Source organism: Dipteris shenzhenensis, chromosome 26 (genome assembly GCF_047967505.1).
Source record: "Dipteris shenzhenensis isolate YYH24624 ecotype China chromosome 26, Dip_SZ_1.0, whole genome shotgun sequence".
Lineage (NCBI taxonomy): Eukaryota > Viridiplantae > Streptophyta > Polypodiopsida > Gleicheniales > Dipteridaceae > Dipteris > Dipteris shenzhenensis.
The window spans coordinates 13,274,719-13,339,530 of record NC_141621.1 but is presented as its reverse complement, the minus strand read 5'-3'; the positions used below and the strand labels follow the sequence as shown (position 1 = coordinate 13,339,530).

The 64,812-nt window shown below is 43.4% G+C and overlaps 1 protein-coding gene across 1 annotated transcript; it reads left to right on the top strand.

Annotated features, from left to right (window-relative positions):
* The first annotated feature begins 10,344 nt into the window (after window positions 1–10,344).
* LOC147884699 (SH3 domain-containing protein) lies at window positions 10,345–57,761 on the top strand. The gene is made up of 26 exons (XM_087397175.1): window positions 10,345–10,699; window positions 22,819–22,878; window positions 22,973–23,065; window positions 23,163–23,391; window positions 28,510–28,616; window positions 28,858–28,923; window positions 29,719–29,819; window positions 30,389–30,483; window positions 30,675–30,695; window positions 30,827–30,922; window positions 31,151–31,271; window positions 31,373–31,564; window positions 37,786–38,009; window positions 39,243–39,520; window positions 39,718–39,819; window positions 53,033–53,209; window positions 53,434–53,622; window positions 53,707–53,945; window positions 54,134–54,280; window positions 54,438–54,639; window positions 54,881–55,009; window positions 55,124–55,270; window positions 56,094–56,189; window positions 56,651–56,836; window positions 56,943–57,002; window positions 57,141–57,761. The coding sequence occupies exons 1-26, from the start codon at window positions 10,463–10,465 to the stop codon at window positions 57,210–57,212; spliced, it is 3,666 nt and encodes a 1,221-aa protein (XP_087253301.1). The 5' UTR covers window positions 10,345–10,462; the 3' UTR covers window positions 57,213–57,761.
* The last annotated feature ends 7,051 nt before the right edge of the window (window positions 57,762–64,812 follow it).

The window sequence follows — 64,812 nt, the reverse complement described above, 5'->3', positions numbered from 1 at the left end:
AAAAGGCACTACGTGGAATTATAATGTGTTGATTGGCTATTACTACGTTGATATGCCATGACATTAATGTAGAACTATGGCTAGATGTTAATGATGCAAGTCTCTTGCATAGTGCATATGGTGGCCATAGAATTTGCATAGTGCATATGGTGGTCATAGAATTTGAATATCTCAATTGGAATTGTAGCACAACTAGTTCCCAAGAAACTTTGTTAATGCTAGTAATACCAACAAATCCTTCATGGTGCAAAAATATCAACATACCTACAAGCCAGGACTTGCAAAACTGCTATGGCTTTTGGTAGTTGCTGTAGAAAAAAATGTCCTACAATCTTGAATGGCATGCATAAATGATATCGTACCAGATGGTGACCAATAGTGGTCATGGGTGGTACTCGATGCTCACCCATTAGGCAATGAGCAACCCAAATGTTCCATGCCCTAATGTCAGTCGCTATCTCCCAAACACTATCCTTCAACAAATAAAGGGGACAATTGCACCGAAGGGATCAACTCACGTAGCTCAATCTTGTGGATGATCTATCAATGTGTCTTGTTGGGGAGACCTCACCAATGGAGAAGGAATGACCCCCCTCTATCCACCGATCAGCCATGCCCTGGCCCATATTAATCCTATGTATACGAGACACAATTTGTAGGAGGCCCAACAAAATCCTCTCTGCACAGCTCCACAAGTAGTGAGGGATCGTCTCTAAAACTCTGCCAATGTAGTGGTGATATCATTCATCCATTCATATCTACTCCAACTAGGGGCCTATGGTAAACCACCATAGGCAACTGACTAGAAGAAGTAAGAAATCTTCCAAGGCTACAAGCTGAACCACAAGTGCATCCAAAATCTTGATCTAACCTCTTGGGGCACCTATTGCTCCACCCAATGTCTCTCTTGAAGGAGTCCATGCCAAGGCCTCTAGCTAAAGGCATCGTCTTATGCATGTCATGTAAGAGAAAATAGCCACCTACTCCATGTGATCAAGGTGGCCTACTCTAGCCAACCAAACCTCTCCTTCCCAAAGCCAAAAGCACCATTGATGAACCACTTCTTGCCCAAATGGACCACTACTCTAATCATCTTCCAATTAATCAAATCTAGACTCCCATCCATCTTTGAGTCTCTATCCATTGCCCTCTTGGTCCCACTCATAAGAAACTAGCCTGACCCCTACCACATCTAAGGATAATCCTCAAGGGTACACCTGTCCTAGAAAACTCTCACAACCTTAACTAATTGCATGGGTTTGGAGCTTTTCCCACCACAACTCATGAATTCTTGCACCAATCTCCCTCATCCTCTAGCCTACCATCCAACCATGCAGTTACCTATAAGGGGAGTCTATGCTAAGCCTTGAAAGAGCTGGATGGACCACTTCCCATTGTACCCCATTGATATGGGTTTGTTGACCCAGCATAAGACCATCCTGATCCTAAACCTCCAGATGCCAAATGAGATTTTGGCTCTCAAACTCCTCCTTACATCGAGGCTGAGCCTAGATGAGGCCTCTTACTAGCCTCTACCAAATCCTATGGAGACTCTACATCAGTGGGGATTCTCGTGAGAGGGCCTTGTAGAAAATCCTCCTATGACATTGCTACCATTGACAGCTCATCATATGTTCTTGTGGGATTCACTATCTCAATGGATTAGAGGTCGATTAACACCCTGATGAGTAGCTAGGAGCACATTGTTTGGGATTTGGTGGAAAATCTATCTTCTACAAGACAAAACCCATTTTATGTTTGAAGAAAGTCATTATGTAAAAAATACAAATTGATGTGGACCCTTTCTTTCCTTGGAAATACCATTCTTTTTGTTCACAATTCATAGCAAGCAATATGGCAAAATTAAGTGAGCATGAGTTGAGTATATAAGCCTTTACCATAATTTTTGTTTTGACACTGCTATGTGCTTTCTCTTTTCATCTCTTTTATTGTTATCTCTAGGTATTGTAATGGTAGTAAAGTAGGCCAAAATCTATTAGTGTATACAAAGACTATCTCCTTCTATTGTTGCCTAGCCTTTGCCTTGAATTGTGCTATCAAGAATCATTCTTTATTATCTTTGGAAAGAATTCCTTGTGTTTGGTTGTCTTTGATTGTGCTTTGTGATATTTCACCAAAGTGTGGCACTCTCTACTAAATGGTTAGAGGAACATTTGATTTTATCCTTTTCAGAGGAGTGCTCCTGTGAAAAATAATCGTCTAGCTAACTAAGCCATGATAGGATAGTATGTGCATTTTTCTTCCCATAAAAATTTTGGAATGTGAAGATTTCCTACCGATTTTATCCCTTTTCTAGAATTTTGTGATTTAAATGTGGCTCTCACCATCATATAGATACACTCATCTTCAAAATCGGAATTAGATTACTCTTTATCAAACAAATGCCGCTTTCTTTTCTTGCTCATAACTTTCCTCTCCAAATCATCCATATGCTCATGCTCATGTGTTAATTGTACTTGAAGTGTGTCTAATTACTCTTGGAGTGTGGGTGTATGTGGATCTTCCATGATGATGCAATAAATAGAGATAGAGCAGAATCAAGGCAACAAAGATATTCAACTATATGAAAGTACTCACAAGTGAGAAATTTTTTTGCACTTTAAGTGTATTATAAGAGATCAATAATGAAAGATACTAAGTCAAAGAAATAGGACAGAATGAAATCACTTCTCTTGCTCTCGGTAGGATGATGCCCGAGCTAAGTAAGAAACCACGATACTAGTATTCCAAAACTTTTGACAACTGTATCTGAGGGATTCTTTTTGTAGCTATTGTAGGGCTCGCGGTCTGTTGTGGACTATTGTTCATAAGTTTTTGTTGCTTGAAAAACTCTCTTCATGACATGGCTATAGATTTTGGATCCCTTCAATCTCTAGAGTCTAAAGGCATGGAATACTCCTGGCTAAACTTCTTCTTTAGTTATAATTTCAGCTTGTTTTTTTTTCCTTACCCAAAACTATACCACGCATCCTATTTAATCTTCAGAATTCTTAAAGCTCTCTCTCGAAACCTTCATAGGAGGTACTTGATTGAACCTTTCCACCAATTAGCCTTCTTGTCACACTCCATGATATGCTTTTTCCTTCTCTTTCCCAATAGGCCTAGAGTATAGCCTTGCTTTGATACACTTAGTCAATACACAAAGCACCACTTGAAGAGTTCCCAAAAAACCAAAGTCACAAGGAGACAATGATAACACAACTGGGTGCAAACTCCCCCCTTAGATAAGTTGTTCAAGCTTTCTCATCTAGTGTATTTGAAAGCTTCAATTAAATAATAAGGAGCCAAAATTAGCCCTTTCTCCACACAAAATAAGGGATGGTTTTTACAAAGCGTTTTTGGATTGATTTGATCAAAATGATTTATGTCCTCATACAAAAGTATTGCTTAAGGCATACAATATCAAAGTGATACAAAATTTGGCCTATGGGCATATAACAAGTCCCAGGTGACACCTCAATCAATACCCTTGCACTAACTCTGATTCTCCTCATTAGTTCCACCTTTCGTACTCGAGACACAATCACATTATTAACAATCAATTAAAAAAATCACCAAATCAATCCATCGCCCATATAATTGTGCTCGATGTACAATGAGAAAACACAAAACCAGTAACACTAGCAACATCATTATTAAAATGGAATCATCCACAATATCAATCATCTAGCATGGCAAAACACAAGTTCAATTAGGCATCCCCAACTAAACCATGCAATGCCGCCATGTTGGGTGTGGTCTTATGCAATACCTTGCCATAGTTAGCATAACTATAAGATAAAATAATATCTCGAGAAAGTGATCTAGGAAATATAATTTTCATAATAATGGTCTTGACAACGAGGGAGTGTTGTAGAATCCAACCATGATGAATGCAAGATTGAAGGATGACAACAAAAACATTCACATGGTTGTAGTTCTAGGCCATTATTGCTGGCAATGATAGTAAATTACAAGTTTATATGAGCAATGCCTTATTCATGTATTTTATTAGCTTTAGTTCCCATCACCAACTCACTAATATAAACACTATCATGACATTTGCAAGGAGATTCAGGTCCCAAAGGATCCTATCTCATGTTTCACCTCCATAGTTTTGTTCATTCTTAGGAAGACAAATGAAAAAAGATATGTTAAAATGGTCGATTAGTTATGTGCTCCATTAAAAAAAGTAAACATCTAACATTGGATTTGATTATGTATAAATGAATGCAACTAGATGCAATCTATCCATGATGCAACTATGAGTCATTGGAATAGAGCTACATGCATGTAACCTAAATAGAATAGCCCCATTAAGATTCCAATGAAAACCATGGCTTGCCTATCCTGACAAAATATGCAGAGGGGAGAGGAGATGAGTGGAGATGAAGAGAGAGGGCACAGCTAGAGAGCACACCACAAATGACTAACTATACACTAGATTTAGTTGAAAAAATAGAATATATACAAACCCATTTAGGGTGTGGGGATCTAACCCTTTCCTTTATAGCACTCTATAAGGTTAGTGCTATGCACATATGATCACATGATGGTGCTATGCACACGTGATCACATGATGTTAAGCGTGAACTCTCAACACCTTCCCTCAAGATCAACATCATGAAGTAGGCCTTCCCTCAAGATGATGATTCTGGGGAATTGAAGAAGGACTAAGCATTACATTCCATCACACCCCTTTAATGGGAATGTCTTTCTCAAAAAGCTCTTTACCAAGTGGTTTGGTAAAGATGTCTGCAACATTTTCTTTGCTATCACAATGCTGCAGTGTGATGTCACCACAAGTAACACTCTTTCTCTGATGAAGTGCTCTTTGACATCAATGTGCTTTGTCCTAGAGTGATATACTGGATTCTTGGCCAATCCTTGAGCCGATTGATTATCACAGTATGTTGTTGTTGGCTTTGGCTCATCAAAGTAATCTATTTCTGATGATAGTCTTCTGAGCCATATAGCCTCACATGCACCTGTAGTGAGTGCTCTATATTCTGCTTCAGTCGAAGACAAAGAAACAATTGGCTATTTGTTTGACAACCATGATATAGCACCTTGACTAAGGAAAAATGCATATCCCTGTGTCAATCTCCTAGTCTCATGATCTCCGGCATAGTCACTTTTAAAGTATCCATGCAACTGTGGATAACTTTCTCTATATTCTATCCCAAACTATCTTGTACCTCTGATGTATCTCAAGACTCTTTTGGCTGCATTTCAGTGAGACTGTTTTGGATTCGCCATAAACTGTGCTAGTGAGCTTATTTATGGCTGTGCTAGTGAGCTTATTTGGTCGTGTGATTGTCAGATATATAAGAGATCCGATGAGCTGCCTATAGTATCTATCATTGACTGTAGGCTTTTCTGAATCTTTAGTAAGTTTCAAACTCTGTTCCATGGGAGTGGTTGCAATCTTGCAATCTGCCATATGAAACCTCTTCAGGAGACTGTCAACATACTTGAGCTGACTCATGAATGTGCTATTTGAATTTCTCTAGAACTCAATTCCAAGACAATAGTGCATAGGTCTAAAATCTTTCATGTCGAACTCTGCAGATAAGTCTTGTTTCAATTTTTTGATGAAGCTATCCTTGCTTCTTGTCACAATCAGATCATCTATGTACAAAAGTGCAATAGTAATGTCTTCCCCTTGAACTTTGTGATAGAGAGTATGATCTGCATTGGATTTCATGTATCCCAGATCAGCAAAATACTTATTAGTTCTACTGTACCAACTTCTTGGTGCTTGCTTTAAGCCGTAGAGACTTTTCTTGAGATGGCAAAACTTATTCTCCTTTCCTGGTTCAACATAACCTGTTGGTTGTTGCATGTAGACTTCCTTGTTTAGATAACCATTGAGAAATGCATTTTTGACATTGAGCTGATACACATTCCATTTGTTGAGTGTCACTAGTGATATCAAGAACCCTATGGAATTCATCTTTGCTACTGGAGCATAAGTCTCATCATAGTTCTGACCATATTGCTATGCAAATCCTTTTGTAACTTTGTATCTTTGAATACTTCCATCTGGATTGTACTTCACTTTGTATACTCATTTGTTTGCTATGGCCTTCTTTCGTGATGGAAGGTCACATAATTCCCAAGTATTATTCTTATACAAAGCATCCATTTCTTTATTCATAACAGTTTGCCATTTTGGCTTGTCTAATGCGTCTTCGAAGTACACTAGCTCTTCCACCTAAATTGCTTTGCCTTTCTAAGCATATGTCAATCAAGCTGGAGGTCTACTTTCCGTAGTAGACTATCCGAGCTGCTGTGGCTTTGCTTGGGGTGTTTCTGACAATTCTTGCTCTTCCTCATCAACTTGTTTTGTAGATGACTATGAAGTCAATGGTTCTATGTCCTGTGTAGGTGAGGTTTTCCATTCTAATTCCTCATCAAAGATTACATCTCTGGAGATAACGACCTTGTGGTTGATGGGATCATACAACTTGTATGCTTTGCTTTCTTCACTGTAGCCAACCATGATGCATTTGCATGACTTCACATCTAATTTCTTGCGATGATCATCATGTATGTGGGCATATGCTATGCAACCAAATATGTGGAGATGCCCAATGTGTGGCTTGTGTCCAGTGAATGCTTCATAAGTAGTCATACCTTGAATCGGTTTAGTAGGAAGCCGATTAAGAAAAATACTTTACAATGGCTATTGCTTCTACCTAATATTGATTTGGAAGATGCTTTTCACTAAGCATTTCTCTAGCATTGTCTGCTAAAGTCCCATTCTTCCTTTCAGCTCTTACATTCTGCTGAGGAGTATCTGCATATGTAAATTATCTTCGAATACCATGATTTTTGCAAAAGTTCATGAATGCTGAAGACACGTATTCACCTCCTCTATCTGATCTCATGACTTTGATCTTTATGCCTGTCTGGTTTCCTACCAAGGCTTTGAATTCTTGAAATCTAGAAAACACTTTAGATTTCTTCTTCAGAAAGTAGACCCAACAATATCTGCTGTAGTCGTCGATGAAAGTCAAGTAATAAAGTGAACCATTGATGCTGAGGTTCTTGGCATAACCCCATACATCTGTATGTATCAAATCGAGAATACCTCGTGCACGAGAGGTACTTTTACCAAAGTTGGTTCTCTTTTGTTTGCTGAAGCAGCATGCTTCGCAAACTTTTTCAAGAAACTGTAGCTTCGGAATCCCAATTGCCATATTCTAATTCCTGAGATCTAACAAGTACTTGAAGTTGAAATGACCATATCTCTTATGCCATTTTGCTGATAGTGGCATCTGTTGCAGTTGACCTAACATGGCATGCTTATTTGGTACTGTAGCTAGCATTCTGTATAAGCATCCTTCCTTGACACCTTTTGCTACTAGCTGACATCTTTTGGATTCATCTCTAATAGTGCATTTATCTCCGTCGAAGATGACTAGATAATTGTGTTCCATCATTTGACCTACTGACAAGAGGTTCTTGCTGAGCTTCGCAACATAGAGCACATCTTTCACCAATCCTTTCGTACCAATGAAATTGTTCATAGGGATAACGCATGTCCCTTGTGGATTCGGTGTATTGTTTGCTGTGTAGATGACATTTTTCTGACCTTCTAATGGCTTCATTTGTGTGAACCATTCCTGATGATTTGTCATGTGAGATGATGCACCGCTGTCGATATACCAAGGATCCTATTCCACTTGGTCGATTTGATATAGCTATAATCCTCTTTAGGATTGAAATTAGAGTCTAGATACACTGTATCAATCTGCTGCATTTCCTCGTTTGCAAGAAACATATTCCTATGTTCATTTGCAAAATGATTGTGACTAGAATGTCCACCACGATGATTTCCTCTGCCTCGAAAGTTCCCTTGATTGCTGCTAGATTGACTGCCTTGGTAGTACTGCTTCTTGCGGCAATCTCTTTCATAGTGTCCAAACTTGTGATAGTAGTTGCATTGGATGTTTGACATGTTGGTGGGTGCATTCCCTCATCCTTGGAATCTTCCTTGATTGGAATGATTTCCTCTGTGTTGATGGTGTTGAGGATGATGCTGATGTTGATGTTGATTTTGCTGATGATGACCATGTTGTTGCTAATGATTACCACTTTTTTGGTATGATCTACCTCTTCCTCTACTTTTGTTTGAAGCAATGAATGCCTAATCATTAGAATGACCTTTACGTGCTTGAATTGCTTGAGTCCCAAGTTCTCCACCAAGTAGGACTGCTGACCGAAGTTCTTCCAGTGTCGGAATTTGTCATTGGATGGCAATACTCTAGACTAGATTCTCGTATCCCTCTCCTAGTCCATTCAGGATTACTTGAACCATTTCTGTTGGGTTCATGGTCTCTCCTGCTGCTGCGAGTTGAATGTTGTAGTCTTTTATGAGGAGTACATAAGCATGATTGGTTTCACTGTTGCTGTTGCAAAAACTCTGGTTCATTTGGTTTCTCGGGGTGAGAATCCTGGATGTGTTCTTAGACTCGTAGAGAGTTGCAAACGTATACCATGCTTGTTTCGATATCTTGATTATGTTGAGCTGTCCTAGCATGACATCTTGCACATTTTGCTTGATCAGATGATAGGAGTACTTGTCTTTCTTATCCCATTCTACATGAGCTCGGGCAATGACAGGATATGCTATAGGTGCGAAAATCGTTTGTGTAACTGTAGATCCCGTTGCTGGTGTTGTGACAACAGGTGGAGTAGAGTTACTGGTGGTTGGATCAGGTCTCTCTTTCTCTCATAAATACCTATCTCTCTCTCTAAGAAGAAGAATAAGAACAACTCCTCATAGATCTGTCTCACAAACTAGATCTCTAAAAGAAATGAACTTTCACAAGAGAAGGAAATTCTCTCAAATCTCAGACTCTCTCACAATGGAAATCTCTCAAGAACAATGACAGAAATTTCTTTCAATGGATGGAAATCTTTTATCAATGGAATGAAAGATAGAACCCTCTCAATCTCTCAATCTCTCTCACTCTCACAAGGATCACAATGCCTCAGCAGAAGGCAAGCCATGACAAAATATGAAGAGGGGAGAGGAGAACAGTGGAGATGAGGAGAGAGGGCACAGCTAGAGAGCACACCACAAATGACTAACTGTACACTAGATTTAGTTGAAAAAATAGAATATATACAAACCCATTTAGGGTCGGGGATCTAACCCTTTCTGCACTCTATAAGGTTAGTGCTATGCACATATGATCACATGATGGTGCTATGCACACGTGATCACATGATGTCAAGCGTGAACTCTCAACATATCCACCCTAGTTTTGGAGCATGGATGTTGTAGGAGGTTGAAGCATAAGAGTTTTCAAGGAAATTTAGAGCAACTATTTTAGGGAATGTAGAGCATGGAGAAAGAATCCTGCCTTAAATATTCAATTTGAAAAGCTTAAAATTCAAAAAACAAGAGTGCACAACTGCGCTTGGGCATTGTCTCCTAGTTTAAAAGGCACTTTTGGGTGCAAAGGAGAAAGCTTAAAATTCAAAAAATAAGGGTGCACAAGTGCACTTGGGCATTGCCTCCTAGTTCAAAAGGCACTTTTGGGTGTTTCAATATGTTGGGCTAAACTTAGTTTTATTTAAGTTTCATAAAAGGAATTTTGAAAAGTCCAACTAAATTAACTTTTTTCAAATAATTACAAGTGGAAATTCACAAAGGATAATCCCTATAACACCTCTTAGGGCGTACACACCGCCCAAGCTAGAAAAGGAATGGATAATGTGTCATTACACATTGGGGGGACAATAGAAAAATAAAAAGGAGCGCATTTAACCTAGAGGATGCCTACGTGGTTCATGGTGAAGTGGATGGCATGGGTTCAAATCTAACCTGTTATTTGTGGGCAAGCGATGGTGGCTTCCTAACCCATGGCTGACCCTTTTTTGGCACTACATATGGTTTGTTGATGTGTGGCACCCATGTAGGTTCATCCCCCTAGGTGCCCACACTTGGGCGGTTGGGCCTTACGAGGCAAAAACCAAAGTAGTATCACTATTTGGATCTCCGGAAGGCCTTATGAATGATTTATTATCATTCTCCTTGTTTAATCTGCTCATAAAATTTAATTAGGTTGTGATTGTACCATTACTTGTGAATGTTATTGAATGGAGCAGTGATAGTCAAATGGTGGGGTGTCTGTTGATTGAAGCAGGCTGCGCGCGTTCGAGGCGAGCCATGCCGCGTGGACGGGTGGTGATGGGCAGGATAGGTGGTGAGGAAAAAATAAAAATAAAAAATAAAAATAAAACGAGAATGTGCTATTTTCTCAAACTAATGTTGACATGTAAGTGTTTCTCTATAAATGCCCATGAATTTGTTTCTTTCTACACTGGTGAAGGAATTGCGAGCTCCGATCTGTGATTTGGATTCATGGTTGGTTTCAGCAGTGGTTCATCGGAGCTCCTCGTGTTCTGATTTCTGCTGCTTCTTCGAGTCCGATCCATCGCTTCAATGGCGTCTAATCAGGACTCCGGAAGCACCACTTTGATGGATCTCATCACTTCAGATCCTGGTCCTATCGCTGCCACTTCTTCTTCCCTTCCTGCTCTCGGCAAAGGCCTGCCTGGAGAATCCAAACCTTCGAAGAAACCCGGGATGCTTCAGGTCCCAACAGCAGAGTCCTTGTCGCCTGCTCGGCTTCTATCTCCAGTTAGGACAAGCCTTGGACCTCTTACGAAAAAGAAGAAGGTATATGCTCCGCTGTGGCAGTTCTTGATCGTCGTGTCTCAGGGAGAGCTTAATTAGAGCATGGCCATCGCAGCTGAGCACCAAAACGTTTTAGAAGTGCTGTCTTATATAGGTGCCGCTAGGAAAGCAAATTTATTGGTTTTGAAGATTGGTGCAACTGCTTTATATAGAAGAAGATTTGCTGTCTCGCACCACCTGCTTTATGTAGAAGGTTTGGTATCTCTCATTCATACTGTCTTAAAGACCTCTCAAAAATGCTAACTGGCACACCTCAGCTGTTTCTCAGCACAAATGCAGATCCGTAATGCAACGCAAACAGCCTGCCTGATCTGAATTGGAGTCTCGCTTTACCCCTCATCCCCGGTCCTCCCACCTTGTCTCAACAAATTTTGAGCCTTCTTTTGTTTTTCTGACTTGTTGCATTCAAACTAGGAGATTGGGTAAATTCAAAGGTTCTTTCTTTGCGATTTGGTCTGCCTTCATTTTCACTAGAGTTTGATGTCTCAACGGAGGTAGAATGAATGCATGAATCGCTGTAATGGAACGCCAATCATTGGCTACAAATGCTTCAAACGGAAAATGCAGCAAGTAACCTCTCACACTATGAATTCACACTACATAGCAAATCCTAACTAAGGATGTGAGATGTGAGTAAGAAGCTACCCTTAGCTTCACGTAGAAGATACTACCTCAGACCCACTGCATTGACACTGTGCCTAACTAGAGAGAGAGTGTGGTAGGTGCTTGCCTTTGTGACGTGTGGTAAGCCACCGCTAACAAACTCGAATGGTTTCATCCATGGTGATGTACGTGGGATTATGCCTCCTTACGTGGCTCCTTAAAATATCTGACCACCTCCAAGGACATGATACAATGGCTGATTTAGCCTAGGATTCTATTAATAATCATAACCACTGAGTCACCCTAAGCATGAACCTAGGAACCTTATTCAGAATTCATCACTCACATTTCCAATATTCCGCTTTATGAACAATGGATGTGATTTAACGCATCATGTTGAAAAACTTCTCTTGCTTAGCATTTGCAATAGGTTTTGGTTAGTATTCTGTCACCAAATCCTCTGTCAGACAATAAACTAAATCTATCTCATGTACAAAGTGATATTAAGCTTCTATACTGTACAAGCATAAAATAAATGGTTTCTTGGCTGGCAATCAATAAAGGAGTTGGCTTTTTTCGTTCAAGCCTAATGTCTTTCAAGATTTTTATTAACAAGACAGCTTTGTAAGCTCTATTTGTTGCTCCTCTGTATTCAGCTTTTGTAGGTGATAGAGCAACTGTGTTTCCTTCTTGCTATTATCCAGATTTTGCCATTGGATAAGATAATGGACTGTCATTTGGACATCCAGTCCAATCACTCTCAGTACACCTTCATAGTTTTCAAATAATTGCTACTTTTGTGTCCAACTGTTAGACAACCAACCATGCACCAGGCGGAGCTTTGAGAATATGTTAGAATAATCAAGTCTAGCTTGCTATAGCCTAACGCCCGCAGGGGACTATTGCTAGAATCACCTGAACGCTCAAAATCTTACGAGAAGATGTGCACACACATATCTGCTTTGAGTATAAACAGAGATATGGAGAAGTATACTCAAATAGACGGCCATAATCACTCAAAACATGACCTTAATACGTGTACACGCAAATATGCTTAAGAACTAACACAGATCTGGAGAAGTACACTCAAGTAGATGGCCAGAATATCATACGAGGATGATGCTCCTAGTAGGACAGATCTCAATACATGTGGTAATCTTCTGCCAAACCCCTAAGGTAGATTTGCCATGGGGCAAATGGGCCACAATGCTGCTCTTGCTGCTACTCCCTCCCGTTTCTTCCTTAGCAAGGTGGTGACAAATCGTCCCCCTTCTTCTTGTTTCTTTTTCGTACAATTTTGTTTGACAAAGGGTAGTGGTCCAGAACGTGACCTTTTTGTGTGGTCAAAACACCCTTGACACCATGTTGTTCTCTCCTTTCAGGATTGAGCAATGCTCTCTGCCCCATGTGATGATAGGCTCAAGATTTTGGGTCCGGGCGAGTTTAGCCCTGGAAGGTGACCACATTCAGGACGTCACCATCTATGGGAGCTACTCAAACTTAGCTCCTTGGACACCAGTGAGGACTTGGTAGAACAGAGCCCAGTTATATCTTGGATCTCATCTTAGCTCCTTGGACACCAGTGAGGACTTGGTAGAACAGAGCCTAGTTATATCTTGGATCTCATCTAGTTTTCTTCGTCCCTTGGTACCATGTTTTACAATGGATGATATGGAGACAACACATCACGTGTACATTGCGCTTCCCAGGCTTCCTCAAGGAGTATAGATCCACCTTGACCCACTGTAGTAGGTGCTTCTAGAGAAGCCTGCCAAAGATATCTTGAGGCAGCGGGTTGAGGTTTGCCTTGGGTAAATTGGCCAAACTCAGTACGAAGACTTTGTATAAATGGATGCTCAAGTATGTGTGGGTGTGTGGATTTGTATGTGTGAGAGCATACTTTTATACTATGGTCTACACCCACTGTTGGGCGCTGATGACATCAGTGGGGATGTCATAGTAGCTAGTCCCTGCTATGCGTGATGGAGTTTATGGTTTTCAATCTTATGAGTGACTCTCGTGAGATTGAAACTGCACTATGTTGTGTTTTTAGAGGATGAGTTTGGGAATGTTCCTGGATTCATCTAGGTATATAACTGAAATAATAAGTAATGTATGGAAGGAATAACCCTCACCGCAAAAAGGAAAGAGAGAAACTGTATAGAGGGAATAACCCTCACTGAAGAGCTGTGATCTGTTGGGAGTAAGGGGCTGCACTGATACAGACCCCTGCTGCTGCTATCTGGAGCTGAACCAAGACCTGTAGATGCCAAGGAAGGGGCAGATCTACTGCTCCCTGAAGCTGGCCTGTTCTGCTGCTGATCCCTACTGCTGCTGGTGAGAAGTTAAACCAGCCGTTGAAGTGGATGAAGAATGAGGCCCATGTGGGCCGCCTTATATAGGCTTTAAGGGCAGATTGGCCGACCCTTGGTCGATCAACTGCTCACAGGCCTACAGGTCTGTAGAGCTTACAATGATCATAAACACACATGATAGAGCTTATGTTAGAGAATAACAATGCAAGTGGAAGCTAACCCTAGAGTAAAGTTATGTAGGCCAGGAACTCACATGGTATATTTGGAATCCAAAACTTCTTTCCTTAGTGTAGACATGCAGCAAGTAAGCGGACAGTGCACAAGAAAGATCTAGAACCGGCAAACTTATAATATTCCATCCAAGATTGACACAATACAAAATGAATGTCCAGGGTATCACCCTCTAGGAGCAGAATGCTGTCTAGATGTGCACACTTGTACATAGAAAAAATTTGCTCTTGTACCTCTGTTGCACTCCCTAATCACTTGGCCTGTGTGCTCCTGCTCCCTATGGGTTTATGTGGGCCTCGTTGTCATGTGTACAAACACACCTTCAGGCTGCTCCTCCTGGACAGCCACACATAAGGCAGTTCTTGCACTGGAAACTTGACCTCCTTGCTGCCCCGAAACACCGCAATGGTGAGGCACAAGCTCCCCCTTTGATCTGTCTTCCTGCTGCTCTGTAGACCGCCAAGGATGAAGACTCCTTTGAACTCTTTGTCTGCAGCACTCACCCTCTTCCCTTGCTGCTCCAAGTCTTCCAGGATGAGGGCCCAGATCTGGCTGAGGTGGTGCTGATGATTAATGAGCAAGGGAGGCTCACCTTTTACAGGGCCAAAGGCCCCCAAAACTAACTGACTGATGTGCTGACCGAACCAGTCTGTGAACCGACTGGTTTGGCAGCCTTTTGACTGTCCTCATTTGTACAGTCCCATACAGAGGCTCCTTCAATCCCGCACAGCTCCTGCTTGATCCGGGCTGCAAACGCCTCGTTCCAGGCCATTTAAGGCCCTCAATACCTGCGCTTTTCTGCCCTGTACTGTCCCTGACTGACACGTGACAGTTCCATCCAGTTCGGCTGTAATCTGCCAGGTAAGCTTCTTGTTGTGCTGCCCATGTGGCAGCGCCTTTTTAAGCATTTGCTTTGTATGTTTGATCGCCTATGTGCTGTCCATGTGGCAGCCCTATCCTACCCTGGCCCATCTCCCCCATGCTCTCCTCATATGGGGGCTTACAAGTGTGGAGGTGACCATCTAATTTCCAACAGCTTACACCAAAGATGATCGTCACACAACACAGGTCGCAATATATGTTTGAATCTAGAGAAAGACACTATCAAGGATTCTACTGATTGTTGGCACACGCATTAGGCTCAAACGCCACTCTCCCACTGTAGGCAATGCTATGCTGCTTCTGTAACAGACCTACATATTTATGGATTATTCACAGATATTTCACTTCCATTTATGTGTATTTTCTGTGCATATATGATTACAGGCGACACATGTGAGATCCTTTACGTGAGTTTTTTCACACCCCGGCCAGTTATTTTCTAGTGCAAAGTCTGTGCGCAGGTCATAATTGACTCAGTGGTTACCACCTACCATGGCTGATGACTATGAAATCTATCTTTAGTATAGCTGTTCCATCTCCAGTATGGTCTTGTCGCCTTTTGTGTGACCGTATCACCTTCAGTATGATTTTGTCATCTCAGTATTGCTAGGAAACATAGAGACAAAGGTTGCTTGCTGTAGCCAGCACTCCGCATTGTGTAAATGTAGCCCAAAAATCACAGAGTGGTAACTCAAATCACTCTTTTCTTTATAGTGAATATAGATAGATGCAGAAAGTGAATGAACCATGCACATGAGAGTAGAAACAGTAAATATATATTGCTCCAAGGATGGGCAAAACGTTGTACAAATGTGTGCACATTTGTCCACCATCTAGCAGATATGGTGCTGCCTAGACGTGGGCCCTTGGCACCACAAAACTGTTTTCTACCTCCCTGGGACTTTCAAAGTCATTGCTCTCCAAGAGCTTCAGTGGGTGGAGTAGATGCCCTCCTCACAGACCTCCTTGCTGCTCCTGTCTGCAACCAATGGTAGGGTACTATTTGTGCTGTGATCCTTGACCTCACTTCTCCTCCTATCTGTATCCAATGGTGACGCACAAGGCTCATTGTTTGCAGGCCTCCTTGCTGCTAGAACTGCAGCCAAGCTGTGAGGTGCTGCATGTATCTCTGGACCTCCCTCCATGTGGCTTCTCTCAGGCCCAATCTATGCTGCTGGTTCACCTCCAACATGTCCTCCTCATTTGGGGGCTCGCAGGTGGGGAGGTGACCACAATAATTCCTGCAAGGATGACTTTAGCATCTCTAGTGGTCTTTTCTTACCATCTCTAGTATGGTTGTATGTTTACAATCTTCAGCATGGTTATACCATTCACAATATGGTGATGGATCTTTAGTATCCATGATAGTCACATCGCGTGATAGATGCCAGAAGCTTATGCATAGGGTCTTGAGAAACACTGAGGCTTTTTTTTCCTCACTAGCTTAATGAGACGAGAGAATGATGTATTTTCTTTTGAAGTATAACGAGTACCTCTTCCATAAGGAATCACAGCCCTATTGGAAAATCAATGCTCCCCTTTGAACGTCCTCCTACATCTAGGTGCTCATCTGTAAGGCCTCTATCTGAGGAGAACATTGCTGCAATAGGGTAGGTGATGATTGAAAGCATCTACATCTTTGTATTCAGCCGTCAAACATATTGATAGGTAGGCGGATGATGAGCTAGCAAGGCATAAATACCCACATGGCTGTTTTGTAGTTTGCCGTTGACATGGATTGTAGTTGGTGATGTGGTAGTCTTATAGATGATGTGGCATAGCTGTGCTGTTGATGTGGTAGTTGGTATAGTGGCTGCAAGGCACATGGTAGTCTGTCGATGTGGGAGTGCAGCACAATGTGGACAGCAATGGAGAGCACACACGCAACAAACTGAAGATGCGAAAGGAAATTGAGAGATGCTGCACCAAGACTCAGGGAAAATACCCTCTACTGCTGGGCAAAAACCTCCAAGACAAGATGATTAAAGAGGGTAGAGAGGGGGCCTATATATAGCCCCTCACCCCTTACAGTCGGCTTGCTTATGCCTGCCGACTTGGACTGACCTGCAAGGTCGGTATCTGACCTTACCTTCGGGTCGGGTCTGACCAACGTTACCCGACAAACCTTGATGGTCAAATTGTTGCCTATGTAAATGTCACCCTTAGTGATCACAAAGTTTCTGAATCTTGCTAGGGATGGGCACAGGCTCCACCATCTATAATCCAGATCCTGGAATCTTCTGCATGAAGGGCGACCCCCTTGCCAATGAAAGATGTCAGAAGTCTAGAATCTCAAGGTGAAGAAGATGAGGATTGCCGGTTGACCTCTGAGGGCACTTCCTCCAATAGTGACCTTTCTGGCTATAGTGATTGTAGGTACGCTCCGCCTTGAGTGCTTCCTTCTCTGCATCAGTCTTCTTGTCAAAAGAGGTCCTTTTGCCTGGGTTCTGTCCTTTATTGTGCGGGGTTGCCAAAGCCTTCGAGCTCCCGCCTTGTGAAGGGCTCTGAAAGCGCTCCTCCTGGTCTAGCGCCATAGGCACCAGCTCCTCCCAGGTGAGAGTATTGATCCTCCTGCTGGTGATCAAGAATGAATAAGACGCTGAATACTGGGAAGAGAGATGGGACAGCAAAGAAATGCCATGTCCTCTGATGAAATCTCCTTTCTTGCCTCAAGGGTCTCTTGCTGAAGCTCTTGGAGCGTGTTGATGTGTTTCTGCATGGTAGATGACTTTGCAGGATCCAACACTCGGATTTGGACCTCAAGAGAAACTCTCTTCATTGGAGAAGTTCTGTTATACAGGGACGCCAAGTGCTCCCAAATCCCTTTGGCCAATGTCATGTGCATGACATGATTGATGATCTGAGGAGTGTAATTCAAGAAAATAAAGGAATGTACCCATGCATTAACCCGGTCCCAAAGCTGAGCCAGATTCTCAGCATCCTTTTGCTCCAGGATGCCAAAGTTTCCATCAAGTGGATCTGACCTGTGAATGCCCATGCCCACGATGCTGAAGTCTGCAAGGTCATAGGACTGCAATACTGACTTTATCACAACTCTCCACACGCGGTAATTGTTGCCATCCAATTGCCAGTCCACTGGGAAGGTAAGTAACTTTGGGATCTTGAACTTGTTCTCAACCATCTCAGTCAAGGTTGCCATTTTGGAAAGAAGGAGAGATAGATCTGAAAAGGGAGGGTGGGTGGGAAAGAAAGAAGAGAGAAGAGGGCTGGAAAAAACTGTGAAGAGGCTGTTCTGCTTTGCTATAGCACCTGCACGCCCTTGCTGTCCAAAACCCTGGAAACATCTATGCACCTATAGCACCTGCACCTGCACGCCCTTGCTGTCCAGACCCTGAAAACATCTTCTCCACGAACTGATATCTCCCTCGAAGTGGTTGAACCTTGCTCCTGCACACCCTGACAGTCCACACCTCTAAAATCCTCACTTCAAACAGCTCCGAACAGCAGCGATACACTTTGCACAGTTTGCTGGCTCCAATTGTCCTCCAGTTCTCAGATCTTTGAGCCTTGCAACTCTGATATCATATGACAGTGCAGTGAAATGGGGACAGCAATGCCCTCTACTGCTGGGCAAAAACCTCCAAGACAAGATGATAACCTGCAGGGTAGAGGGGGGCCTCCGATGTGGACCAACCTGCAGGCTTGGTATCTGAACCGACCTTTGCGTCGGTTCTGACCAGTATTACCCAACAAGATGGGTGGCCTGTTTGACCACCATCCTGGTCCTGATCTCGGTGCCCACAGGATAGCCAGAAGTGGCTACCAGGGTGGGCCATAAGGGCCTCAAATTGCCCCCAGACTGAGCCGTACCAGCCCATGAATCTGCCCGTATCTCCTGCTTTACCATGGCACAGTCCCTGGCATGCGGAATCTGCCCTGGAACACCTGGCCCTGGCACATGTCCACCCCCTTGCTAAACTAACCCTACAAAGGGCGGGCACACCCACAAAGAAGCGCTCACTCATATCATACATATGGTACATCCAAAGATGCCAACTCTAACAGATGTGGCCTTGGGGTAGTATGCTAGGCCGGCCATGTGCAGGTTGGCTTGCTACTACAGGCTAGCCCTAGGGTGGTCAGTCTAGTTTTGGCATAGAGTGCACTTGGGCATAGAGCACTCTCCTCGCCTTAGGAAGATGCTATGGAGGTTATTGACGGTCCAATAGTGTCACTTGCACACTTGCACTTAGGTGCAATGTGACACACTGGCTACATCGACAAGTACGTAATAGTTCCCTAATAGGAGATTTTGTCGTATGCTGTGACCTCTTTGTGAGCCCTTGTCCAGGGACAATCAGGCACAAGCTACGTAAGTCAGTCTCCAAGCCTTAGGTCAAGTTAGACTGTCAGTCTTGTTCTTTGGTACCCACTGGAGAACAGTAGGTAGTTAGTGTTTTCATCTTAGGTTAGGTTAGGTCTAGGTCATAGCCTAGGATAGGAGCCCCAGAGGACCCCCCAAAGGCTGACCAATGGACCAGAGGAGAGCCAGCAAGCATAGTTACCAGAAACGGCCGTTTTTGGCCTGGAAACGAAAACGCCGAAACAAAAATGGCGTTTCTTTTAGAAACGTCGTTTCATAATCATTGTTTTTTTTTTTGGTTTTGGGGAGGGGGGGTTGGTTTTGTGGGTGGCCCTCTTTTGATTAAATTGTTTTTGCCTTCTTTTGATTAAAACATTTTTCACCCATTCGTCGCCTCTTGTCGTCGTTTGTGCCGCGTCCCGTGTTGCCGCTCTCCATCCTGCTGCTTTCCACCCTCTCCATCTTTGATTCCTGGGCCCTGGCACCCGCAGCTTGCTCTCCTCTCCATCCCTCCATCCTGCAGGCTGATAGCTGCTCTCCATCCTCAGCCTGCTCTCAGCTCTCCATCCCTCCACTACCTCTCCTCTCTTACCTCTCCATCCTCCTACCTCTCATCCTCCTCCGACTCCTTCTACCTCTCCATCCTCTTTCACTTCCCCATCCTCCTTCTACCTCTCCATCCTTTTTCACCTCTCCATCCTCTGTCTTACCTCTCCATCCTCCCTCTCAAACTTCAGATTGTTGTAAGTGCAATCTTGTTAGAAGTTAGAAGTTAGAACTTAGTTCATAACACATGTTGATTGTTGAACCATCATTCATGGATAATAGATGATACTAGATAGATCAATAATCATAGGAATTTACAATCATAGAAGCATGCATGATGCTTCAAGTATAGATAATTGTATTATGTAAAATTTGCAATCTATTTATTGATAATTGTATCATGTATAAAAAATAAATTTTTATACATAAATTGTACCACATTGCCGTCTCTTCTGTTTCTGTTTCGGCGAGGGTCGGAAACTCCATTTCCCCGGTTTTTCCCGTTTTCGTTTCTTCCGTTTCCGTTTCGGGTGGCAACTATGCCAACAAGGCAATTTGCAAAGACCACAAAACTCCCTGGCAAATGAGCCAAGGAGGGGCTTTTATAGGTCAAGGAGATCAGCAGCCAGTCGGCTACGGCCAGGCTGGTTGGCTGGCTCCTCAGCCCCTATAAAAGGCCCTTGCTGCCCTCTCTTTTCCTCATTCAGTCCTCCCTCCTTCAGCACTCCTAAAGCTCCACTCCAGCCCCTTTTGAACAGCCTGACACCTCCAGTTGTTGGCCTCTGACCAGCCTCAGCTCTTGGCCTCAATTCAGTCCTTTTGGAAGGTGTTCATGTAGCGCATCAGACGGGGAGTCGGATCAGCAAATGGAGTAAGGTTTGGGGTTCTATTTCAGCAGCTCTTTTCAGTTATCTTTTACAGTTTGCATCTCTAGCTCTCTTTTAGGATCTATCACTCCCAACCTTCACTCTCTCACTCACGCAGTAACCCTGCATTCCATTGGACAACACAAGCCTCTTCCTTGCCTTGCAGAAGTGCCCTACATTGTCAGTGTGGACAATATCAAGGTCTCGGTATTGGTTGACGTTGCCTCTCAGGTCTTTGGGTGTGCTATACGTGGGCTCAGTGTACTCTTCAAAAGCGCGTTTCCATGCTCTCTCGAAGAGTGTTATTTGTATTTCTCAGTTCTCCAAGTATAAAGTAAATTCTCCAGGCCCTTGGGCCTCGATGGGTACAGGGACCCAATCGGTTGTCAGCATTACGCTAATTCCTCGCTAAAGGTTTAAAGAAGGTCTTGTGTGATTACATGATCAGATTACCGTTGCATGTTACAAATAGAAGGAGAGCGTGGCTCCTTGTATTTGTAGAGCATCTACTTCAGCTAGCTTGGTTGGGCAGCATCTATTCAGGTTTACTCTTCCTCTTCAGGTATAACTTATAAGTACTATTGAGTTTATATTGCTTCTGGTGGAGGGAAAGAGTTCTCCATGAAAGGTTTGGTGGGTGTTCTTGCCTACACAGAAAGCCAGCCCTCAAAACAAATTATTGCTTCTGTTATATGACTGTCATTGCCACAATTATGAAACCCCAAATGAGGAGGAGGTGGGGGTAGGACACCTGCAATATGCATGGGATAGAAAGAGCTTTCATACGGGCTAATGGATGGGATGCCACAGTAGCATACTTGGGAAAGGAGAGGGCAGCTGTGTGGGCTGCATATATGCAGCACCTTACTATGGGTTGGCAAGGACTGGAAAGGCCCTGCAAATGGGCAGGGTAGAGGGTCTTATATAGATCTCAGAATGGCCTTTGAGTAGATCATTTGAAGGGGGGCAGACAGATGAGGGCCTGGTCAAGCAGGGGATAGTTATGGTCAGGGTTGGGCCCCTCTAAAGGGGTCGGCTCTCCAGGACTGGTTGTGGGCAAAAAAGGAGGCCAGTCACCCCTTCTACAGACTAGTGGTCCAAGCATAGCAGGCTATATAGTGGGGCCTTGGGTCCCAATCAGAGCAAGCCACAAAAGCCCTTTTTGTAGAGGCATGCAGCAGCAAGGGAGACCAGCACTAGGAGCTGCCTTATGCCCAGTTTTGGTACTGATCTAGGAGCAGCATGTGGCTGCTCTTGTGGAAGGTGATGGAGCACGTGTTTGATCAAGTGGGTGTAGGCCCACAATGGCTCGTTGAGAGTGGATGTTCGGATATGAGGGTTAGTGCTCCTATTGTGAGCCCCTAGATGATGAGGACATGGAGGCAGGACATCTGCGATATGTATGGCATAGAAAGGGCTGCCACATGGGCATATGAAGAAGCTGTTATGTGGGCAGGCCTGAGAAAGGGAGGGCAGCCATGTGGGCTGCATATGCACACCACCTTGCCATGCATGAAGAGCAGCCATGTGGGCAGCGCATAGGCTGTCACATGGGCTGCATAGATAATCCATGTGGGCTGGGTGGGCATGGCCAAGGACTGGAAAAGACTGGCAGAGTAGAGGGCGTGGAAGTAGACCTGGCTTGGCGAGGGAGCAGTTATGATCTGCAGATCATGCATGTGTGGGCTGTGTAATAACTAGGCTTGTGTTAGCTAATGTTACATTTGGTAATTTTGGGGATTTTGCCTTAGCTAATAGTTAATCAGGGTTAAAACATGGTTATTGAATAAAACCATGATTAGTGAATACCGACTGTTCGACTCAAGGGTGTAGGGTAGGTTAAACTTGTATTGACAAGATGTATCAACTTGTTTTTATTACTATTTTAGAGTTCAATAATTAGGGATCCCGTAAGACGTATTGGCCCTTTCATTGAGATAGACTGAGACTTTGAGAATGAATGTGTTTTTTACATCTATAGTCTAGTAATGGCTTAGACTAAAGCTTCGTGTAAAGATTATAAATTTTACAATATTTCTTCTATGGTGCTTTATTCCCTAATCGTGTGCTAGATTGGTTTTGCTAGTTTCTCTTGGATGCACAAATCCTTGCATTGTTTTGAGAGTTTTTGAATACTTGTAATTTCTTTACATTGTAGGTATATCTAATAGGAAGCATTAATGTATCATCTCTCTGAAAGATCTCCATGGGTTCAGTGGCAAATTATACTTTTTCAGACTATATGCGATTTGCATTTTATATTTCCTGAACTAGGGCCCAGGGGTTATGGTGAAGAGATCTGATATGTTTGGTCATGAATATGTGGATGTGCAGCCTGTGTCTTATTCCCAACTTGCCAGAAGCCTGCATGAATTGGCAGCGGCAGCTGATCAGGTCACTTCCTGCTATTATGCCAGAGTTGTTGTTACTTTACCATTCCTGGTGTGTTGCTACATTGATTTAGTTGCTACTCTAATGATGGCTGCAGAAGAGTTCTTCAAGCCAGCTTGTACATCAAGTATTTCCAAAGCTGGCTGTTTATAATTCTGTTGACCCATCCCTAGCCCCGTCTTTATTGATGGTGAGTGGCTACAAATATCAAGTGCTCTCTTTCAGAACAGTTTACATCTTTGATGCTGTAAATCGTACCTGAAGGTTTGGTTCTCTTTTGTATGCAGCTTCATCAGCAGTGTGAAGACAGGCACGTTCTGCGATATGTGTATTATTATCTTGCCCGTATTCTTTCGGATAGTGGTGGTCAAGGTCTGGCTCCAGGTGGTGGGATTTCTACCCCAAATTGGGATGCTCTTGCTGACCTAAATGCAACTGGCGGAGTGACGAGAGCTGATGTTGTACCTCGAATAATAGATCAGTTGACAAAAGAGGCTGCAAATGCTGATGTGGAAGGTGCTTCTTAATCTTTCACTAAAAGAATTAGGTTGGTTTTGACTCTTGAGCATACTTTATGTTTAGCCATTGGAAGATGACTGGAACTTGATTCGTTTGGAAGTCTTTGGCATTTCTCATGTGATCTTCTCTTTGCTACAAATTGAACAATGTGCAGAGAAACTTGGTGGTGCAATCCTTGACCATGCCACCTTTAAATAAAGTCACAATTTTTTGGAATATCTTTGTAATAGGAAAACAGATTCTATTGATTTTCAACTCTCTTCCCCCCCCGCCCCCCTCCGCCCCCTCATCCCCCCTCTGCCCTCCCAAAAAAGAAAGAAAGAAAAAGAACCGTCTAATTCAGCAATTCATAAGGTGCTAAAATGAAGAAGGTGCTGGCTGTCCTGCAACCCGCCTCTCAGGGTCTAAGCTCCTGCCCTGATACTACCAAAGTGGGCACCAAAAGCCAAGGGGGAGGGGTATACAACCAACGGATACCTTGATCTGCAAAAATGTAAAAGCTTTGCAAAAGCGCTTATGCCGTGTGGCGGTCCTCCTAGAATTCTTTATACATAGATGGCATAGTTGGTTTTGCTGCCCCCCCATAATAAGGCTACATCGAGTCACTGATATGTGCCAAGCTTTGTTGTTGGAAATTGTCGCCCAAGTGCTGTCCTCCGGTGAGGGCTCTAAGCACCCCTGACTAGTGATCTGCTCACCACAATGAGATAGGCTGGCGAGGTCAATTGATGGAGAAAGCGTGCCTCCTCTCCTTTAGCGAAGCCACCATCCCCTAGGTGACTACTTGACAGATCCTCCACACCTTGGCCAGGTCCGTAAGAGAATCCAGCTAGACCTTTTGGGCCAAGGGGCAGCTCCACAAGCAATGTGATATCGTCTCAAGGTCACCTGCTGCGCAACAATGACAGGTCCCATCTTTGTGCATCTGCACTGGCTATGGGCCAATGGGTAGGCCCCCACGGACCAACGGTTAGAACAAATAGGAGTTCATTTGTTTATCTTATGGAATCTCTTGTTAAGATGAAGCATCTTTAGATCCATTATGAAGCATCTTTAAAGAATTGATCAGTTAAGATGAAGCATCTTTAGATCCATTATGGCAAGAAGCAATGCAAAAATGGTGCAATCATGAAATATCAAACATGGAATCTTATTTCTCTTCCAAAAGGAGAGAGTACTATAGGATGTATAAATGGATGCTTAAGTATGTGTGGGTGTGTAGGTGGGAGTTGAGGAGTGGAAAGGAAGGAAGGGATCGGGAATGAGAAAGGCATAGGAATAGAAGTGAAGAATGGAGGATAGAGAGAATGGGAGAAGGGGAAGGGGAGAGTCGAGGAAAGGAATTCGGGGGCGGAAGTGGGCCCAAGGTGTTAGAAAATACCCAACAGAGGGTACACGCAGCGGAAATAATGCCCAGGAGCTCACACAGTGTGCGGTGTGGGTGTGGAATCACAAACTTCTTTACTTATGTGCATTTAATAGGTGTGCAGACTCATCAATAGACAATGAACCAATCAGATAGAGAAACCACCAAATAATATATTTCCGTCCACAACTATGGACACAATACAAAAGAGACAGATCCAGAGTCCCACCAATGGTGTGGTCCTCTGATCTTACCACAAAAGTCCTTCTCCTATCTGCTGGCTATCTCTAGACTAGAGTCCGCGTGCTTCACCTCGAGCGTGAGTAGACTTTCCGTCTAGAATGATCTTCTCCACCTTGCTGTTTGGAAACCAGTCTAGGTGGGCAGCTTCCTGCAAGCTAAGTCTGCAGCACAAGGTACTACTTTCTCCTCCTGACTGTAGGCCCAAAGATAGCCCTGCTGCTGCTCCTTCTGCTGGTGGAATTGCTGCTCCAGATGATGCTGAAATGAGGCCTGAATGGCTCCCTTATATAGCCCTCAAGGGCCTGGCCAAAAAAACCGACTCAGTCTGTACAAAAACCGACCCAGTCTGTATGAAAACCGACCCCACAGTTCCCCATTTATGGGACTGTGGGCTGCCCTTTTGGGGCACTCATTACAAGGGCCCTTGGCCCATCTTTCAAGGGCAGATGCCCTATAAATACAGGGTCCAGCCCCCCCCAAAATCTACTGCAGACAATGCGCCTCCTGTCTAGATCCATCGCAATCTGTCCCAGCCTGTCTTGCTTCTGCTCCGGGCTTGTTCCAGCTCTAAGGCTCCTGCCTGAGCTCCGTACGCCAGCCGTACAGCAGGCTTCTGTATTCTGCCATCCTTCCCCCTAGATGTGCTGCCCACATGACAGCCATGATGCTGTCTATGTGACAACCCCTTTCTGTCTTTTCTTGTTGGGTACTCCTAGGTCTCCCTCCCCCATGCTCTCCTCATATGGGGGCTTACAGATGGGGAGGTGACCTTTCCAACACAAGGGCTGTTGAGAAGCCCAAGGGGGGAAGTTTGAGCTGAGGGGCTGTAGATGGCAGGCCAAAAACGAGGGAGGAGAGGCACAGGAAGGTGAGGACAGCCCACAAAAAGGGCTGTGGATTGAGTGGTATCCAGCAGGCCGAAGATGAGCTGTTGAGGCGGGGGTGGAAGAGGCGGAAGAGAAAGGGGTTGCTTTCCTTGTCCTGCCAATGCAGTGTAATATTTGTTACTTTGTCATTTTCAAGTTGGTACTGTCTGAATGCCTTAAGGTCCAACAAAAGTAATCCTCATGGGGTGGAACAAAGTTAGGTCTGATGAAGCATTTAGGCGCTTGATCATGGAACAAATAAAGCAAGAAGAAAAACTTTTGTAAGAAGAATTCTTACCAGCAAGATGTGCCCTTGAGGACAGTCAAATAATGGAAGATAGTAACTCTGATACTCAATTTCTGGCTTTATTTTCTGGGCTTGCCTATGGGTGAAGATTTCAGAGGAAAAACCTTGTTTTGAATAATTGACTTCCTCCTCACCTCTTGGAGACTGAACTTAGCTAATGAACTGCATAGTTTTTTGGAGATAAGTATCCATCTTAGTTATCGTGGTGAGCACTCTTTGAGCAAAACAAAGACGACTGGTCTTTATGGGCTGTATTGTCACATTAGTTTTTAATGTATTTTCATTTATCCACGAACAGTGAGGTATTGCAGTGCTCCTAGCTATGTCACTAATGTATTCAAAGCTGAGTGGAGAACATATATAAGTGTTTTGTGCCATCTCACCTGCCATCTGATTTATAAAGTTGGGCAAGTGCTGAGATATGTTGTCTACAAGTGCCGATAAAGGACGTGGGAGATCAGTATGTACTTGCGGAACCATGTAGATGTTCCCAACGATTGAATCAAGCAAGTGACTGTGAACATCTCAACACAAATTATGTCTCAATACAAGATATGTGTCTCAATACAAGATATGTGTGCTGGAACATTTCAAGGTCCTTTGCTGTCTAAAACACAGCACAAGTGGTGAGTTACTTGCGGCTAGGGGATGCAGAAAACTGCAGCAGTATGGTGATGAGGATCCTTTGCACACCATCTGAACTTCAGTGATTGAGGTAACATGGCACAGATGTCCTATTGATAGCTTCCCCAACGGAGCTAGGGTTGGCAAACCAGCTTGCTGGCGCAATCAGCCACTTTGGCTGGTTTGGCTGGCCTATGTGGGGACAACATGTGGCCGATGACTTGGGCCCTTGTGATCCTCCTGTTGGGACCCTTATTAGGGATCCCTAGTGTGCATACTTGGAAGTAGAGGGTGAGCCCCTCAAGTCTAATGCCACTTATAGATAGTCTTTTACTGAGACTACTTGTGACTGCTCCTCATTTGGGGTGCAACACATGGCATTCATGAAAGGGGAAGGGGATGAACTAATACAGCAGGCAGTAAAACCTAACATTGAGCGATAATAATCACTAACATCAAAATTTGCCTTATTATGACAATCAGTTAATGGGAATCAGTTTTCTTTATGGAAATTTGAAAATGATCTATTTGTACCCCCACTCAATTTATATACCTTCTATTTTTTGGGATTATATCAAGAAGTCTAGTGCCTTGTCTTTGAATGTTGTTTTGGTCTGGATCAGAGTTTTTCAGTAAAGAGTTGATTGGAAGACTTGGCTGATCTCACCCCTTGGAAGCCAACCTCGCTAATGAAGTGCACTCGACTTTTGGGATGAGGTTATACCTTAGTTTAGTTTGGTGAACGAGTAGGCTTTGAATGAATGAAGTTTGCTGGTCTTGTTGGATTTAGGTAAAATATTCCGTATTCATGCTGCTGATGGGACCTAAGGGAAGTGGATACTAGGCAGAGCAATGCTGCTAGCTATGGAGCTAATGCATTCGATTTGAGTGCAGATCGTACTCGTATGTTTTGGTGCCATGTTATTGAGATTGTATAACTTGGCAAGAGCTGATCTATGTCAGATAGGATGTCTACTAGGGCTGATATATCATGTGGGATATATATATATTATTTAGTTTGACTGTGTGATATGCAGTTTATCCTTGGCACCCATATGACAGTAAGCCAGGAGCTTGTATGCCTATGAAAGGCTCAAATCTCTAGGAAGGAAGAGGCATCTGTACTGAGGATGCAATTTTTGTTGACGAGCACTTTGTAAGTTGTAAGTTGGTCAGAGAGGTTGTAAAAGGTTTACGTGTTAATGTCTCTGAGAGATCCAGATCAGGAGAAGGATATGGTTAACAAACCTAACAGAACTGATACGTTAGTGACCAGGCAACCAACTACTCGTTGGTCAGCAATTGGGCTCTGGCTTATTCGCCAGTTACTGGACTGCACCTGTCCAACGAGCCAAGGAAATGAGCTGGCACGTCAGCTTTGATTCATGCAGGGAGCTTTTTGGTGCAGTAGCACAGATAAATGATCAGACATGGCAGGCTGTAACTACATTTGCATATTTTATATCAATCCTCGTGATTTTTAGTGCAAAAAATGACGTTTTTAGACGAGGTTGCATCACCCTCTATTGCTAATGTCTAAAGCTGCAAAGGGTGCGATTTAAATTGACCCCTTACTCTTGTCAGTGTGCTAAAGTAATGGTTTTGGGGGTGTTGCAGTTGCGTTGTATGTAATGGAAATGGTTTTAATGTTTAAAATGTTGCAGATGAGAGTACACAATAGAGTCTTACCTCTCTCAACCTGCATGCAGTTCATGGGAGACGGCTTGCAGCACTCAAGGCGCTTACGTATGCACCGACAAGCAATGATGATCTTTTGAACAAACTATACGAAATCGTTTTCACTATACTAGACAAGGTTTGAACTATTATATCATGTTGTCATCAGAAAGTTGTCCATTCAAATTTTAAAATTTTGTTTTAGTCAGTTGGGGTTCAGCATGTCCATGTGGCCCTCTAAACAAACCCCCCCCACCCCAACAACAACAACACACACACACACACACACACACACACACACACACAAAAGAAAGAAAGGGAAAAAACTGAGCAATCGTCTCTAACCCTTTGGTCACTGGATCTATCTGGTTGCAAGCCAGGTCGCAGATGCTGGAAAAGTTAAGAGGAAGAAGGGGATGTTTGGAAGGCCAACAATTGACAAAGAGGTAAGTATTTGATTTCCCATGTTTCGAAATGCTACTTCAATGATTTGATGGAGATGACGCCCTTATATCTGGACTCTAAAAAATCCAGTGTTGCATTCAATGCAAGATTCTATGTTGGTCAGTTATCTCTGTTGATTGTGTCCTCCTCTTTGGGTGTTAAGCCCTACTTCAATCACAAGAGTTGAAATATGGGACAATGTGCCCTCTGCTTCTCTTATCCATGCCAAGATATGTGATTGGTTTTATTAGAAGTACAGCCTTCTGAAGATGGGATCACAATAGAAAACGCACGAGAGCGACTCGGAACATTTTGTGAAATCGTGATCTTATTGTCTTGAGTGAAGAATACGTCTACTACATTTCAGCAGTTGTAACAATTGTGGAGTTCCTGAAAAATAGGTGCTGGTAGAGAGAAATGTGCGTCAGCAATTGTCATGTAGATGCAGAATCATACATACATCTTTGTGTTAAGTGGAACTGTCTAAGGGAGAGGACCTAGAAGCTTCTATGAATGATAAAATTTAGCTGTTACAAACAAAGATTGAATTTGTTCAAAGAAACCTTCCTTACGAACTTCAGAAGGTGATGAATGTGTTAAGATTTGAAAAGTTGGAAGAGATGTGTACTGCAAGAAAAAAATTGAACTTGAATTTGCTGCTCTCAAATCAACATGTTCTCTCACATCTAACTGTTAAAAAGAGAGCGTCACCTTAAATCTGTGTCTTTGGAAGCTTTTGACTTCATATAACAAATAAAATTGAGGCAAGGCTGCCATTGTTTGTGATTTGGTGGCAGTCGGCAGTACGCAGCAGTCTTCAGTATGCTGCACTGAGCACATTGCGAAGGCTCCCTTTGGATCCAGGGAACCCGGCATTTTTACATCGGGCAGTTCAAGGGTATGTTGATCTCCCTCTGCCTGTCATGTGCCAAAAGTTAGTGATATCTTTTACTATTGTGAGTGGCTATAAATTGTATCTTCTGATATAGCGATTGCAATATAGGATAATTTTTATGGGCTTTTGCTGGTTCCTCTGACAGTTTTATAGTGTGCTTGCCGCTATAAATCAAGAGTTGTATCTATGGATGATGTAACAGGTTCAGTTATCAGGGAGTATATAGATGAGTTAGGAGGAGTATTTTTGGTAGGTCTTAAAAGTGGTACAGGGTACAACTCTATTAACTGAGAAATGAGAGTTGTTTTGCTACTCATTTATTCATGCTTTCCCCGTGCCTTTCTTTTATTGCTTGTAGAGAATGCCAAGCAACAAAGTGATTTGTATTGGCTCTCTCCCGATTGAGGACTGATGTCTTACCAAATTTATCAACTCTCCTCTTATTTATTTCCTGATCTTTTAGATCATCAAGTGTAGCATTGTGATACTATAATTGATGCTTATTTAGAAGCACTATTGGTCTGAGCTGGGGTGGAAACTGCAAATGACATTTACCTATTTTCTTGTTGCAGTATATCTTGTGCAGACCCGATTGGAGTAAGGCATGCTTTAGCTATTGTCTCGGAATTGGCTACTCGTGATCCATACGCTGTTGCAATGGCTGTAGGTACGGACTAAATAATCCTTAGCATAGTTGTGCAATGAGATATGCAATTTCTTATTAGACTAAAGAAAAGTGAGGATATGTTATTCAAATTTAAAATGAACACTTTAACAACTAAAAAAACTTGCTGTTTGATACGAGAGATTAGTTTACATGACATATTTTCTGATCTTTTTACTCTGTCTTTCTCCCAGCCAAAATCGCTCTCAGTGGAGGTGCGCCTTTTCTCTTTCACTATTTCAACTTAAGCTTAAGCATATTTTTTCAGGTGAATTTAAATGAAGGAATTTTTTATATTTGGTTTCCCCTGCAATACCAATATGCTCCACGTGACTTTCTGTTGCAGGTGCATTACAAGAGGTGTTGCAACTGCATGATGTTTTGGCTCGTGTATACCTTGCTCGACTTTGCTTTATTCTATCACGTGCACGTGTTCTAGATGGTAAGAGGCACTTCTTTTTTATTCAAATCTTCCTTTTGGATGTGTTTTGTTGGTATTTTCTGTTTCATCAAAGAGAAATTATGAGTTGATTTGAATGGTAGGTTCCTGTTGTGCTAGCTTCATTGTAGACATGTGTGGAAGAGAGGCCTGGATTGAGGCTTTGTGAGTTATATTTTGTCTTGTCTGTAGCGTCATTTTGATATTAGTGCAAATATTGTATGACTGCAGAAAGACCCGATTTAAAGTCTCAATATCAAACCATTTTATATCAACTCCTTCTTGACCCCAGTGAAAGGGTCTGCTTTGAAGCTATCATGTGTATCTTAGGGAAATTTGATAACAATGAAAGGTAATATCCACATGCAGCACCTCGAATCTGATGGGCTTTTCCTCAAGGTTAAAAGGTTGCAGCATTCAATCTCAGTCCGTGTAAGTGGTTGTGCATTGCAGGCTTGAAGAGCGTGCAGGTGGCTGGGCTATGCTGACTACTGCAATCTTGAAATTTCCTGATGCTCCTTTACCACTGACAAATGGCTCCCAACAGGTAAAGGATGGCAATGAACTTCCACCGAAAGCCCGAAAAGAAAGACCAGCTTCAAGGCCACGGCGCCCTCAAGCTTTGATCAAACTTGTGATGCGAAGGTGATTTTATTTACTTTTTTTGACTGCGAGATTGCTTTTTTTGTTGAAAGAGAGCTTTTTTATTTAGCACAAATACTTTAATTAGACAAATGTCGACTTGAAGAAGCCAAAGCAACTTAAGGTATGAAAGCACAAGAAAATCATCTTAATAGATCCATGTTTACACAAGAGGCACCGATAAGATCAAAATAACTTAAAGATGAGAGATCAAATCAGAGGATATGCCCGCAAATTCAAGCAATGTCCACAGTAAAAAGGAAGCCTTGTCTTTAGTCCACAGAAAAGCCCCACCACAATCTTGGGCAGCTGAAGAACTGCCTTGACCAATCATGATGGAGAGTATGAATCAAATCCAACCAAATGTGAACCCAAACATTGAAAAAAATGTTAGAATTAGGATCATGCAGCTATGTTTACACACAGCACATAAAATGTCGACAGCTTCACATAAAATGACAATTTCTGAGAAGGCTCTCAACACTCAGTGCACGATTGAAACGTCACAATATCAAAATGTAATGAAGACAACCCGCACTCTGTTATTCAGAAGAAAGAGCTCATCTCGACCGGGCTTTTTGCTCATACAAGGATTGATGCAAGTGACTCTACTAGGACCCTAGAGCAAGACAAACTTGCTTCACAACATACCAAGACCAGCTTGAGAGTCGACTCTCATGAGCTATTCAATAAAAAACGACCGGGCCTGCAGTTTTCTAGGAGCCAAGAAGAGAGTGGAACTACCTTCGCCAAGTTGACAAGAATCTGCTTCAAACTGCCAAGTTTGTGCAAATGCGATGCATAGGCCAAGCAGCCAAACACGTGCATGATCAATCACGAACCAGAGCTTCAAGTGTCCTCTTCATGCGACCTATCTCCACATCGACCAAGTAATCATCACGCCCATGCATACGTCGAATGAATCAATGGTTCAGTGGGGCATGGGGTTCTGGAAGTGTAGCTGCCCTATTCAGGTCACTCCTGAGGCCTTTTATATCTGCGGTACAGAGAGAGGAGCATGCACGACACATGTGGATATGAGTCCGGTTATTGGAGGCATGATCTATCTTCATAGCGGTGTGCTACTTTCCCCCAGATACATCATCCTATGTGCATGGGGTCACTACAGATGGGCATAGTCCACATGAGACGATATATGATGACATCATGGAGTTCTCCAGGCAAGGAGATATCCTCCTTCTAGGTGACTTCAATGCATGGCTTTGTTCCTTTTGTTACAAAAGGGCAACCAGCTGGCCAAAAGAGTAGTGGTTGGCATTGCCTATGGTAACCAACCGCAAAGTAGTGGCAAAACTGTGGTAGGAATCAAGCAATCCATCAAGTGTCATGGATACAAGCTGAGAATTTGGGACAACCTCATCAATATTTGCCAACTGCTCTTTCAAATCCTTAACACTGGGTAAGATAGGCATCCATATTACCGCCCTCTTATAGCTTTAAGTCCTTCAACTGCTTGCGGAGATGGGCCACTCTAGCCTCATTCTGCACTTGATATAAGGAGGCAAGCTGATCCCATGCTTGTTTAGCTGTCTTGCATGAACGGATATGAGGGATAATAACCCTTTTCACTGAAAGAGCAATCAAGGCATGTGCTTTGGCATTGTGTCCATCCCACTGAAGCTTCTCCCGAGTAGGAGGCAAAGTACTTGTAGTGGAAGAAGGCAATTGCACCAGAAGTAGCATTAGGCCCATCACCAGATGAGCCAGAGGTAGTACTAGATGTACTAGAAGGAGGAGGTTTGGTGTGTCTGATCTTAGTACCTATAACAATATTCCGAAGATTCTTGGAAACCAAGACATGCCCCATCATATAAGCCCACATGGGGTAATTTGTGCCATCAAGTTTGTCCTCAGACCCAAGCATCCCAAACAAGTCATCCTTATTGCCAATCATAGTGCAAAAACGCAAGGCAAAGGCACCAAGCTGACAATGCAAATGAGAGGAGTGCAATCTCCCAAATCCAAAGGCAAATTACTGCACAAGCTTCAAGCTTTTTCAGTGCAAATGTGTGGCTTTCACAAAGTGTACCTGCTGGAAAAAGACTCCCAAAAGGCAACACGAGGTCTTCCAAGGCAACACGAGGCCTTTCCACAATTCCAAGGAACCAAAGAAAGGACTGTTTTGCTGGACATAAAAGAAGTCAATGCAGTAGGAGCTTACCAAGTGATGTAGACCAAAATTATAGTAGGAAAAAGGCTCCAAACTTGAGCACAGGTAGTCACCCTTGTAGGAGAGGTGAAATGGACAGAAAATGGCAACTGAGGATGCCAAAAGAAGCTGGAATGTGGAATTACAGCAAGAGTATATGCCCCACAAATGTCGAGCTTATGTGGAGGCTCCCACAAGTGAAGGCCAGCAGGAGGCCTCAAAATGAGTGCAGCAGCAACCTGAGGGGATAAGCTCGCAGCCCGAGGTGTAGAAGTAGCAAATGAGAGCAAGAGGGCTTCAAGAGAGGTCTCCAAAATGCAGCAGGAGGCTCCAAATGACAAAGTTGGCTGAGGTGAGTGCTCCGAAATGCTGCAGCAGGCTCCACAAGTCCAAAACGGCTGATGTAGGGCCCCAAAATGCAACAGAAACCCACACGTGTGCAAGGGGGCTAGTGTAGAAACTCCTGTAGGCATTACAGCAGCAGGTCAGTATCTTCAAGTGCTCCAAAATGCAAACACAGGTCATGAAATGTGCAAGGCAACTAGGTAGAGTGCTCCGAAAAGTTGTAGCAGTCCACGTGTGTGAAATGCGTCTGTTTTGGAGCACTTGTAGGCGATAGAACAGGTTGGCTGAAGCTTAAAATGCATTGAAATGCTGAACCAGCTCAAGGAGAAGCACTTGTGATAGTCGGCTATGCATCAGCAGCACCAAAAAGACATTTTTTGGCGACGAAATTGTTTGGAGAGACCTTGAGTGGTCACATGTGTGAAGGCGCCTTTGGAAATGAGCCGACCAGTTTCCTTAGACTTTCGTACAAGCCGCCAGACAGCCTCGAATGAGAGCGCTAGAGCTTGGGGTGGCTGTCAATGGCTGAGGGGAAGGTCCCTAACCTGCTTTGATACCCTTGTAGACTAGGGCAAGCAATGGAAGCCAAGGAGGTGGAAGCAATGGAAGAAAACCGTACTGCTGTAATTAATTGCTGCAATAGAGAAATGAGTACAAAGTACATTCAATATAACAAAACCGTAGTACTAACTGACTAACTGGCACATGTGCTAACTATACCATGTGTCCTAATTGCCTATAACTAGGCCTACAAGGCACATACTAAGGAATGGATGGCACTTGTGGATAGCCCATAGAATGGACTACATTGTAGGAGCCAAGAAGAGACTGGAACCACCGTCGCCAAGTTCGAAGCTCAACATGTACATAGACCAATCATGAACTAGAGCTTCAAGTATCCTCTTCGTGCGACCTATCTCGACATTGACCAGCCAATCATCACACCCATGCATACGCCGAATGGACAAATGGGCTCCCAGCTATTCACCCCTTCTCAAACCATTTCATAAGCGCCCCCTTCCCACCACCTACAAATGAGGGTGTATCAAAACACACAATTCCAACAAAAAATGCGTGATAATTATTGAGAACACGAGAACAATGTGTTATCCAAATGCTCCACGGGTGTTAGAAGATGGAAGGGGATATGCAAGCAAGAAATGGAGCAAATCCCGAGACAACTTTGTCAATGTACCACCATGAATTTGCCATGCATAGTTCTAAGGGAGTGGAGTGCAGCATCATTCTTGGGCTAACCAAGAGACAATGTCCCAAATTCAAAGAAAGAGCTGATAGAATACTAAGGAAGAAGACAAGTGACATCCTACCAAATCGAACACAAACAAAAGAACAGTCCCCAACGCAATGCCAAACACTCTTTAGTCCAAAATGACAGCATGAACAGTTGGGCGAACCTAACCAAGGATCAACAAGTAGTTCTTTATGGGTAAATGTTAAAAAAATTATAGCAATACTTTTTGATTGAGGACTGTCATTGGAATATTGAATGAAAAAAAGTCGAAATCCTATGCGTAGAGACAAGCGAGAAAGATGCACAAAACTGAATATGTCGGTCAATATGTGTTGCTATTTCCAGACTTGTAGGTGAGGGAAGGAAAAAGTCGAGGGAGATCACAAATACTATTTAGGATCCATTTGACTTGAGCCAAAGGACAACCCCTTGGATTTGACAATCACAAACTCAACGTGTGATTCTCTCATATGAGGGGAAGCCAATGAGCAATACGCTAGAGGACTTAATGGAGGCGAGGGGTACAACCCCATGCCCCAGTGGGTTTATTAACGAGTACTTGAGATGAATTAGATTGGTCAGAAGTTCTTCAAGTGCCATTAGCCCCTTGGCTCACCTATGTCGTTGAGACATGTAAGGCTTTGATGTTTTAGCAAAATAGATGCATCTGGCTGGTGAGCAGCGCCAGCTGGTCCAGTAAGGAGATCATGGAGAAACCTCATCAAGGGGCCAAAAACTTCATTGACTAGGAGGAAGCTCCTTTGGAGCTCCTCCAGATTTTCAATTTCTCGGGGAAAAGAGTGAAGAAAGAAATTGTATTAAAAGCCTTCGAAAGACCGAAGGATATATGGGACTAAAAGAACTTGATACAATGAGCTGAAAGGGTAGAGCCTCCATGTGGGCATCAACACCCAAACGAATACAACATAGCCAAAATCATAGAAATACCAATACATAAATAAATCTCAGATCCCATGGAGAAGCTGTGATGTGGCATCACTGTGATGATTATCCACAAGTTGGCAGAGGGGTGAAGCCTAATGGGGAGCCTGGCGATCTACGAGGCTGTGGTGGCATATATATAGCTTGTGATAGAGTGCTGTGATGGTCGACCTGTGAAGTTTAGTATGAAGGCAGCTCCTTGTGATGAAATACAAATGCCTTGATAGGTGATAGATTGCAACAAGGTCCAAGTAGAGAATCCAAGCTTTGCAATCATATGGAACTTTGTTAAGAACTAGGAATGCATTCATTTCGCTAACCCTTAATGGGTTAAAGTGTTGGTGTGTAGGACTTGGTAGGGCTCACAAATGATGGAGTAAGTGTGGAAAGGCAGGTCCCACAAGGCAAAAAGCACTAGGATAAAGGGCGCCATTAATGAGTGCCCCATAGGGTTCTAGAAAGGCTAAAAAGTTTTGCCCGAAGGTGGGCAAAAACAGGAAATCTCAGCTTTTGTAAAAAGTAGCTTTTAGAATGTGGGTCTAGTTTTGTGCTAGGACAAGTCTATAAAAGAAGGGCCTCAGGGCTCCCAGATTCATTCGAGAGTTGCACTCAGCTTTATGCTCTTCTCAGAGCGAGTTATACAAAATTATTTTCTATTACAATAAAGACCTTCGGGGGGAGGGGAGGGGGACAGCCCTTATTTCTGGCCCCTAGGGTGGTGTATTGTCTTTCTCTCTCCCTCCAAGTTCTCTCCCTTGTGCTGCAAATTCCTTCTACTGCTCCCCGGCATCTCCCAGGCTGAATTGTGATTTGTTCCAGCATCCAAATCCTCGTCCCTTTGCACGAATGAGGTCCACAGGGAGAGAGAGTCTGCTGCGATGTGATTTTGAGCCACCAGGAGACTACATCTTGCTGCAATTTGGGTTCCCAGGCTTCCCAAGTGTTTTAGACCAGCTGCGAATTGATCCAAGAGGACAAGAGTCTCCTGCGAATTGATTGCAGGGAGGTTCCTGGAGTCTTTGGAGCTGATTTCAAGGTCAACCACTAACTGTGCGCAAGTGGAAAAACCTTATACTTGGGGAAAAGTGTCGGTAACCTTCTGACCTTATTAATACACTGAAACTACTTTAATATTTCCAGGAGGAAATAATGAAAACAATGAAGTGACCTGCTTATGAGCAAGAGGGATTTAGAAGCTTCTTAGTGGGTAGACATGCACTATGTTGGATGTGGCTTTTGGAAGCGTTTCTTTGGGCTTAAGCCCTAATGATGCAGTTCTGCACAGGTTTCGGTAGATTGTGCAAGTCTTCCTTTTTGCATTAAGTAGTCTAGCAGTACTGGAGAGGATGTAGGTGCAATTTTTAGTGATACGCATTATTTTCTTGCACGTAATGTTGTAACCTTTGACTTCTCAGCGCAGTCGGTATCTAGTCTTTTTATTTGTCTCTGGATTTAATATGATATTAGACGTCTTTTTAAAATTGAAAAGCAACACCACAACTGTTGCTTTTGCAGATTGGAATCTGCATTTCGGAGTCCAATAAGGCCAGTGCTACATGCAGCTGCAAGGGTTGTACAAGAAATGGGAAAGAGCAGGGCTGCAGCATATGCATTACGTGGATATACAGTTGATGAGGATAGTCACCCTGAAGCCCTTGTTGAGAGTGGAAGCATGTCTGCAGGTGCTTCTGATTTAGTAGGTTCTGAGGCGGAACAGAATGATGGCTCCAACACTGAAGGTTGGATTTCTGTTGTCCTTGCTGTTATGGTTGCCATGTGGATTTATTTCTGCAGTTCAACATTTCCCAATCTTTGGGTTGTCTAAAATGCAATCTATGACAAATGTACATGTTTGGGCAGAAGGACTAAAGCAGGGTCAGGGGATCCTAGGTGTTACTATTTTGTTTTGTATTTTGTATGTCATGTCCGTGTTCCTGAGTAGCCGATCCATCCGTGCTTTCCCTTTTCTTTAAGCCCTGTGAATGTTCTATATTGCAGCCACCAAATTCTTGTTAATGGCGTTTTGTAGTGAATTATTCTCCTTTTTAACACAATCAGGTTGTTCATTGGACCTGCCTACTAACTTTCCTCATATTTTTGTGACTGCTGCATGGGAATATTGTGTCTCATTGGTGATAAGACTTGTCTTTTGATGACTATTGATAGTGAGAAAGGGGCTTGTACTTTGCTGCATGTCAAGGAATTTGGAAATGCGCCTATCAATTACATGCAGGAAAAGGTCTAGGGAGTTGTGCAAAGGGTGCTTCCTTTCATTTTGAATAATAAAGAACACGTTTAATCATTGAGAAGTCCTCTTCTAGCTCATACCTTTGCTCCTCTTGCTGCCTTCCATGTCAATATGATGAGGCACAACAGGCTGGCTTCCAGGTGATGTGATTTTGAGAACACGGTCTAGAAGTCGAGAGTTGACTATGATTTATGCTCAGAGACACGTAGATGATGTTCTTAGGGATCTGGCTGAGGTAGCAGATTAAAAAAGAACAAATTAGAAACTCCACTTGTCGTTGGTACAGAGGTTTGAGGACTGGATGATGCATGACAACAGAAAAAATCTCATAAATTTCTGCTCCACATGATGCCCTTATTTGACCCCAGTCTGTAAATTTGTATTCCCTCTTAAAACTGGGGGCAATAAAAATTTAAATGTGGTACCTTACCTGCCTTAAACTGGACAACCCTAACTATCAGGGCAATCGTGTTTAATGTGTGGTTTCATGAGCATCTTTGTAGAGAATAAGTGATGCATGTCGGTGCTCTTGTGTCATGAAGTAGATTGGGCACTAAGTATCTATATTTGAGAAAAATTTAATTGAAGATTTGGCTGCTTTTTAGCTGCTTAGCAGGGAAGACTAGATGAAAATAAAGATCCTCAAGACAATGCAGGAGCTACTATGAGTATTGATTTTTGTTTGGCTAGAGCTCAAAGCTAACTGATTGGTGCTTGTGGGCAGGTCTCCGTACAAAGACTGCTCCCTTTCCTTCGTCAGCAACATCTGGAAAGGAGTCTATTGGCAGCATGTTGTCATCATTGAAAGAGGCAGTTCGTACCACTGTAGCATGTGAATGTGTTTACGTTCGCGGTGCAGTTATCAAGGCCCTCATTTGGTTACAGAGTCCTTATGAGTCATTTGAAGAGCTCAAGTCAATTATTGCTGGAGAGCTCTCCGATCCTTCATGGCCTGCTTCTTTACTGAATGAGATATTACTCACTCTGCATGCACGATTCAAGGTTAGTAAAGGACTGAGTATAAGGATGAATGATTTGGAATACAGTCAAGAGTGTTGTAGGACTTCACAACTAAGGTTCTTCAGTTTGTAAGTTTATTCAGGATGTTCAAATGCCAACTTTCTTGCACATGAATCAATTCTGTTTCTTGTTGTCTTGATTGACAAGCTGTACCATGGCATACTTTGGGAGCTTTGCAGGCCACTCCAGATATGGCTGTGATTCTATTGGAAATTGCAACACTTTTTGCGACTAAAGTGCCAGGAAAAATTGATTCGGATGTTTTGCAACTGCTTTGGAAGGTGTGTTCCTTCATTTCCTTTATTCTGCTTCTATTTTTGCACAGACAGAGCTCCAGACTTTTACATTGTTTTGTATTTCTTATGTGTGTAAAATCATATTCTTCAAGTATTTATATTGGCTGCAATGCTGCCATTGAAGGTTGATGCCTTCAAAATCTTTTTAAGGTGGCTAGAGTTTTGCTTAAAATTACTTCAGGGTTCGCTCAGTTATTTTATTTCCAGGTTGATAATTGTATTTGAACTGGAACAGTGTTGAAATTCGCAAGTACAGGTCGAGCAAGCATACAGTTGTCTCTATATGGCCTTAAGGTTTTTTGGTGATTGACAACCTCCTCCTCCTCTTCACTTGCATTCACTTAATGAAGCGGACATGTTAGACATGGTTTGTTGCGGCTGGACTTCTCTATGCGAAGCCTTTCCCCGAAAAAACAGTGCTGATTATATTACTTCGAAAACAAGATACATGAGGTCAGCTTTGCAACTGACGGGACTGCGTTCACAAATCGGACGCAGCCCAAAAAGGAAACTAAAAAGTACAGCTCTCTCTCACGGAGGGATCAGGCGAGTGTGAATGAACAGCCAGAGAGGTGGTGAATAGCGCCACTGAAGGCCCTGCGAAGTATGCTCGAAGAAGAGGCCCTGTGTGTCCCAATCACGGAGGAAACGTCTCCGCTTCTCCCGGCCAGCCCGGGAGTCACCTTGTATCTGGTCCCACTGGCCTCTGAGGGTGTGTATAATCTCACTCCAGATGTCAGTCATGACCTGGGCAGTTGAAAGGGAGGTGCCACCGAGGATTTGCGCGCAGCGCGAGGTCCAGATGTGCCATCCTGTGATGCTGCTAATAATCTCCCAGGCTGGCTGCCTCTCCTGAGAACCTGTGTCAGCCTCTGCCAGGTGCGGCGGAATGCTCTCGAGCGGCCCCCACGTCCCCTGTGTGATAAGGAACGTGGAGTCTCGCGGACATGCCTCGAACAAGTGATGGAAGCTAGGTGCGGTGCTGCACCAGCAGAACGCGCCCCAAGTGATCATACCTAACTCCGGTGGCGGGTGGGGAGCGAAGCGAGGGGCGGGGGAGGGCGTAGCGAGGGGGAGAGGTGAGGCGGAGGGGCGAGGCAGGGGGCGGAGGGCGCAGCGAGGGGGTGAGACGGGAGGTGAGGGGGGTGAGGTGAGGGGCGGCGAGGGTCGAGGGCGGAGAGGCGAGGGGGTGAGGGCGGCCGAGGCGGGGGTGAGCAGGGGGGAGGTAGAGGCTGCGGGAGGGAGGGAGAGGGCTCGCAGGAGCTGAGATCCAGATTGGGGACTCAAAGCAGAGGCTTTAATCTCGTTCTAGAAATGAATACATTGTAAGCTAGTGGAGTGCAATAGGTAGGAGAATTGGCCATATGTAGGACAACTAGTAGGGGTGAATGCTAGTTTTGTAAGAAATAACTAATGACTGTGTAAGCTGTGAAGTCCAATAGGTAAAAGAATGGGCAAGGAGAATTATAAATACTGAAGTGCAATAAGTAGGAGAATTAGCAAGGCAAGTGCTAGTTTTGTAAGAAATAAATTATGACTGTGTAAGGTATGTGCAGGATTTGAAACCAAGTCTTTGACAAGTTTCCCTATCCTCTATCCAAGCACCTGGAATCACATGTCTGCATGGTGTAGAAAATCTGAGCGAGATACTGGAAACAGTCTCCACATACTGGTCCAATTGTAAGGACAACCAAATGAGGATCAGTACATGGAGGATGTCGCTGAATCTCTTCGGTTAAAATTATATCAAAGATAGGAGTGTAGTATTACAGAAAGGCGTGATACGAAGTCTAGTCCCACTAAGGCTCGCCAAATAACAACGTTTGGTCTCTTACAAGGAGCTGCTACAAGTAAAAGAAATTTGATGAACAAAAGCTGAATAAGTGGTTCTTGTCTCGAGAATAGACTCTGGGAACGTCCTAGTCCCACTTTTGAATTTGATGTCGTGGAGTTAAACCTGTACGTATGAGCTTGGCTCGCAAAGACCCAGTTGTAGTTTTGGGTGTAGACTATACAAACAATCTTTATTAGGCTCTTCCTAGGAGCCAAGGGGCCTATGATCATGAGATTCATGCTTTCCATGTCAAAAAAACGTATGTGGCAATATGTAGACTTGTAGGATGCTGGAATAATCAAAGGTTATGTAGGAGGGCACATACCACTTAGTGGCAAGTGAAACTTGGGGTAATACATGTGCTTTCTGTGCGGATAAGAGTTCCAGGATGCAAGTTTCTATATTATGCTCTTCAGCATAGAAAAGACCTGAGAAAAGTCATGGCTAATGTGAAAAGCAAGAAAATTTTTAAGTAGAGCCTTTGAAACCATAAGAAAATAGTATTTTGTGCTCAATTGAGGTCTCCTCATCTTGGTGAAGATTGAAGCCTTTGGTACTTCTTTTCCACCATTCCAATTTTTTTCTTGAGGCTAGACAATAAAGATTCATGCATGTCCTCTAGTAGTCTATATGATTGTTCTGGCTGGAAAATCTGAGTAGATTAGCTTAGTATCTAAAGCCGGCCTTGACTCCTAGCAAGCAAAAACATCTCAAAGGCCTAATCATGAAGAGGAAAAGATAGGGCAATTACGAGAATCCCTAAATACATTATTTGGAGATCTTAAAAGGCTCACTTAAGCAGCGAAATGTTCTAATAAGGGTATGAAATCAATAATTGTGAGAAGTGTATAAAGGCGTGTAGAGTGTTTTTGGATGATTTTTGCATTTATTCTCAGCACATGGAGAAGTATGGCTAAGGGATATAACCAATCACTTTCGGCTGATCAAAACAAGCAACACATACTTAAATACCAATGAAGAGAAATCTAACATCTACAAATATATAGAAACACACACACACACACGATCTGATCGCAGGGCTGGTGCGGGCTTGGGATCTTTGCATTAGCCAATGCTCATGGAAGGGTAACTTACCATCCTCTTGGGCCCATCTAGCTCCAATACACAATCTTGGCTCTACAGACTTGCCAATGTCCATCAAATCACATCACTAACTACTGGTGTCATATTGTTAATCAATCAGTTAGCTGTGTGTGTGTATGTGCTTATGTGTGTGCACAGAGGGCTGCCTATGGTGATGGCTGAGTCTCCTCTCAAATATCTTGACCAAAGTGTGTGAGGTCTTGGGGGGGAAGTAGTGTACTGCTACGAACAAATCCTGGCTGTCTGTGTCTCAAACCCAGATCTAGAGGAATCGAGAGTGTGAGTCTCATCTCTGTAAGTAGCCTCCCAAGTATATCCACTGACTCCTGGTAGAGGCGCTCTGGACTTTGATGTGTCTTTGTATAGAAGACTATGTCACGACCTTATAAGATTCGGAGAAATTTCCCGGTTCTGACCATAAGGATTATTATAGTTCCAAAGGTACAGGACAGGGTCTCGGATGTCAGAGTCCCATAGACCCCGCCACCCCTAGGTAGGAGGGAGGCCATGTGCAACGAGGCCTATAAGGAGGCACCCATCTCGTACTACCGCCCACTTCCTGTCCTTCTGGGCTTGATCCGGCTGCTGTATCAGAGTGCGTCTCTCCTCTACCTGTAGGGGGATGAGATCCTCATCCATGGAGATTGATGGCTGATCTCGTAAGGCTGATTTGCTTCGTAAAGTTGCAAGTCATGCTGTGTGCATCATGGATTTATATGATGAGGGGCTGCTCTCGGTTGGGTCTCTCCCCACTCGCCAGGCCCTCTCGATCCCGTGTTTTGCTATCCCTAAAGTAGTGGCCGCAAATGTAGTCGCATCACTCATTGGTGTGCTCTTGGTGCATGGGATGCCATGAACTCTGATGTTGAGATGAGAGGGAAGGTAAGAGGGAGAAGTACAAGGGGGGAGAGAGTGAGAGAGTGTGGTGACACAAAAGATGCGGGTGTGAAGTGATGAGCCACACCACAAACTCATAGGTTTTATTAGGATTAGGTTTTTCACCCTATGACTGTCTTAGGTGTCATATCTTTAATAAAGGGGTGGCAATGTGCCTTTATCCCAACAACCTCCCTCCTAAAGGCCAATGTGCCTAAGGGGAGAAAAGAATAAAAATTACAGCAATATACAGTTACTGTATAAAAGACCATAGAATAAGAATGGTCTCATCCTAATCCCATGATGTGGCGGCAATGTGCAAACCGCTCTGTAGGCAAGCTCTTAGTGAGCAAATCTGCAAGATTATCATCAGTATGCACTTTCACAAGCTCAAGTCGCTTGTCTTCCAGTACCTCCCTGATGAAATGATATTTCACATCTATGTGCTTGGTCTTCTGATGAAAGACCGGATTCTTTGCCAACATGATAGCACTCTGACTATCACAATGAAAAACTGGCATATCTCCTGTAATGCCCAAATCTCCCACCAGCCGAGTAAGCCATATTGCTTCCTTGCAAGCCTCAGTGGCTGCAACATATTCAGCTTCAGTAGTTGATAGTGCAACGCATTTCTGTAACCGAGACACCCATGATATAGCACCTCCTGCAAATGTGAAAATGTAACCGGTAGTAGACTTCCGGTTATCTGCATTCCCTGCATAGTCTGAATCTGTAAAACCATGCACCAATGCATCCTGCCTACCATAGCATATGCACATGTCTTTGGTACCCTTGAGATACCTCAAGACACCTTTCACTGCTTCCCAGTGCCGCTTGCCTGGATTTGCCATATACTTGCTGATGACTCCCACCGCAAAAGCAATATCCGGACGAGTGGCAACCATGGCATACATCAAAGAACCAACTGCAGATGCATACGGAACTTTGGCCATTTCAGCCTTATCATCATCTGATCTGGGGCTGTCCTTACTGCTGAGTTTTAAATGTGGAGGCAACGGGGTACTAATAGACTTCCCCCCCTCCATTTTAAACCTCTGCAGTACCTTGCCAATGTACTCCTTCTGTGACATAAACAAAAGTCCCTTGGACCTGTCACGAATAATACGCATACCAAGAATATGGTTTGCATCACCCAAGTCTTTCATATCAAAAGACTTATGCAGTTGTTTCTTCAAAGCACTAATCTCCTGCTGAGATTTGCTGGCAATCAGCATGTCATCCACATATAGAATGAGTAGCATCAAACTGCCATCCTTTGCCCGTTTGGTGTACAAGCAATGATCGGTCTCACACCTATGATACCCTTGGGACTGCATGAAGGCATCAAACTTCTTGTACCATTCTCTTGGCGCCTGCTTGAGTCCATACAAGCTCCTCTTGAGCTTACACACAAGCTGCTCTTTCCCTTTAACAGCATATCCCTCTGGCTGACTCATATAGATCTCATCATGGAGATCTCCGTGAAGAAAAGCAGTCTTCACATCCATCTGACATAAATCCATGTCCTCATGAGCAACAAGAGCTAACACTGCTCTCAAAGTAGTCATCTTGACTACAGGGGAAAATATCTCATCAAAATCAATGCCCTTCTCCTGCTTAAATCCCTTGGCAACCAATCTGGCCTTATACCTCGGTAAAGCATTTGAATCCACTTTGACTTTGTAAAACCCACTTGCATGGCAAAACCTTTCTGCCTGCAGGTAGCTGCACCAAGTCCCATGTATCATTTTGAAGTAGGGAGTCCATTTCTGACTGCATGGCTTTCTCCCACTTCCTTTTCTCTGTTCTTCCCATAGCTTCCTTGAAGCTGGAAGGCTCACCACAATCTGTCAGCATGATAAAATCAGCCACATTATTGGCTCCTGGAACAAACCTGGCAGGAGGCCGTTGTACACGGGTGCTCCTCCTAACAAAATGTTCCGGATTAGGCTCCTGTCCAGCCTGTTCATCATGCATGACGGGTGGCTGTACCACCATATCTGGCTGTTCTACAGCCCCATCTGCTGGCATATCCAGTGGTGCATCATTGGCAAAATTATCTGGCTGATTTTCAGCATGTATACCCTCTTGAACAGGGTTATCTGCAGCAGCCTGCTGCTACATATAAATGGGCATTCTTTGCTGTCCAACATCATCATAAATAACCCTCCTGTATTCCACAGGTTGCACGGGTTCCTTGTGTACACTATCCTCTTTAAAGATGACATCATTGTTGCGTATAATCTTCCGTTTAACGGGATCCCATAACCTGTACCCCATTTCACCTTCGTCACCATAACCCATGAAGATGCATCTGAAAGACTTTGGCTCCAGTTTGGTGCGCAGTTGTTTGCGTATATAAGCAAAGCACTCGCAGCCAAACACACGTAAGTGCTTATATGAAGGTGGCTTGCCAGACCACACCTCCTCTGGCACTTTCAACTCCAAAGCCTTGTTTGGCGACCTGTTAATAATGTGAACTGCTGTTTGCACGGCTTCTGCCCAAAAGCCATGGGGTAATGCAGCATAAGACAACATACATCGAACCTTCTCCTGAATAGTTCGATTCATCCGCTCACTTACACCATTTTGAGATGCATTATGAGGGGCTGTGAGTTCCTGTTTAATGCGCTTAGCTTCACAAAACTGTACAAAAGCATGTGACACATACTCACCCCCATTATCGGATCTGATGCATTTCAGCCTATGACCTGTCCGATTCTCAACCTGAGCGACAAACTTCTTGAAAGCATCTAAGGCATCGCTCTTATGCTTCAAGAAATTGACCCACACTTTGTGTGTGGCATCATCAATAAAAGTAATAAAATACTTTGCACCCCCTAGTGATAACTGTGGCATCTCACACAAATCAGTGTGCACTAGATCAAGCGGTGCTCTATTCTGGGGAGTTCTCCTCTTATGAGGAGTCACAGAATGCTTGCCAAATATGCAATGATCACAAGTAGGCAAATCTGAAAAAGAAAGAGACGGCAGATAACCCAAACGTGACAGTTCTTGCATTCCTTTAACAGACATGTGTCCCAACCGGCTATGCCACAATGAAACCTTTGGCAGCTCGGTTATGGCAACAACATGATTACCCACACTGGAAACATAAAGAGGGTACAAGGTATCACTCTTATAACCCTCAGCCACTACAACGTGGCCATCAGTAATCACCCATTTGGAATCCCCAAATGTGGTGTGGTAACCACTGTCATCCAACAAGCCAGTGCTAATCAGATTTTTCTTGATTTGCGGCACATGGCGGACACCATCAAGCATAAATATGCGTCCATCAGGGAATACTATCTGTATACTGCCAATCCCTGCAATCTGACATGCATAGTTGTTCCCAAGATGAACAACTCCATGAGTACCTGTGTAGGAAGTAAACCACTCCCTATGAGGAGTAACATGAAAAGAAGCACCTGAATCCAAGAGCCAGGTGTGCATGTCATGGCCATCAATAACCAAAGTATGTGCAATTACAGCAGAAGAGCATAAAACATCATGTCTGTCACTGTCACTATCCTCTGCTGCAACATTCACTGCATCCAAGTCATCTGCCTTGGCCTTGCCTTTGCCTTTGCTTCCACTGCCTGCATCCTTTGTTTCAGCCTTCTTGGCTTTCTGATCCCGTATGAACTTGAAGCACTTAGACTTCACATGTCCCTTCTTGCCACAATAAAAGCATTCAATATCCTTTTTGCCACGGGACTGACTGCGGGATTTGGACTTACTAGCAGATCTCCCCTTCTGCTGAGTCCTGCCTCTATCCTGTACCTGCAAAGCATTTGAAGACTTGCTGCCCATATTATTTTTCCTGCTCATCTCCTCCATAAGGAGAGAGCTCTCCACATCAGCATACATAAGAATGACATTTGAATTTGACAGGGTGGTCTTGAAAGTGTCCCAACTCTCAGGGAGGGTACACAACAAGAAGGTAGCCTTGAACTCCTCATCAAGATTCAAACCTTGTGCAATCAGCTGTGTAAAGATGGCATTGAACTCACTCAAGTGTGAGGTCATAGTTGTACCTTCCTTCATGCGAAGATCAACCAGCTTCTTCAACCAATAAACCTTACTGGCTGAACTCTTTTGGGCATACAACTCTGCTAGCCTCTGCCATAGGCCATAAGAGGTCTTTTCAGCCTGAACATTGAACACAAGAGTATCAGAAATAGTAAGCATGATAGCTGCCCTTGCGGACAAATCAAGCTCTTCCCATTCATCATCTGCCATGTCAGATGGCTTGACACCCTTCACCCTTATGGGCTTAGAAATCTTCTTTAGCAGAAGTACATTCAAACACTGTTCTGCCCATAATGCATAATTGTGTGCTCCTTCCAATTTCTTTATGTTCAGAATTGAAGATTCACTTCCCCCTGATGCCATATCAGATAAGGAAAGTTCCTGACTCCCTGTAAGTCAAAAAATGACTGAATAAAGTTCTGATTTCTCAGAAAAAACCTGCTCTATCAAGAGCCAGAAGCACTCACAATAGTGCTGTTTTTTACTGTCAAAAGAATCTGCAGAAAAACAGTAAATTTCCCTCCAGTTACTGTACCTTCTGACACACTGTACCGTGCTCAAATAGGCATAAAACAGTAATTTCAGAATGCTGCAGCTGTTCCACAGGTGCTTTAACAGTGCATCATCATCTGATGAAGCATAAAACACTGCTGTACTGATCACTTATCCCACCTCAGATGAGGTATTGCACTGATTTTATATGCATAAACCACTTGTCATACACTGTTTTGTTCATTGTAAAAGAGGCTCCAGACACTTCAGCCTGTCACAAACCTGCAACAGAAAATGGGACAAATCCCAAGCAATCACCCTTCTGCCAAAGGGATAAAAGGCATCTGAAGGTCTCAAACAGTAACCCAAGTGCTCTCAAGCAAAATCTGGGCAAAAGCCCCTTGATTTGACACCTGTACCAAGTGAAAAACACCTCAAAACTGAGGTAGCATACAAAAAAGTAGCGCTCTCCTGGCACTTTCACCTGACAATGCAATGCATAAACGGCCCTGTGTACACAATAACAACACAGATCCCCACGTACAGACACTGAAGAGAAAATCTTTTGAGCACTGTCAACGATGGACAGTTAGGGACCGAGTAAACTCGATGCGCCCTGGCCAAGCGTGGCTCAACTGAGATTTTCCAAGGTGTAGTACACAAAATGTGACCTGCAAGAAATGTCACTGAATACACTGCGAAAACAAGACCAATGTGGGCTCCCTGGCTTCACACTGCCTCAAGGCATACACTGCATAGACTTCCAGGCAAAAGCCCTTTGAAAATGTCACCCAAAAGCTGAGATTTGCACTCAGCAAAAGCATAAAAGTCCTTTGCAAAATCAAGGCATTACCTTCCCGAAACAAGATAACTGTGCAATCAACCACACACTGTGGTACTAGTCACCTCAAGCACGAGGGACACGAAGGTACTTGCTGTGCTTTCAAAACACAGTTTTGAGAACTGAAAATGATCCTGAATGAAGAGCAGAGTGCTCTCTCTCCTTTTCTTTCTCCCCCAAAGAAAAACTGATGTACCTGCTGTACTTTTGTACCTTTGTACCTGTGTAGGGTACAAATGTACCTGTTGTACCTGTGCAGGGTACAGATCCAAGGAGAAATTTCGAAATGCACTTCTCTGACGCAGATCCAAAACAAAAAATGCACCTCCCTGTCGAAAATCCTTGACGTAGCTCCCTGTCACAGTCCGTACGGCGGCGTCCGTACGGTACGGTCGCCTGTACGGTGTCCGTATGGCTGTACGGACGGCTGTACGTCCGTACTGTACTGTACGGCGTGCGCAATGGCGCGATGCCTGCGCGCGCTGCCTGCGTCCACGCGTGCGCTTGCGCGATGCGCTGCCCCGCGCTGCCTGACTGCGCTGCCCGCTGCAGCCCGCGCTACTGCCCTTGCTATTGCCCGCACTGCCCCGCTGCAGCCCGCGCTGCTGCCTTGCTGGCCACTAGGGCAAAGAGGTAGGGGGAGTGGGTAGACGGAGTGGAGAGGGAGGGGTAGGCTCTGATACCGGTTGAGAGGGAAGGTAAGAGGGAGTACAAGGGGGGAGAGAGTGAGAGAGTGTGGTGACACAAAAGATGCGGGTGTGAAGTGATGAGCCACACCACAAACTCATAGGTTTTATTAGGATTAGGTTTTTCACCCTATGATTGTCTTAAGACAGTCATAGGTGTCATATCTTTAATAAAGGGGTGGCAATGTGCCTTTACCCCAATATGAGACTGCTGCTTGTCATGTGCATGGTGTACCTAGGGTTGGATAGCAGGTGAACGTGGGTTACGGGATAGCATAGGGCTGGATGGCTATTTTTAGCCGAGATTGCTATATATAGATATTGATTCATATATAGTGCTTGCTTTATATGGAGGGAGCTATTCATAGCATTGTGCTATCTAAAGCAGGTTTCCTTCTATATAGAGGGAGGGCCAGTGCTATTGTGTAGATCAGTTGAGCGCTCCTCAACTGATGGATGGGGCTTGGACCCAGGCCGGGACTCTGGCCTTCTACATGGCGGATCATAGGTGGTGTATCGAAGGTCCTCTAGACGGGCTCAGGTGGTATGGGACGCCTGGGTTAGATACAGGCCTATGGATGAGTCGAGCTGTAGCCCACTTGCTCGGGGGTGGTCAGGAGGATCGAGGCGCCTGCGCTATGATTCTGGTTGGATTGAGGACGGGATTCTAGGTCAGTGATAGGGTCAGATCCTGCGGGGTCGTGCCATTTGGTATCAGAGCCGTCCTATCACGATTGAATTCAATGCGAGGTATGCAGAAAAGATGTCTTCAGATACGCTTTTTGAGATTGCTCTTGCAAATCTGAATTTCCGCTCATGTATGGGCTGAATTGTTGGCTGATGATGTGCGCTCATGATTTTGAGACTTGTGGAAGAAATAGAAGTTCATAGGCTGTGTGCTCTCTCTCGGTTGCTACGTGTTTGGAAATCGAGATTCCCTGAGAAGGGTGGGCGATGAGAAGACTTGATGTTTCAGCAAGAGATATGAGGATGGATCATTTCTCACCTATAACTTCCCACGCTTTGTGATTGGCTGTGTGGGGACGCGTGAGAGTGGGCTGGTTAGGGATTGAATTCGCTCTAGGTTCTCAAGGATGAGATTCCTACCCTAGAGACCTAGATTTGCTACAGTTGAGAAGTAGGAGGAAAGAGAGGGCATTCATAAGCGAGAGAACGGCTTGTGTAGGAGATTTGGGCATCCGAGACAAGGGCGATATGGTTGGGGCAGGCGCTTCTTTGGGAAGGAGTGTATGGCCTGATTTTAGCGCGTTTTGGCTATTTTTGGCTGGCTGGAGAAAAGCGGGACAGGATCTATTAAAAGCGAGACTGTTTTTTGGTTAAAAAGCAGGTTGCTTTTTTGTTTTTCTCTAGCAAGGAAAGCACTTGCTCTAAATCAAGCACCCACCCTAAATTCGCCTAGCTTTTGATGGCCCTTCTTGGCTATTTATATACCCGGGATTCCTCTCTCTCTCTCTCTCTCTCTCTCTCACTTCAGCACTTCAGTGCATGAAGGCGAATTTCCCACCCTCTTTCTGTCTGAGATGAGCCTATCAGATTCCGCCATCTTTCTTGCTGTCCTCTACCCGCCTTCTTCCTTGATAACACGCAGCACCAGATTCTCTTTTGCTAGTGTGAAGAGCACATATTTGGACGCAGCTGTTTTTCTTCTAGTCCCTCTCCCGTGCGAGATATTTTCCAGCCATGGAAGGACATCAAAGTAATGAGACTCCTACGTTGGATTACTGTTTTATTGAGATGGAGGACGAGGCTACATCAGAGATTATTCCTCGTAGACCTCATGACTTGCTACGAGAGATGGATTCCTTGATGGATGAACTTTGGGCAGCTCTTCACTACTATAAAACCCCTCAGTACCGGAAATTTATTGAAGAAGGCTCATGTTGTTCTAAATGTAGACAACTTGTTTTAGAGTCTTTATACCGCTTCCGAGTTATTGAGAAGTGATGAAGAAGTTGAAGTCCTCAGTTTTGACCGACACCCAATTATTTTTGGCTCGATTGGATCTTTTGAACCACCTTTGGTTCAAGATGTTCCCCAATTTTGTATGAATTGTAAACTGTCTTGTTATTAAATTGACCAGGTTTTGCTTAATTTGGGTTTGATTTGTAACTAGTGGCATCTATAATTTGATGGGGAATGGTGGTTCAGCTCTAGGGATAGTTAAAAACTCTGAAAGCTTTATAGTTTGTCCTATTCCCTTTATGGGATAAATGGAGTGGTATGGAGTTCAGCCATACGTATCTGAAGACTGATTTTTTTGGGGGTTTTACGCGCCCAACTTAGGTAAATAACGCGGTCCTTGCTCTGGAGGCCTGTCTTTTGAAGAACGACTCTATCCTGATGGGTGATTTTAATATGGTGGAAGTAAAGGAAGATGATTGAGTGGAGAGCTCAAGGCATGGACACGGTTTAAAGACATTGCTGAATTGGTTGATGCATCAACAGACATGTCTTTCACATGGTGTAATAACCAAGGAGGCTGTTTTCAGAGATGATCTGGGATTGACAGATTGTCTGTCTCTAAAATTCTAGCTGATGAGGCACTAAGATGCGAGTGTAGATCTTTTCTCTCCCTTCCCTTGTCTGATCATTTTCCCATCTCAATGAGGAACTAAGATGAGAGTGTAGATGTTTTATCTCCCTTTCCTGATCATTTTCCCATCTCAATGCTTATGGATAGAGGATGGGATGGGTTAGAAGATCCTGGGTCAAGGTGAATCCTTTCTTTTTTCAGGTACCCTGTGTCCAAGAGAAGGTGAGAAAGGTCTGAAACACAAACTTTGGGGGTAAAGCAACTCCAAGTTCAATCACACTAGACAGGTGGGCACGGCATCCCACCCTGCTTTAGTTGTAAGATCTTCAATTTTCCCTTAGTCTTTGAGAGAAACTAGTGTGTCTCTCTTATGTAGCTTTTAGTTAAAACTTCCTTACATGCAAGTTGGCCAGCGCTATATCATGATCATTTTCATTATTTTGGCCATACCTTTGGTGTGTGGGCAACTTCTCCTATTTCTTTCCAAGCTAACAAGATTTACAACTGCGATTTTTCATCCTTTCATGTTGCCCTTTGCCTTCTGATCTCCATGTATGTATGTATATATATAAATATTAAACTATTGGTTTTGGCTGTTAAATCAACTTTCAAACGGAGCAAAGTGTTTAAACAAAGTTCTGTTTGTATTCATTAAGGGATGAACCAAATGTGGGGATGAGCTCAATTTGATGAAGTAAGCATTTGTAGTTTAAGTTTTTGTTCATGATTGATGTATGCTTTTCAAACCTGACACGTTACACCTGCAAATGGGAAAGACCTGCTTGTTAGGGTGTGGACCTAGTGGGAAGCACACGGCATTAGAGGCTGTCACAGTTGTTCTGGACCTGCCTCCGCCACAGCCTGCATCAATCTCAAGTTCTCATTCAAGCAAGAGAGTCTCTGCAGCAGATCCGAAATCGGCACTTGCACTGCAAAGGCTAGTACAAGCAGCGGTAATGCGGTTCTTTGTTTAATGAGCTGGGACTAACTGAAAAGTTTGAAGTTTTTGTTGAGCAATATGTTTGCGTAGCTTTACAGAGGGCCTGTTTCCAAGCAATTTGTTCCTTGCGTAGGTTACTCAAGCAATTAGTCTGATTGGGAAGCTTCATTATAACCACCTGCAAATTATGGGACTCATTGAATTTTGTTCTCTTTATGTGGCATAACTTCTCTTAAGGTCTGGTTTCTGGGTGAAAATGCAAATTATGCTGCTTCTGAGTATGCATGGGAGTCTGTCACCCCACCTGGCACGGCATTGATGATGTTAGACGTTGATAAGATGGTAGCAGCTGCAAGCTCAAGAAACCCAACTCTTGCTGGTGCCCTGACTCGTCTCCAACGCTGTGCATTTAGTGGGAGTTGGGAGGTATGAATATTGATCCTAACATGAAGATAGAGTATAGGTTTTGGAAACTGGTTAGGGACAGTACTAAGAGTTTGTATCAAACAGGTGAGGATAGTTGCCGCTCAAGCCCTCATGACAATTGCCATCAGATCAGGGGAGCCATACAGATTACAAATATATGAGCTTTTACAGGCCCTGGCCCAGGGTGGAGCAATTGCAAACATACTTGGCCTTGCTAGCAATGGGGAGGACCAAGGAGCTAGTGGAACGGGCCTCAGCTCTATCCTTGCACCTATGATTCAAGTATTGGATGAGATGTATAAAGCACAAGATGAGCTTATCAAGTAAGGAACTGTGACGGAGACTTGAATCTAACTTGTTTGAAGATTGCCCATGCATTCCCCTTCTTTCTTCTTTATTTCTGTATTCTGGGTTTTACAAAGGCAAACTTTAATCTTTTCTTCCTGCACAAATGTGTGGTCTCTAGATTCTCATGGGAAGCAACATATCTCAACTTTGCTAAAACATGCAGGGACATGAGAAATCATGATAATACCAAGCAGGAATGGTCCGATGATGAGCTTCGGAAATTGTATGAGACGCACGAGAGGCTCCTAGATCTAGTGTCTCTTTTCTGTTATGTTCCTCGGGCAAAATATTTACCTCTTGGACCGACCAGGTATATTCCATCTTCACAAATCATTATGAAGGTTGTATCTAATCAGGGCATGTTTAAGCCTCTAGCTGTTTCATTATGCATGTGCTGATGCATTCAACATATAGAAGGGAAGGCAGATTGAGTGCTAATGTTTTCTTAATGATTTCACTAAGAACAGTGCAGGACTCATTAATATCTATCGAAATCGTCATCGCATAGATGCAGCAAGTGGCTTTAACGACCCAGCTGTTGCAACAGGAATATCAGATCTCTTGTATAATCAGATTCAGATACCTCCCATGCAGGTTGAAACCAGTGAGCCACTTGTTGCAGGCCTGAGTGATGGCCTGTGGACAGGTAGTGCCCCAGCTGTAGACATGGTAAGTTACAACATTTGTGCTGTGGCATTGGACATCCTGGTCTGTGCTGGTGCAGTATCTTTCAAATGAATTGAAAAGCACATTCAAGTTAACTGTCCATTTGAGCTTATACTATCTCAAGTTGGTCTTGTGAAATGCTACTGATGGTAATTCCATCATTGTTTCACTATTACCCACTAATTGTGATTGCTACATGAAAAATGAGTTTTCAACAAAATAATATCCTGGACTCTTTTCACAGGTGAATGAGTTTCTCGTGGGAGCTGGTACGGATGCCCCCGAGGTAGAAGAGGAAAATGCCTTACCTAGGACATCTATCAGTTACGATGATATGTGGGCAAAACAACTGTTGGAAGCCTCTGATAATGAGGTACCATGTTTTAATGCTGACAGGTTGACTGATGTGTTTTCCAAAGCAGATGGGTGTTAATGAATCAACTTGTACAGTTCCATAAATTGCTTTGTTTGATTGTGTTACCTGTAGGATGTTGATGGACAGTCATCAGGTTCATCGTCACCTGAGTCAGTTGCATCGTATAGTACATCAGTATCGTCTCATTTTGGAAGCATGCGCTATCCGTCATTGTTTGGAGGCTCCAGTGCTTCTCCATTTGGTCGTTCCACACCTTGGGTATGTATGAAGTAGAGATTTTGTCTGTCCTTGCGGTTCTTCATGTAACACACATTTTGCATCAATGACCAACTCAGTTTTGTGAAAAGGATTCAAAATTGGGCTCAAATATTGGCTTGAATGATTTGTTGTCTGATTGCAAACACACATGTTCATATTGAGGGAGTTTCTCCCGATTCTCAAGATTTTGTGATATTGTTCCCTTTCAAACGTTACATGTTTCTTGCATAAATTGAAAGAAACAAGAGAAGCTACCGGCTACTTCCAGTTTTTTGACTGCTTTGCAAGATTGTGCTACAATACACTTTGATGTGATATAATAAACAGTTTTTTTCTAGAATTGAACTTTGAGTTAATCACTTCTTAGATAGACTTAGGTCTCAGTGAGATGCTGCAACGAATTTAGTACAGAGAAGTGATACCTGTTAGGTCTTGTTTGACTTTGTTTTTCCCAGGGCTCTGTCATTTTGATTCTTTCCCATGAACTTTAATCCAGTTCCTTGAGTGTCCTGCAAATACCTTTTCAGTCACCCTTTAGAAGCCTAGGTTTTTGTTTTTGAAACCATCTTCCACTGATTTGGCAAATTATAGTCTTAGCTATTTCTCCCCAAATGGCAACCCAAGGGTTTTTTAAGAGTGTAGCAGGTGCTCAATCAGTGGACTGTATATGTTTTCCCCTCTGTAATATATTAAAATGGATGCAAACCTTTCATTTGTAGGGATTTAGGTAAACAAACTTGCTTTGACACAGCGTACTTCCATCCATCATCCATGTGGTTTGTGAAATTTCTGACCCTGTTAAATTGTTTGATGTATGATTCAGGAGAACAAGTCTTCCACAACAATAACAAGTAGGTTAAGCAATTTGTCAATGGACTCGTCGGCTTCAAACTTCCGGGACCAACAAGCAAATTCTCCGGTAAAAACATTACTCCTGGTTCAATATCAATGTGGCATGTTGATCACCTTAAAGTATATTATGATTACATAGACTGTCTTCTCTTGCAAAAATAACATGTCAAGTTTGTTATGATTTCTGTTTCATAGCATGTCGTGAAGACCATTTGGTGCTTGATAATTATCTGTCCTACAAGTTGGTTTTCAGTGTATTCTTTACTCTGAGCCCTATAGACTGTTCAAGAGGCCATTTGTATTTCTACGTCTGTGATATTCGAATGTCAAGTGCAGTATTAAGCTGGCAGCAGAGGGAAATAGATATTTTCTGAGTCTATATCTAACAAGCCCTCGAGAAAATTTGCTTAGTAATCCACACTATTATTTGGTTCATTAAAAAAGATTTCTTTGCCAATGAATATCAGGGTGCTTTCCTTATAAATGACGCAACCCTTTATGGGTGTATGATTTTGTATCTGGCAACAGGTTGCTTCATCAACAATGGGAATGGGTAAAACAGTTGATGCAAATTTAATGCAGCGATTGAATTCTTTTGAGAGTTTGACTGAAGATGACATGGATGCAAGAGCCAATGATGATGAGGAACCAGCTCATGAAAATCCACAGTTCGGGAAAGCACTTTATGACTTCACAGCAGGTGGAGACGAAGAGGTAGGCAGTGCTTCACAGACGTTATGCCCGTTATAGGCTCACTTAAATTTTCCAGCATTGTGTTGTCCTAATACATCTGATTTGCTTTTTGTACTGTTGGCCCCAGCTGAATCTAGCAGCAGGAGAAGAATTAGAGATTGAATATGAAGTTGATGGATGGTTTCATGTAAGAATCCTGACTTGGCTTGTTAATGCCATGCAGTATTGTGCATTTATTTGCTATGTGACACAGAAATGAGAATATTATATGATCACTGCACATTTTAGTGTTTGAAGTTGGTGACTTGTCTGATTCATATTGCAGGTACGGAAAAAGCGGCCTGGCAGAGATGGTAAAATCTCAGGTTTAGTTCCTATACTGTATATTACTTCATAAGGAGACTTGTTATGTATCAGTTTTGTCACTATGTTGTATGTTGATTCGTGGAGAGATTCTTATTAACGTCTCCATACGTTGGTATCCCTTAATGTTCCACTCAGTCTATGAGCTCTTTGTTTATTGTCCTTTTTCTTTTCTTTCAAAGTGGGTAACTGGCTACTGTTCACCATATTGCTTTATGATTCTACTTTCATGTAGAAATAAGGACTTACGCAGGCTATGCTTCAATAGTCCTCGTTCTTCTTCACAAGTATACACATAGTGAACATAGTGAAGTTAAATCTAGTCAACTTCCCACAATATCTGGAACTTGTGTGGGTCATCAACTGTAATATTTTGTTTACAACCGCTATATTGAAAAAATATGCTAATGATGATTTTTGGTGCAAGCTTTTGATTCCATAAAATATTTTAAATTTGTTGCTCCAAGCAACGGAACTGCATATCAAACACCTGTACTTCAAAGGCAGCTCCAGATTTTACTTTGCCCATTTTATCTGGAGTTTGTTGTTACATTATATCTGTTTAATGTACGATTGACTGTTAGTACGCCTATATAATTCATTGTGCGACTCAGTAGTGACAGTTTGATAGGTAATTGTTTTCAAACCATGATATCAGACTGGCACATCAAAACTTCATGTTATGCATTTTCTCTGAATCAACAATGTACAATCAGTGTGTTCATGGATGGGACAAATCCAAGAGCAGGGCATAATGCACTTGTCACTCGTAGTTTGGTCGACGATGTCTTATAAGGTTTGTGCCACGTGTCAGACCTTTCCATTTGTTTCTGTTCAGAAGTTTGTTAAGCCATTACTAAGCAAGAATACACCATTGCTTCTTGAAGTTTTGAAATACATGTGTTCATGGTATCACAATGACAAAATGGTCCTTCACCACAAGGACTTTTGGATTTAGAGCTTTCCAAATGAATTGAGCTGCCACTTGTGTCAGCTTTTTTATTTCCTTCTGTTCAGAAGTTTGTTAAGCCATTAGTAAGCAGCCATATGCCATTGCTTCTTTATTACTGTACAGGTTTTGAATTGCGTGCATTCACGGTTTCTCAATGACAACTGTCCTTTCACAAGGACTCATGGGTTGTAATCCTTACATGATGACTGGCTTATATAGTGGTTGGATGCATGTGCAAAGAAATAGTGGCCTATAGATTGGTCATTAGCTGTGTGAAAGCCATGAAGGCCATCTTTGTAAGCTTCCTTACCTAGTACTTTTTGTGCTTGTCTTTGAGGTCCGGTATGAAACAATGCAGAATTTTGATGTCCTCACCCATGGCACTGTCTGATTGCAATAGTATTATAAAATACAAGGGATATAGAATGTGAAGTTCTAATGCATGCCAAATAGCATTTTTATTGCAACGATGCCGTAATGCATGAGCATGTAAACCTTTCGAGAGCTATTATACATCCATCAAGCATTCCTTTTTATATCACTACATGACCTATTGGTTTCTTAACATATGGAAAGAATTAACTAAGGCTATAGGACACCATCGATGGGCTAAAGGTAAATATTGTTCAACTAATGGTAACCTTCTTGTCTACTAGATACACATAAGTATGCTATATTGCTATTCAATGTTATTTTGGAAGACATTCGGGGGATTCAGAGGTCGAGGCTCCAATCGCTTCTACACCACCTTTGCTTTCAAAGGTGCCACCCTTCCGTGTCTTAAGTTTATTGCAGTCCTATGGTCGGGTGAGAAGTTGTAATAATTCTTTGATCTATTACTATATCTCATCTCCCTATTACCAAATTCCTTCAAATATGTTGGAGCCTTCATTGGCGAGCTAGGCTTTGAGTTAGCCCTCGGGTTAGGCTAACATGGAGCCATAGGTCTAAGTATGGTCATCGAGTGTCGACCTTGGAAGCGGTGGTCTTAATTGAGCACCATTTTGTAGCGGAGCTGCATGAAATTGTGGCTCTGCCACCAATTAATAGATGCGGGTTGGTGCACTGAACGCATATTCATTCAGAATGTGGTTTTCTAGTACAGTCTCTTAGGAAAGAATTCAAAATCATGCATACAGTCTCCACCACTTACTATCTTCGTGGGAATGGTGAAGACGAGTCAACAAACAAGAACCTTAAGCTCATCTTCCCTAGAACAGTGGAATCAGCTAAGGGTGAACATGATACAAAACTACATTCTGCTTTGTGGGCCTATAGGACTGCTTAGAAGGTGACCACCAATCTTACACCCTTTTGTGGGCCTATAGCACTGCTTATAAGGTGACCACCAATCTTCACCCTTTTGTATGGCCTTTGGCTTGGAAGCACTTGTTCCCTTGGAATTTATTGTTCCAAGTCTTCAAATTACTATTGAGCATCACTTGGATGAGTCAGAAGTAATCAATGGGCGATTGCATAAGCTAAGCCACTTGGATGAGTTACATCTCCAAGCAGCCTGATCACAATTGGTGGTATAGTGTAGGAGAAAGGCATGGCATGATCGGCACATTGTGAGAAGGGTATGCTCGTGATACTCTACAATGCTAAGTTGGGGCCTCTCAAAACAAATTTTAAATTAGGATGGAATGGTCCCTACCGGCTAGTTGAAGTGTTTGAAAATGGGATAGTTCAAGTTGAAGACGTACAAGGGAATGTGTTTTCCAATTTGTACAATGGAAGCAAAGTGAAGCCGTACCAAGTAGCGAGCTCCTCGGATAAACAAAACTCGGATGTAGACCATTGGGCTGACAATGCCTTGGTGAATTCCACAAAAAGTGGAGTGCCAGTTAGCTATGTGATAATAGTAGAGGATTGCATCATATGCCACCATGTGGCAATCTTAACGTTGTGGGCACATTAATGCAAAATCATCATACTAAATAAAGGGAGATTCATGCAACCATTGATTTGACAGGACATCTAGTTGTAGATTTCGTTCAACTACACTGGGTTAGGGACTCGAGTTATCATCTTCAATTTAATTCTCAATATACTATTGCTTTTACCTCTTTGTTGTTGTCTAAAACAGCTTCAAACTCTGTCACCCTCCCTACTCTCTTTGTTTCCATTGCACCAGCTTACTTCCTATGCTACTCAGCCTTTCCTTCCATCATCCTCTTCTTCGTTCAGTATATATGTTGTTTTCGTGATCATGGAGAGGAGAGAGCATACTAATCGCCAGATAAGGAGAACATCTCATGTGTCATCTCCACACCCCATTGAGGATTTTGACAATGGCATTCTCATAGGGATCTTGTAGGTCAACTGTCTACTACTAAAATTTGCAAGCTTGCCATGGAAGGATGTTTGGGATGAGGCACTAGCAAAAGAGATCCTGGACTCTAACAATGAGGAGGACCATAGCCTCATCATCAACGACATGCACATCTGGATTAGCTTAAAGTTACTTTAGGAAGGCTTTCAAGCTTAAGCAGGACTCTAACCCTGGAAAGTTTATTGATGCCAAGCGGGGCGATGTCTACTTCAAGGATAAAAGCTATTCCTCTTCTCAGGGTTATCCTATTAGGCAAAGCAGTGGACGAGAGCCTAAGGACAAGTTGCAGGTTCTTGTTCAAGTTTATTGGGTTGAGGAAGAGAATCGGGTACATTCCACAATAGTATGTTACATGGGTTGTTACAGCAGTGGAGGATTGCTTGCAAGCTTGGGTTGCACGTTTGATTTCTGCAACACCGTCTCATGATGGGATGGGTGCCATGGCCAAATGCATTGTCATTACCAAGTGAAGTAGGCGCATCAGGGGCTAAAAATGATGAACACCCAAAAAGGGGGGAGCCAGGTAGCAAAGAGATGAAAGGGCAGGGTTAGGAAGAATAGGATGATAAAGAGCCGAGAAATAAGGAGGACAAGGAGCAGGACAAAGGTGCCAAGGAGAAGGCACAAGACAAGAGCCACAAATTGATAAGGGTGCTGAGTAGAAGGCACATGAGAAGGAGGCACAGGAACATAAGGAACAAGACAAAGCTGTAGAGTAGGGAAAAAAATAGCAAGACAAGGGTGTCAGAGGGGCACAAGATCAAAGGCCAGAGGGGAACAGCAAACGAAGGCACCTCCAAGCAGCAAAACCAGGATGACCAAGAGGGGAGCATCAACAAAGGCACCTCTGAGGAGGCAAAAGATCTAAATCCAGAGGGGAGTGGCCAGAAGGGCACCTGCGAGGATGTGGAGCATGGATATGCTAAGGGGAAAAAAGGCAGTGAGACACTCGAGCAATGGGAAAAAGAAGCCACACCAAAGGAGTAGAGGGAGGCCAGAGCAAACAAGGGTGATGTTGTTGAGGGAGGCCAGAGCAAACAAGGGTGATGTTGAGCCTTCATAGAAAGCCGAGCAATAGAGGGGTGATACCTCCTTGGCCACCATCACTTTACCTTCACCTCCCTTGCCTCTACAGAGCCTACCCTGTGCAAAGCCATTCCCCTTGGACCCCATGTTAAAAGAGGACAATAATTGAGATCGGGCTACCAACAATGAGAGCCAGTGGCAAGTCCTTAGGGAGAATGTAATGCACGTGGCTCAAGCCTTGGATTTCCTGGCAATCCATTGGCTCCCTCCACAAGTACTCAAGCATAATCTTTTTCTTTAGACACAGTACCAGGAGGAGATGTCCAAATTCTTTGAGAAGTAAACAGCAAGCCTAGTAAACACAAAGTCTATGATGAGATGCTCCAGAGCTACTTCCAACTATAGCATGCCCATATCAAGCTCAAGACGGGGACCTTTGGTAACTTGCAATGTGAGGTGGACAAGTTGAAAGCACTTGCTAACAAGTCCAAGAGTGAGGTGGTATCTCTCATAGGGAAGAACATGCAGTTACAACTTGTGTCCCATTCTACTTGTGCTCGGGCAATGGTAGGATCTACTGCTGATGCATGCATTGGTGGTGCATGCATAGATCGCGCTGCTTGTGGTGCGGCAATGGCGAGAGCTGTTGTTGGATCGTTTGATGGTCTAGGTGTAGACCCATCAACATACTCCCATTTGTCTTAAAGTATAAGATATGGTCTCCATTTGGTATTTCCATGTGCCATAGTTAGAATTTTCTAGCTTAGCAGATGCCTTCAAATTGAGGTTGCTAGTGGTAGACATGATGCAAGAAAATGTACTCAATCTATTGTGAAAATCACTGTTTGAATCAATTGCAAAACACTGTGTGTATCAACTAAAATTTGAACTGTCGGTGAAGATAGAATTGCAACATATAATCCAATCTGTTTCAAGGCTTGTGGCAAATAATGCGGGGAATAGCCAAGAGGCTTTACAAGGCTAAAATGATGTGCACAATGCCAAAAAATAGCTTATAAGGCTTTAAAATGGTAGCATATGAGTGCAAAATTAACAAATGTGCAATTTACCCACTGATGATCAATCAACCAATGCCTCTGAAAATTCTAAAATCAGCTCATTAAATTGATGGTGGTTTGGTTTCAGGAAATGTAATGGTGTGAAATGCATGTGAGCGAAGGGATTGACTCCGAGTAGGAACTATTTAGGAATTTTTGGGCATGGCTTCGATTGGTTGGTTTGGAGTTCTCTCCTCTAAGGATGATCTAATCTACTATGAACTAGATCTAGACCAATCGTCCAACGATGAAAAAATAACAAATAATTCATTTTCTTTGTTCGTCTTAGGTGCTGGGTTAGATGCGTCATTGTAAAGGTTGATATGCAAGAAGTGGATTTGTCATTGGTGCCCAAAAGTGTGTGATACTTGCACCTAAATGTGCATGTGATGTGACAAACACATAGAGCACAAAAAATCTAGCATTTTTCCTATTTGAAGCGCCCTCAAATTCTTCCTGGATCAAGAGATACACCTTGATCTAGGCGGAGGGGCAAAAAGGGTGCAAATGATGATGTGGTACTCAGGTTCACATGCAATGTGCTTGTCAGGGGGTGTGCCTATGGAGTAGTGATGAGGTGGTACTTTGGGTGCACATGCACTGACTGTGTGCCTATGGAGAGGCTATTGTGCTTGATAGGGGACTACCACATGGCAATGCTAAGGTGGTAGTCAATGGTGATGTGGTAGTTAATGGTGATATGGCAGATGATTGGATAGGGTGATCTGGCTGATGACATGGAATTGTTGATGCATCAATCTGATGTGGATTGCTGACATGGCAAGTGGCTACCATGTGGCAAATGGGATGACATGTCATAAGATGCAGTTGCTGATGTGGCATCGTGATGATGTGGATAGGTTGCCAATGGGGTGCCACGTGGTAATGCTGGGCTGCCTACATGGTAGGTAGGGTGTGACATGGCCTTAGAGGATGTGGTGCCACGTGGCCTCTCATGGGCATGCCAATCACAAGGGTAGCCAACCCCTTGCGAGGGTAAGATTTGACAAAATTTTTAAGATCTTGTTAGAACACAAAGATTTCAGTTTGGAGACGAGCTTTGTCGTGTGGGAAGAAGCTGGTTGCATAGTGTTGTGGGTGCCTTTGTGTGTTGGAGATTTTGTGTTTTGGAAGACTATGTCATTGAAGGCTTGGTCGTTAGTATTGCTGGAGGCACATTGATGGCGCAGATCGATAACACAACTGTGGTAGCATTTGGTCGTGTAAGCCATCAAGAGGTTGAGTAGGTGCTGCTTCCTTGCAGACTGTGAGGCGTCATTAGTAGAGAAGGAGCTTGATTGGAGGTTGATGCTTCTAGGAAGTGGTCATTTGGCTTGGACATCATTGACACTATGTGGGGAGCCGCTCATAGATGGAGTGATGTGGTGAGAGATTTGGCGCATTGAAGGAGGCGCAACCCGTTCGAGTAGCTGAACTACCTAGTCGTTGGTGAGGCTTGCTGTGGGGACAAAGAGCTTACAGTCATGGAGCTATAGTGCTAGAGCCATTGAGTTGAGCCACCAATCAGGCTAGTGGAGAGAGCCATTGTTGGAGTTGCCTCAGCCTGTGTGCTAAGATGGAAGGTCGTTTATTTGGCCGAGAGCCGAAGGGAGGCTGATTGTTGGCTGTGAGGTCGTTAGCATGGGTGGCTTTTCAGGACGTTGTAGAGAGGGCTAGGAGCCACCATTGAGAAGAGCCGCCTTAGGTGTAGAAGGTCATGGAAGAAGTCCAAGCTATCATTGAAGAAGACTAGGAGCATGAGTCAGCTTGTTGTAGAATGCAAGCCTGGAGGTCGTTTGTACATATGAGGTAGCTATGCTATGGCTAGATGAGAGAGTCGCCTTCCCTCCTTGCTTGTGTTTCCACTATGCCTAGTCTTCTTGCTTGCTGAAACCTAAAAATCTTTCTTTCTCTAAAAAACAAAAGATCTCTCTCAATCTACCTTTCTTTCCCTCCCTATCTCTTTCTAACAGAAATATCTTTTGAAGCTTTCAAGGAGACACAAATCTCTCAAACAGAATGAAACTAATCTTTCTCATATGAAAGAACAATGGACGAAAACTTTTCTTTCAATGGAAAACTTTCATCACCGGAATGAAAGAACAATCACTCACTCTCAATCTCTCAATCACTCTCTCGCTTGGATCTCAATGCCTCAGCGAGGGAGATTAGATACCATGAGCAAATATGGAGGGAGGAGAGAAGAAGAGTGGAGATGAGGAGAGAGGGCACAGCTAGAGAGCACAACACAAATGACTAATTG

Excerpts from the sequence above, each read along its gene's own strand:
- LOC147884699 (XM_087397175.1), top strand. The coding sequence starts at position 10,463 with ATGGCGTCTAATCAGGACTCCGGAAGCACCACTTTGATGGATCTCATC. Across the intron at positions 22,879-22,972 it reads TGGCAGCGGCAGCTGATCAG|AAGAGTTCTTCAAGCCAGCT; the intron begins GTCACTTCCTGC and ends TGATGGCTGCAG. Across the intron at positions 55,010-55,123 it reads TGGAAGCCTCTGATAATGAG|GATGTTGATGGACAGTCATC; the intron begins GTACCATGTTTT and ends TGTTACCTGTAG.